Raw genomic sequence first — 72,089 nt, forward strand, 5'->3', positions numbered from 1 at the left:
TCAAAGGGAAGGACAAACAGTATTCAGGAGTAAAAAATATCCCCATTAGAGAAACACTGCTGCATTAACTGTCTGTTCTCTGTTGATCTCTGTTTCTCAGGATCACAGAATCTACTACCTTTGGTAACAATCCCTGTTGTTCTCCTGGCTGTCATTTCTCTCTCTGTCTTCCTGTGGATCAGGTGAGCAGATCTGTTCAACTTAATCGTTGTTTGTTAAATCGTTGAAAATGTGTTTGTTAGAACTTTATCACTTTGTAACCAGAAAAAAGAGGGCTTCCAGGGACTCTGCTGAGCCTGAAGAGAGACCGGAACACACAGAAGAGGTGAGAATATGTTTATAACAGATACTGTTTATCTAGTCCCAAAAAATCTGTTCTATTGAAAATGTCTTGAAACGTCCTTAATCTTTTCTGTCATACAGCATGATGTTGATGAAGCAGGGATAATTCTTCCATCAAACCACATTTGAGTTTTATGTCCTGGCTGCAATCCTTTGAAAAACTATAAACCAAATAACATTCAAATGTACAGCTGATCCCAATGTCAGACAACAATATGTCCAAATGAGCAGTCACAGGTCAGGGTGCTCTGCTGTTTCACGAGTTGTCCTCCAGGTGTCAGTACTGGGTCCACTCTTGTTCATAATAATAATAATAATGCATTTTATTTATGGAGCGCTTTTCTAGAAAGTCAAAGTCACTTTACAAAGTAAAACAATCACAAAAACGTAATTGAAACAACACAATTAAAATATATAAAACACATCATTAATTACAGATTAAAAGCAATTCTGAAGAGGTGAGTTTTGATTGGTCATTTGAACATGGTGAGATCGGGGCAGTCACGGATGTGTTTGGGGAGTGAGTTCCAGAGAGAGGGGGCAGCGTCATCATCTACCTCTAACCATGTTGTCCACTTTCCCTGCTATGCCGATGATGAACTCACTAAAACCAACCTTTCCGCAAACCTTTACTCCCCCGAGCCTAATCATTGATTGCTTCTCTGTACCTTTCTCCAGTTAAGTCAAAAGCCTTGGTGTCACCTTAGAACCACCCTCTCTTCTGCACCTACCTTAAGAAACATCACCCAGACTTCATTCTTCCACCTACACAACATTTCCAGACTCCCTCCATCCCTCTCTAGATTAAGTCTTAGTCCATGCATTTGTCACATCCTGTATTGACTATTGCAAGGGTTCCCTCTCCGGTCTGTCCACCAATCTCTTCCACAAGCTCCAAATCATTCAGAACTGGGATTAACCGCACAGAATGCTCTGACCACATCATCCCCTTTCTCAAGCAGCTACACTGGCTCCCTCTTCAATACCAACATTGACTAATAAAACCTTCTGCTCACCTACAAAGCCCTCCACAGCCTCCCCACCAACCATCTCACTGACCTCTTTCACATGAGTATACCCCCTCCTGCTCCTTCCACTCATCCTCAGTTGATTATCTAACCATCCCCACTTATCACCAACCATTCTGTACGCTGTGATGAAATGCTGCTGACCCTGTCCCCCTTGTGTTTGTTCTTAAATATATCTCTTTTTATGTTTGCCCTGTTTGTGTTTGGTTCTGGATTTGCTGTTTTTCTTCTTTGATAATTTGTTTTATGCATTGAAAGGTGTCCTTGGGTGTCCTACAAGGCACCTCCAAATAAAACGTTTTTTTTTTTTATTGTCTAGTATGCCACCGTCCACTTTTCCAACAACCGAGCGAATCCTCTTTACTCCAACATGAGAGAAGCTCAACAACTCAGACAGACGGAGCAACAGGAAGTCACGGAGTACGCTGCCGTCAAGTTCAGCAGTGCTGCCCCGAGGTGAGCAGCTCCTCACACAGGAACATTATTCATACATCGTTTAATTCCTTTTGCATTATTATTACCACTAAGAAATACATCATTGATCTCTCAGGACCAGAGGTCAGGACTCTGGAGAGGATCCAGCTGCATTGTACAGCACGGTCAACAAATCCAGATAAACACAGCAGGCGTTGCATTTGAAGGATACTTCTGTTTTTTACAATCACATTTCTATTTACACAGGGTAATGTGGATTTTTTAAATACATGTCTCTGGGCGAACCTCTCCAAGAATGAGGCAATGAGTTTTCAGCCTAGTTTTTGTTAATCTGAATGGCTCAAATGTAAAGGATTTGTTAAGTATTTCACAACTTAATGTAATAAATTGTAAATATTTCTTTTGTAACAAGATTTTTGCCACAAAGAAATTACAAAATGTAGAGATGCTGCAACAAGAGATCTGATTCCTGACTGCTGGCTTGTTGGAAAATGTAGATTTTACTAAAGAGTTATAATTTACTGATAACAAACCATTTCCATTGTTTTGTACATTTATCAACTTTCTTTATATAATATTTTTCTTTACAATGTTCTTCTTCTTGTCTACACTGAAATATCAACCACTACTTGTTTGTGTTATTTTTGATCCATTCCAAAATAAATGTTTTTGAAAGCACGTTGGGATATTGGAGAGGAACATGCGTTTGCTGATGTAGTTGCAGTTTCATTCTGCTGCCACTAGGTTTCAGTAAAGAGCCGTATTTCACTGATGGAAAACCATTAACAAGAGCCTGTACAGTACATTTATCTTTGGTGTGTGTACGGCCTTAATATTCTGCCATCTTTTTATGTAAATATAAAAGTTCCATTATCACCAATTGAAATAGTTAATTTATTTGTTACTCTTTAAGTTCATAACCATCACAACTTGTTGCATTTGTCTCTTTTGCTTTGTTGTTACACCTGTTATTCTGACCCTAGTCTTTTGCTCTGTACTTCATGTTTTACCTCTCTCTCGTTCTGTTCTGTTCTGGTTTGAGTTAATCAATAAAGGTTGACATTGCCATAACTCTTGTCCACACTAATGCTAATGATAGCATGAGTGTCACTAATCTGTCATTTCAAAATAGAATAGTTGCACGTGTTCGCTTGAACTAAAAACACTGGAAACAATATTAAACAAATAAGCTGCAGTGATGAAAGAGCAGAGTTTGTGAGGATACATCAGAAGGTATAAAGAACACAGTGAAGGGAGACTGTCACACTGAGTGAGAGAAGTGTGTGAGTGAAGTGTGTGAGAGAGTGAAGTGAAGTGTGTGAGTGAGTGAAGTGTGTGAGTGAAGTGTGTGAGTGAGTGAAGTGTGTGAGTGAGTGAAGTGTGTGAGAGTGAAGTGTGTGAGTGAGAGAAGTGTGTGAGAGTAGTGTGTGAGCTAGTGAAGTGTGTGCGCTAGTGAAGTGTGTGAGTGAGTGAAGTGTGTGTGAGTGAAGTGTGTGAGCTAGTGAAGTGTGTGCACTAGTGAAGTGTGTGAGTGAGTGAAGTGTGTGAGAGCAGTGTGTGAGCTAGTGAAGTGTGTGAGTGAGTGAAGTGTGTGTGAGTGAAGTGTGTGAGCTAGTGAGTGTGTGACCACAGCACAGCCACAGTCCTGCTCTTCACAGACAGAAACACTGATAGCTAACCTTCAGCTCGTGCTGCTTGTTGTAGTTTGGTTTGAGTTTGGCTTGAATGAATATTATAAAATGTAAAACCCAAGCTATACCTCAATGAACAAATGTTGAGATGTGACTTTCTGTACACATTATGAAACTGTCCAGGCAGTTTCATAATAATATCAAGTGATGTTAATTTGCATTAGTAGTTTGTGTAATTTGCATTGTTGAGATTTATTCACAGAACATGGTTTTAGATCTTGAAGTTTGGCTGCTTTTATAATAAAGGAAGACATTAGGATGTGTGTTCTCTTGTCAGTGAGGAGAGGTGCTCTGTTTACCACAAACTGGTCTCTCTCTGCAGAACAACAAACCATGTAAAGCAATAATGTGAAGAGGAAGTAAGTGGTGTTTTAAACCCCCTGCTTTCTGTCTCCTTTCTACCTTCAAGCGCACAGGGGGGCGTTAAGGTTTGTGATAACTCCATTTTCTTTTAATGTATAGAAGGTTTTACTTGTGTACATCAATCTTCTTCTTTATTTTATTGTCACTGAAGCCACACGGAGACGAGAGGAGCAGCTATGAGTTTAACAGCGAGTGGATTTGTTGTCGTCCCTCTCTCTATGCCAGGTAATGTACATCCACATATTTTGTTATCCACATTATATTTAGCTTTTCTAAACACTTTGACACTTTACAAAACATTCCATACAAGCATAGAGCAAAAATACACAGGCATATATTAGTGACCAAACAAGATGCAATTAAATTAATTTGGAGAAAATACAAAGAGACAACAGAAAGAAACGGAAATTAACCCAACAATCTACTTAATATTGAACTAAATAAACAAAACCAGCTTAAATCAACAGGGTCAATGCAGTAACTAATCATAAACAGAAATTAATCGAACAGTCCACACAATGTTTAAAATGTGGTCATGTAGTGTAATGCACAGTGACAAAGAGGCAATACAGACGATGCAGGCCAAGAGCAACACCCGCCAGGCAGCAGTGTATCGGTGAAGCACAGACGTTGAGGCAAAACAGCCGTCTTTCTGTATTAGGCTTCCAGCGCAGGTGATGTTAAGATAATAATACTAAATTCATATTATTCAGGAAGGATGAGACATGCAAAAAGCGTACCTACCGATCAGGCAAAGTTAAGACACACAGCAGGAGAGCTTCGTTCAGCAGAGGCAGCAGACATGGGCTGCAGGATCCCTGCAACGGTCTACAACCAGCAATAAACATTTAGTATGTATGCTACTTGTCATGCTAAGCATACAACAAACGGCAGCCACCACAAACCGGTGCCAGCGGAGAAAGCACGTAAACGGAACCCGGAAGTGGCCTTCGTGCCAAAGAGCAAGAGTGAGCAAGAGCGACACTGACCCTCTTTAGAAAGGTTGCCCCGTGTTGATAGGGCTGAACAGTTTATCCTGCTACATTGAGATAACGACGAACAAGTACATTTAAATGTGCCAAAACAATCAGTGTTGAATATTTAACTGTACATTGTTTCCGGGTCCTGGTTCAGTTTCTGATGTTTCACTGTCCTCTACTGGGGGATCTTAAGTGAGGCACATTCAGGCTTCATCACTCAGAGAGCTCCCTCCACTGTCTGCTTTAAAGGGTCAGTTCACCCAAACTACTGAAGTACTGATGTCCTCTCTTACCTCCTGAACATGCAAATAACTCATAATAAAGTTTGCTGTATGTTGTGAGGTTGTTTTTCAAATGTAAAAGTGTTTTAATAAATGTAAACATTGGACATATGTTTACAGTTAACTCAACTGATCTATCTAAACATCCAAAGTCATTGAAAATGTGTTTTTCGTATCATTAAACACTGTGTGTCCAAATCCTACCAGTCCACTTGATAATGTGTGTGATGTGTGTGTTCCTGTTGGGTTCACACTAACAGTCATGGGAGTTTCTCACGTCTCAGAGTTCTGCATTTCTCTGAAACAGAAGCAACCTGACCGCAGAGAGAACAGAGAAGAAACAAACCAAGAGAAAAGAAATGGCATTTTCCATTCTCTCTAATAATTAATTTGGTTCTCTTCATCCTGTTCAGTTAAACTGCCTCGTGGGTTCACAGGTTAATGCATTCCTGTTCCTTCACTACACCTGCAGACTGTGTGACGTCCTCAGTGCTCAGAGAGATGAACTGTTTCACCCTTATCATTTTAAATCCTTTCTAAAGCTTCTTTCAGGAGTCAGTAAAGGTAGCTAAACGGGTCTTTAACCAGAGTTTATTTAGTTTAAGAAAAGTGTATTGTTTGTTAAACAACCAAACTTTACTGTGTAGTGGGTGTTACTGGGGTTTGGCTCATCATGCATATTAATAATCTAAAGAGGAAGTAAATCTAGTCTCTTAACAGCCTGATTTCCGTCTTCTGCTCATTGCTTCAGAGGAAAGGCATCTTTGAACACATGGTTCCTCCTTCACTGTGAGTAGAAACAGTTTATTGATGTAATGATTCTGTATACCTCCTGTGAACATTATTTAATCTGACATGTTTTATAGTCTCACAGAGATGAGAGGAGCAGCTATGAGTCTAACTGCAGCAGCGAGTGGATTAGTTGTCTTCCTGCTCTCTGTGTCAGGTACTGTACATCTACACTTACATTCATCACATGAACAGAGGGGATTCTGGGAAATGTGGGACTCGTAAAACCAGGTCACATGTGGGAATAAGTGGATCGGGGTTGGATGAAATGCAAACTTTCCAGAAATATTCAAAATATGTTTTTTGTTTAGCTTTGATGAAACACTTAGATGTTACCAAGTTTTAGTAGTTTTTTACATGTAAAGGATATTTGTAAAAATATCTTTCCTGTCTTGGTCAACGTCATTTGCACACAAAAGTAAGTGTGTGCTTATTACTCTCACACGCTTCAAACTGAGCATCTTGTTCATTCATAACTGTTCCCTCCTCTCCATGTTATAACACTTTGCTATGTTGTGTTTTTAAGATGACCCTGTTTAAAAAACTGTTTGTCATTTTCATAAAAATGTTAGTGTTTTAGAGGGATATTTTCTCCCTAGTCATTTCATACTGGCTCAACTTCTCTTATGTCGCCATACCTCTGCACCAAACCCTTCTAGTTCCTTCTCTCCTCTCTGACCTCTCTGAGTTAAAAACAGTCTTCTTCTTTTTCTTATCTGTATATCAGACAGAAGCTGCTCTCACCTCTGCATTTATTGTTATTGTTCATGTCAAGGGGAGAACACTGAGGCATGAACTCAATTGCACGACTCAAAACTCAGACTCAGATAGCGTTTCAAAATAAAGACTTTACTGGAATTTGCACAGTAATAAAACAAGGAAAACAAAACCACTCTTTCGAGGAAAACTATAATGCGATCTATAGCATAGGTCCGTGAAAGGTCCGTGAAAAGGTCCGTGAGGTAAGCCGATACGTGGTCTTCGTGAGACAACGAACTGACAATTAACAGGAGGGAGCTAACACAATATATACACAGGTAAAGGGGACACAGTTGGAAACAATCAGGACGGGGAAAATAATCAAGGACGCAGGAGACAGAAAAGGGGCGGGGAGCGTGGAGGCCTGAAATGAGAGGAAGAAATAATTAAGGGTATAGACATAAAGCACAAGACAAAGGGACATGACAACTCTAACATAAAGAATAAACTTTCACAATAAGTTTCTTGGACATGACAGTACCCCCCCTTCTAGGGACGGCTCCTGACGGCCCAGGCTCCTCTGAGTTGAGGCGGTCAAAATCCTCAATGAGGCTTTTGTCCACGATGAAGCGGGAAGGAATCCATTGCCGCTCCTCAGGACCATAACCCTTCCAGTCAACCAGTAACTGTCGCCCTCTACCCCTTTTCCGACTAGCCAATAGTGACTTGACCGTGTAAACCGGACCTCCATCGATCATCCGGGGGGGCGGGGGGGGTTTGACGGTGGGAACCATAGCGCTCTCCTTCAATGGTTTTAATTTCCCTACATGGAAGGTGGGATGTACCTTCATGGCCCTGGGAAGCCGTAGTCTCACTGAGACTGGGTTTATGACCTTGGTGATGGGAAAAGGACCCACAAACCGGGGAGCCAGTTTTCGGGAGAGTACGTGGAGGGGAAGGTCTCGTGTAGAGAGCCAGACTTTTTGGCCTGGCTGGTATACAGGGGCTGGTCGGCGTTTTCGGTCTGCTGCTCTCTTAACCAGTTGTGAATTCCTGCAGAGTATCTTCCTAGCCGCAGCCCACACGCGCCGACAACGCCTGACCAGAGCGTGGGCAGACGGGACCGTGACCTCCCTCTCCGTGGCTGGGAACAGTGGCGGCTGGTAGCCATAAACACAGTGAAACGGGGACAGGCCCGTGGCAGAAGTAGGGAGGATGTTGTGTGCATACTCAACCCAGGTGAGGTGCTCGCTCCAGGAGGATGGATTCTGGGACACCAGGCAGCGCAGGCAGGTCTCCAGTTCTTGATTTAGGCGCTCTGTCTGGCCGTTAGACTCCGGATGATATCCAGACGAGAGACTGACCGTGGCACCGATGAGGCTGCAGAACTCCTTCCAGAAGCGTGACACAAACTGGGGGCCCCGGTCGGAGACAATATCCTTAGGGAAACCATGAAGCCGAAACACATTCTGCATCATGACCTCCGCCGTTTCCTTAGCTGAGGGCATCTTTGGCAGAGCAATGAAATGTGTCATTTTGGAAAATCTGTCCACTACCGTGAGAACTGTGGTTTTACCTCTAGAGAGGGGCAGGCCAGTGACGAAGTCCATGGAGATCTCTGACCAGGGCCTGTTGGGAATAGGGAGTGGTTGTAATAACCCTATTCGCGACCTGGAAGAGGTCTTGTTTCGAGCGCAGATAGGGCACGCCTCCACATACTCCTTCACCTCCTTCTCCATGGATGTCCACCAGAAACGTTGTTTAACAATGAACATAGTTCTCTTGACTCCGGGGTGGCAGGTGAGCAGCGAAGTGTGAGCCCAGTGGATCACCTGTGGTCGCTCGGCCTCCTGAACAAAAATCCGGTTAGGCGGGCAACCCCTTGGTGCAGGAGCTCCAGCATTGGCACGTATTACCTCCTTTTCTACTGGCCAAGTCAGCGCTCCTACCACCCGGTTCAATGGGATGATGGGTTCCGGCTCCTTGGCTGCAGGCACAGGGTCAAACAGACGGGACAGAGCGTCAGGCTTGACATTCTGAGACCCCGGCCTGTAGGAAAGAACAAAGTCAAAACGGTTGAAAAACAAGGTCCACCTAGCCTGGCGGGAGTTCAGTCTTTTGGCCTTTCTGATGTACTCCAGGTTCTTGTGATCGGTCCAGACCACAAAAGGATGCTCGGCTCCCTCCAACCAATGCCTCCACTCTTCCAACGCTAACTTCACGGCCAGCAACTCACGGTTTCCCACGTCATAATTTCTCTCTGCCGGGGAGAGCTTCCTGGACAGGAAGGCGCAGGGGTGAAGTTTGTTGTCCTTCTGTTGTTGCTGGGAGAGGACCGCTCCCACCCCCTCGTTGGAGGCATCCACTTCCACCACAAACTGGCGAGTGGGATCCGGCATGGTAAGTATGGGGGCAGTGGTGAACATCTTTTTCAGCCGAGAAAAAGCCTCCTCAGCCTGAGGAGACCACACAAAAGGCACCTGAGGGGACGTGAGGACATGAAGAGGGGCTGCAATAGCGCTGAAGCTCCGCACAAAACGTCTGTAAAAATTAGCAAAGCCTAAAAACTGCTGCACTTTTTTGCGAGAGTCAGGGGTAGGCCAACAGGCTACTGCGCTAACCTTCTCTGGGTCCATCATAACCTGACCTGGGGAAATGATGAAGCCCAAAAAAGTGACTGTTTCCACATGAAATTCACACTTTTCAGCTTTGACAAACAACTTATTTTGGAGCAGTTTCTGTAGAACCAGGCGGACATGTTGTTTGTGGGTGTGAAGGTCAGGGGAGTAGATCAGAATGTCGTCCAGATAAACAAAAACGAAACGGTTCAGAAACTCCCTCAACACGTCGTTGATCATAGCCTGGAAGACTGCAGGAGCGTTTGACAATCCAAACGGCATGACCAGGTATTCATAATGTCCTGAAGGGGTGTTAAAACCCGTCTTCCATTCATCGCCCTCCCTGATCCTGACCAAATGATAGGCGTTCCGCAGGTCTAATTTGGTGAAAACCTTGGCTTCCTGAAGCTGCTCGAAAGCGGACGAGATGAGAGGGAGGGGGTACCGGTTTTTAACCGTAATGTCATTGAGAGGCGAGTAGTCGATACAGGGCCTAAGAGACCCATCCTTTTTGCCCACGAAAAAAAACCCTGCCCCTGCTGGGGATGAGGAATGACGAATAAGCCCTGTCTTGAGGGAGGCATCAATATAGTCCTTCATGGCCTCTTTCTCAGGTCCTGAAATTGCATAAAGTCGACCCTTAGGAATGGGAGACCCGGCAATCAAGTCAATAGCACAGTCATAGGAGCGGTGAGGAGGAAGAGCCAGAGCTTTGGACTTACTAAAAACTTCACTAAGGTCGTGGTAGCAGGAAGGAACTGAAAGTACATCCGGAAGATATATTTTTGGGACTGTATCCTGCCTAACACTCCCAGTGTTACATCCCCTGTCAATCTCTGCTACCTGCTTAAAACAGAGATCAATGCAATTCTTTCCCCACCCCTCCACCCTCCCAGATTGCCAATCTATGTGAGGGTTATGAAGTTTCAACCAGGGAAACCCCAAAATGAGTGGATGTTGGGCTGAGTTAAATAAGTGAAAAGACATTGTCTCATGGTGGTTATCATTACATCTTACTTCTAAAGGCTCCGTTTGGTGAGTCACTTTAAACAACAGCCGCCCATCGAGAGCACTCGCTTCAAGAGGCTGGGGTAGAGGTTTAGTTTTTATGTCCCATTTTTTAACTAAACCCCAATCCATAAGACTTTCGTCCGCCCCTGAGTCAATGAGAACACCATGAGTAACTACATTGTCTCCGATTTTTACCTGGATCCGGGTCAGGGTGCGAGGAGGAAAGTCAGAGGAAGAGATCCGGCTCACCAACGTACTCCTCTTCATTGGTGAGCCTCCTCTTTTACCGGACAAGCCGCTTGTGGGTGTCCGCGCTGCCCGCAGTAGAAACACAGACCTTCCTTGAATCGACGCTGACGTTCTGCCAGCGACAGCTTGGCGCGGCCCAACTGCATTGGCTCCTCCACGGAGCCAGGGGGCGCTGTTGTCCGGAACGCAGGTGGTGAGGGGTGACGGGGCCTCCAAGAAGAAGTAATATCCAGCGGCGAGCGTCTCCTCTGGAGAGGTGGATCAACCGCATCCTTGGATTTATTCCTTCTCCTCTCCGTCAAACGATTGTCTATACGTAAAGCCATGGATATGACAGAGTCCAAATCAGCGGGCAGATCGAGAGGCGCCAGCTGGTCTTGTAAAGAATCCGAGAGACCGCTGACGAAAGCGTCAAACAATGCAGCGGAGTTCCAGCCGCTGTCGGCTGCCTTAGTCCGGAACTCGATGGCGTAGTCAGCCACACTCCGCTGATGTTGTCGCAGCTTGATCAGAGCCCGAGCTGCTTCCCTGCCCGGCGTGGTTTGATCGAAGGTCTTCCTCATAGTGTCTATGAAGTTTTCCAGAGACCCGCAGATAGGCGAGCCTCGGGACCATTCTGCCGTGGCCCATGCTGCTGCTCGGCCGGAGAGATGAGAGATCATAAAAGCCACTTTGGAAATGTCCGTGGGAAAAGCAGCCGGTTGGTGGTGATAGTGTAACTCACACTGCACGATGAACGGCCGGCAGCCTTCTGAGTCCCCGGAGTACCTTTCGGGTGGAGCCAGACGCATGGAAGCCCTGTGCGGCTCAGTAACCCGGTTGGGATCGAATCCGGTCACCGCTGGAACCGGAGGAGTCGTAGGAGGAGAAACAGCCTGCAGGTGAGTGAGCACACGCTGAACCTCTGCTGCCAGTAGATTAACTTGGGTCGTCAACGATGTTTGTAGTTCCCCCTGGCTGCTGGTTAGATCCTGCACTCCCTGCTGCATGGTGGCCATACGCTCCTCTTGTTGCCCAAGACGTTGGCCCTGAGAACGGATAGCGTTCTTAATCTGATCTGAGTCGGCTGAGTTCATTTTGATGGTCAGTTCGTACTGTCAAGGGGAGAACACTGAGGCATGAACTCAATTGCACGACTCAAAACTCAGACTCAGATAGCGTTTCAAAATAAAGACTTTACTGGAATTTGCACAGTAATAAAACAAGGAAAACAAAACCACTCTTTCGAGGAAAACTATAATGCGATCTATAGAATAGGTCCGTGAAAGGTCCGTGAAAAGGTCCGTGAGGTAAGCCGATACGTGGTCTTCGTGAGACAACGAACTGACAATTAACAGGAGGGAGCTAACACAATATATACACAGGTAAAGGGGACACAGTTGGAAACAATCAGGACGGGGAAAATAATCAAGGACGCAGGAGACAGAAAAGGGGCGGGGAGCGTGGAGGCCTGAAATGAGAGGAAGAAATAATTAAGGGTATAGACATAAAGCACAAGACAAAGGGACATGACAACTCTAACATAAAGAATAAACTTTCACAATAAGTTTCTTGGACATGACAGTTCACACTTACCTCTGCAGCAACCTGACCACAGAGAGAACAGAGAGGAAACTGTTCAGAGAATCTCACACTATTCTAATTAATGTGATCACTAATCATTCACTGTTCATTTATATGAAGGCATTTTCCAATCTTGTGTCAAACTGAACATACCCTTTTTGTGTAGACTTCTGTTCTACCTGGTTTGATTAAGAAACAAAGTCAAAGAGTATCATTGGTTTCAAAGTGCCTAAGAAGGAATTCACATGTGTTTTTCTGCTCTATCCCAGTAAAGTTTGTAAAATGTTTATTTTTACATTCTTTGTTGAAAGTACTGATCAGGCAATTTCTCAACAATTTATAGATTAACTTTGATTCTAGTTTCTGATGTGCTCTGTGTTTCAGGGGTTCAGGGTCAGGATGGCTGGGGAGTGACTTACTCTTCTACTAAGATCTGTGCAGTGAAAGGATCAACAGTGGAGATAAACTGCAGCTACACATACCCATCTCCATGGAAAGGCAGAGTTAACACAGTACAGAAAACATTCTGGTTTAAACAGAAAGATGGTGAACCTGTAGATCTGACCACAGACTCAGAGTATGCAGGTCGTGTAGAGGATCTCTGTGAAAACAACATCTGCACTCTGAGAATCAGAAACCTGAGAGAGAGAGACTCAGCTGAGTACAAGTTCAGGATCATAACAAACCAAGCAGGAGGAAAATATGGTGGTTCACCTGGAGTCACTTTGTCCGTCACAAGTAACACTTTTCAATTATATGTTCATTATTTATTAATGTCTTTGATATAATAATAATATGCATGTGTTTTGACAGTTTTTGTCTTAAATAACATTCCTGTTCCTTCATAAATCCAGATCTCCAGGTCACATCAGGTACATACTGGCTGTCTTGTCAGAACAGTTGTTATCGATCTTCTTATCCTTCCTACATCTGGTACAAGAACGGACAAAGAATTCAAGGAGAAACATCTGATTATACAAACCACCCGAACAATGCAGACAGTTATTCCTGTGCTTTGAAGGGACATGAGGACTTTCCCTCTCCTGCAGTGTGTGAGTTTACTCCAAATACTTCTATCAACACATAAACATCAAGTGGCGTTTTATATTGAACTCTATTGGTCATTTTTTACTCCTGTTCAAATTATTGCTGAAGAATAGAAATAAAAATATGTTTTTATTTGTTCAGGTGTCAGAGGTCAAACCTGCAACAGAGTGGCTTACACTGAGAGAAGCATCTGTGCCCCCGAAGGATCCTCAGTGAACATTTCCTGCACGTACAGCAGCTTTGAAGACGATGTTAAATCTAAGTTCTGGTTCAGACCTGAGCGTAGTCATCAGGGACAGAATCCCTCTCAACCTGAGGACCTTAGTGAAGACTCCCAGTATGCAGGTCGTGTTCAGATCCTTGAGACAGAGAGAGGACGCTCCACTCTGAGGGTCTCTGACCTGAGAGACTCAGATTCAGCTCAGTATCTCTTCACATTCAAAACACCAAGCTTTGAATGGAGGAGTGATTTACCTGGAACCACTCTGACTGTCACAGGTACTGATCAACACACACTGATGTACATTTTATTTAGATTTGTATTTATTTAACCAGATAAAAGCATTAAGATACAATGTCATTTACAATGCTGACCTGGCCAAGAAGGCAGCAACGTCACACGTTCTTACACATAACACAGACATATAAAATACAGAGAACATAACTAAGTAAACAAAAGAAGAAAAGCAGTCCCTACATTGAGCACATTAGGACATTAAGAAAGGTGAACTAATTATTACTGCAAGAGCAGCTGGTGGTAAGGACCTCAGACAACTTCGATTTAAAACTTGCTATAGGGACAAGTGCCCTCAGTTTGAGGCGTGATTGAAGGTCATTCCAAGAACAAGGAGCAAAATTAAAAAAAAACTCCTTTTCCCAGCCTCAGTCCGCACAGCAGGAACCTGGACCCGTATCCAGGCCCTGGATCTGAGGTTGTAAGAGTCACAAACTGGAGCAAATCTGGCTCATATGTGCAGTGGAAGCTTACCTAAGATGGCTTTATACAAACCAATGCTGAATCCTACGCATATAAGTGAGGAATATCCAGTTAGGCTATACAGTGTGCAAGGATGAGTCCTATAGGGTGCATTTGATATATATAACGCAGTGCAGCATGGTAGAGTGGGTCAAGTTTGGCCAAACCAGTGGGAAAGGCAAATAGATTGCATCACCGTAGTCCAGCTGGGACAGGAATAATCCAGAGACCAACCTTTTACGGGGAGAAGTTGAAAAACAACGTTTCAATTTCTTTGTTAGAACTTCAATACAATTAATCAAATACACAGAACACCTAAAAATACTGGAAAGGTTTATGTTTGTGTAATGACTATTGGATGAAGAGTTAATGTGGCTCTTTATTTCCAAATAGCAATACACAGTGGTGTGAATGTGTATGCACATCTATACAAAAAAGACCTTTTGCTTTACTATTGTTTCTTGTTCTATTGTCCAGCTCTCCAGGTGCAGGTGATCAGAGCAAAGCTCTACAACTATTCTACTGAGGCTGAGCTGAAGTGTCACAGCAGCTGCAGTCCAGCTGGTTCTCTGAACTACGTCTGGTTCAAGAACGGAAAGAAAATCAAAGCAACGGTGATATCTTCTTATAAAGCCTTGTTTCATCACAGAGACAACATCTCTTGTGCTTTGGAAGGACATGAAGACTTCCCCTCTCCTGCAGTGTGTGAGTTTACTCATAAATACACACTGACATTACAATACACTGACAAATGCAGACATACTGGAGTCACAGAGGTCTTCTGAAGTTCATTACATACATTTCATTTCATACAAGCGACTAACAATAAGTGCAGACAACCATAACGATACAAACAGCAAGTAGAACATTAGATTGCAATAAGCAAAACATGTTAGGTGTTACAAGTGTTTACAAATTATGTCCAAGTCACTGTTCAGTGTCTTTTAAACTGCCCAGTGCTCTCAACCAATATAAATATGAAGATTCAAAAAGTACTAAATGTTTGCTGTCCACGGCTGACGTTAAATCGACCGGACTTCTTTCTGCGGATTGATATGACTGCACATAGTCCCTTGATCCTCCTTAACAACAGTTATGTTATCCTTAGCAGCGTTCTGTTAGCGAGTATTAACATCCTCTGAAATGTCCAAATTCACCAATCAGAATCGAGTTTTCAACTAAGCTTTGTAATAAAAGGAGAAGAATGTGTGGGGTCATTGATGTAAAAAGATAAATAAAGATTTGTTATTGGCTGCCAGTTTCCAGGAATCCAACACAAGGATCTATATCACAATATATCAATAATTAAAAACATATTGAAGGCAATCATGTGTGATAACATGTTTTAATATTTGAAATACTTTTTATTTCCATATCCTTTTTCCAGACTCTCCAAAGCTCCCCTCTGTGTCCGTGAGTCCCTCTGCTGAGATAGAGGAGGGCAGTTCAGTGACTCTGACCTGTAGCAGTGATGCTAACCCAGCAGCTAACTACACCTGGTACAAGGAGGATGAAGACTCTCCAAAAGCTTCAGGACAGATCTTCAACATCACTGACTTCAGAGCTGAACACAGTGGGAGTTATTCCTGTGGAGCCCAGAACAAGTTAGGACGTAGTAACTCCACCTTTCATCTGAGTGTTGGAACAGGTAAGTTTTATGCATTCATCTAAAACCACACACTTATCAGCTTGTGTGTTTTCAGTCACATTGTCTGGTAGGAGGCTGAAAAAGGAGTACATGTTCAAATGTACCTTTCCGGTTCGGGATAGAGATTGTTTCCTTTCTTTCACATAAGGAAATAATTGTCCTGAGGGTCCAGATTCAGTATGGGGTGCAGTCTTTCCCTGTGCACTCAGAGTGAGAGTTGTGTCTGTTTTGTGAAGCTTATGCCGTGTGCCCTCAGGCTGAGAGATATTCCATCGGTATTGAGAAGGAAATAATGAATGGAGTATAATCACCCGTTCATCACAAAACTAACAATATCATGCATGTATTTACATTTGTTTCAGCTTCTTGAACATTGGACAATCTTTTTTTATTAACATTACTTTTAAAACTAATTATAATATACGTTTTTTGGGAATAGGATGTTTGAAAATATAGTTTTACACTGCTCCTAGAACTAGGATGGGTTAAGAGCAGAGAACAGATGTCACTGTGTGCTGTGTGCTCTGCAAGTGTGACCATTCAAGAGGGTTTCATCCCTGCAATTCTATTATATTATTATCTATTATATTACACCCCCCCTGTAATACTCCAAAGTGCCCCTAGGGGTCCTTGTATCCATATTAGGGAAACACAGCTGTATTAACTGTCTGTTCTCTGTTGATCTCTGTTTCTCAGGATCATGGAAGCTCTCTTTTGTATCAATCCCTGTTGTTCTCCTGGCTGTCATTTCTCTCTCTGTCTTCCTGTGGATCAGGTGAGCAGATCTGATCATCTTAATCATTGTTTGTTAAATCATTAAAAGTCTGTTTGTCTGGTGTCAAACATTTGATCTTCTTTTTCTTCATAAACTCTCCTAACCAGAAGAAAGAGGGCTTCTAGAGACTCGTCTGAGCCTGAAGAGAGAGCGGACAACAGGGAAGAGGTGAGAATAGATACTTATGTAATTAATTTAGTACAAAATAAAACATATTACACTCAATTTATAATGAGGAGTATTTCATGGTCTTTAAGTGTTTATAGAAAATGGATCTGACAGAAGAACCTCTTGCTGCTCTTTTTACATCCTTCTATAAAAAGTTAATTTATATCACAATCTCTTTGATTCTCCTCTTAGACGCGAGTACATTTCAAGTTCATCCAGAAGTTTTCCTATCTTTTATCCTTTAATCTTTTCTGTCATAAAGCATCAAGTTGATGAAGCAGAGATATGTTCCCATCATTACCACAGCTGCTGTTGCTTTGGCCTTTTCTGTCCTGGGTCCATTCCTCTGGAAATGAAAACCTATTCATGTAAACATGCGTGGCGTTTGTTTTCCTCCCTGCAGTGTATACCTGATCAGCCGGAGCAGCAGGAGGACCTTCAGTATGCCAGCGTTCACTTCTCCAACAACCGGGCAGAACCTCTTTACTCCAACATGAGAGAAGCTCAGCCCCTCAGACACACGGAGCAACAGGAAGTCCAGGAGTACGCTGCCGTCAAGTTCAGCAGTGCTGCCCCGAGGTGAGCAGATCCTCACACAGGAACCTTGTTCACATATCATTGAATTCCCTTTGCATTTTTATAACCACTAAAAAACTCATCATTGATCTCTCAGGACCAGAGGTCAGGACTCTGGAGAGGATCCAGCTGCATTGTACAGCACGGTCAACAAATCCAGATAAACACAGCAGGCGTTGCATTTATGATCTAAAATGTCTGTGATTCTTTTACAGTAAAATGTTTAATAACCAGGTTAACTTAGATTTTTTTTTAAATCGATACAGGATGTGCTTAACCAAGATTAAACATTCAACAGTCTTTATCTTATTTTATGTTTTACTTTGAGTGGGTTAGCAGCATTGAACATTGAATATACAGTGTTTTCTATTTACATTTTTTTTTTAAAACACATATTATAGTATCAGTATATTTCAAATTACGCATAACTATTTTTTCCCAATAAATAGTACACAAATGCAACTCACTGCAGTACTCCAAAGTACCCCTAGGGTACATCATTTATCTCTCAGGAGCAGAGGGAAGGACCCTGGAGAGGATCCAGCTGCATTTTACAGCATGATCAACACATATAGATAAACACAGCAGGCGTTGCTTTTCTTATATTTTCCTAATTATTTTACATTAAAATCTGTAATTTCCAGGTTAATTAAGATTTGTTTTAAATATAGGATGTGCTTCACCAAGAATGTGTCATAGAAACAATTATATATCTTAGAGAAACCTACATGTATACGTTCAACATTGCTGAGCAAATGTATTATACTCTGATTGGGTCAGCTGGATTACATATGGAATATAAAGTGTTTTTTATTACATTATTTAAAAAAGAAAAAGGCTCACTGCAGTAATCCCAAGTAGCCCTAGTGGAAAGTATTTCTAGACTTAATGCATTATATTGTAAATAACACTTGCGTAACATGATATTTGCTTAAAAAACTAAAAGGTAGGTTTAGCCGCAACAGTTGGCTTCCCACTGCCATCTCTTTGTGTCGAAAAACTGTAAATATTACGGATTATATTTTACTTGTCACAAATAATTGCCATTTACATTCTTTACATTTTTGGATAATTTTTTATATTACTATTAACATTCTTTAATTAAGTACAACTATACATGTTTGCTATTGAAAAACAAATTGATATTGCATAGGAACATCTGGCAGTTTATCTAGTTGCAGTTTCATCCTGCTGCCACTAGGTTTCAGTAGAGAGCTGTATTTCACTGATAAAAAAACATTTCCAAGAGCCTGTCAAGTGCATTTCCCTTTGTGTGGGTACGGTCATTTCCCCTACGTTCTTTGTCTTTCTTTTTACCATTTCCATTATTCACATTTCAGAGAGTTACATTTAGTTGTTCTGTAGGTATATAACCATCACAGCTCATTACAACTGTTTATCATGCTTCCTTTTTTATAACTGTTATAATGACCCTTTTCTTGTGTGCTGTATAACATGTGTTTACATTTTCCTTCTGCAGGTCTGTGTTGATTTGCGTTAATAAAAAAGATGTCCATACTAGTGCCATTACCTGTGATGTCAAAAATAAAAACAATCGCATGTGTCTGCTTAAAATAAAAAAGCTGGAAACAGTCAAAAGAAAATAAGCTGCAGTGATGAAAGTGTCACACTGAGTGAGTAAAGAGTGTGACCACAGCACAGCCACAGTCCTGCTCTTCATTGCACAGTGTGGTGTTACAGCTACATGCATTAGCTGATCTAGTTGCAGTTCCCCACTGCTGCCACTAGGTTAAAGTAAAGAGCCATATTTCACTGATAGAAAACTATTTCCAAGAGCCTGTGAGTATACTTATACGTTGTGTGTAGACCATAGAATGTATTTATAAAGGTTTAGAAACTCCTTCTTCCCACATATAGGTTTTACACCTGTTATTACGACTCTTCTGGATTTCATGTGTTTATATTTTTCTTATTCTGTTCTGTATTCTGAGGACTGCAGATGGATATTAGCTATAATCTGGCATAATTCATATCTTCTCTTTTCTGAGGTTAATGTCTTTGTGTGCATGCTCTTTGAAATAAATACATACTATCTATCTATATATATATATATATATGTAATACGGAAGAGGATTAGGGCCACATTATATATATATATATAACATATATATATATATTATTTTGCTATAATAAAAAAGGTTAAGATTGCCATAACCTGTGATTTCAAAATAGAAGAATGTTATGTCTTTGCTTGACATAACAACACTGAAAACAGTAAATAAATGAAAAGCTGCAGTGATGAAAGTCCAGTGTCAGGATACATTAGAAGGGGAACACATAAAGGCTGACTGTCCCACTGAGTCTTCACTGACGGAAACACTGATAGCTAAGTTTCACTTTGTGCTGCAGATTGTACTTTGGTCGGGTTTTACATCCACATTTTTTAAACAGTGACTTTATAAAATTATCTTTCTCGAGAAATAATTTTCACTTGTTAGTCTGGGCCGGTGGTCTGGTGTTGATGATACAAGTTCACCACAAAACTGCTGTCTTTCTATGAAACAACAAACTTCTTAAACTAATACTGTGAAAAGGAAGGAAGTGGTGTTTTTACCCACCTGATCTGCATCACTGTTCTACTTTCGAGCCCAGAGAGGGACATTAAAGGTAGGGTAAAAGGCTGACAGGCAGGCAGGTCGGCAATCCAATCATTTTAGCCGGCCCTGCTAAAATGATTGGATTGCCGACCTGCCTGCAGCCTTCCATCTGTGCACAAACTTATCTCGTGCCCTCATTGGTCATGTGCGCGTTTGTGTGTGTTGGAGGAGGGGCTCTGTAAGGTAGTCTGAAGGAAGGGGCAGATTTTTTCGGCTGCTTACTTTCAAATTCTAGCGCACTCAAGCTGGTTTCTCCATTCTTACCTACCCTACCTTTAATGTCAGCTTAGTAAATTATTATCTACAATGGACTACGCTTAACTAACAGACTAATTTCCACCACTCATGGATCACACCCACCTTTTCTTTTGAAAAACTGGGTGACATACTGTCGCCCTTTAGTCCCTCTCTCTTGTCTTTCTCTCCTTTCTTTTTTTTTTTCAAAGCCTGACTTTGTTAGTCGTGGAGACATGGTACACACCAGGGGCCTCATTTATAACGCCTTGCGTAGGATTCACGTGGGAAGTCTGCTTACATAGTACAAAGCAAAAAAATAGGTACAGACATTTTTTCCGATTCACAAAACGTTGCGTACCCTTCCTACGCCGGTTTCCCTTTATAAATCACAATCGATTCGAAATGCGGCGTAGCTTTTGCGGGCTTCACGTAACGCCCATATTTGCCTATAAATAGTCAAAGAAACGCCCATTCATTCATTTTGACTGACTGCATGAAGAAGATCGCAGGAAATGACGACAGAACAGCTAAAAAAAACATCTCACACCGTGTCAAATGTAGGTTATTATGGGGAGGTCGAGATAAATCATATTGTATGGTGGATGCAGTTTGAACCAGAGTTGCAGCGTGGAGGTCGGATCATCACCAAAATAAATAGGGGTCCGAAAAAGGTTAATGCCAAAAAAATACACATAAGCCGAGTACTTTTCCCACAATAGTTAATCAGAACTACGATATATTTGCGTTCACACGAAAAAGCCCCAGGAACTAAATGAGTTCATCAGAACCATTTTTACGCCCCGTAAAACTCCCAAAAGGTTTTTTGAAGCCGCCATTTTATTATCCTCGCATTAGCATTATTAGCATTAGCATTAGCCCAGCGCACAAACGCAGAGAGACTAATTTATGGCAACACAAAAGAAAACATGGGAGCGGTGGAGATGAGGATGTGTCGGCGTTCTGGCGATTTACTCGGAAGGCTTCAGTAGAAGCTGCTGGGAGTCCCAGCAGCTTCTACTGAAGCCTTCCCCAACTCCGGAGACTTCCGGCCGGGGACTCCGGGTGGCAGTATATGCCGTGAAGTGGTTTACGGCCCGCCAGCAAACCCAAAGCAGAAGAAGAAGAAGTGACGTCAGCGGCTTCATTTGCCTAATCCACACCCAGGAACTCATTGCGGTGTGAACGCGATCTGCTTTAGTTCATCAGAACTAAAAGAGTTCTGATGAACTGACTTCTCATGAACTATTGTGGGAAAAGTACTTGGTGTGAACCCGCCTATAGCCTAGCCTTCCTCAGGCAGTGTGTTTGTACCGGGGACAGGAGACCCCCCCATGATGAGAAACTGTAAGAAATGATCGGGGAATCCCTCCGGAGTGCAGTCATGACGACTGGATCTGAATTATTGTTTTGTATTTGGTGGTTTCTGTTCCAGCTGTCGATCAGCAACTTTATATCCATAATCCACCAGTTAAAGGAAATACAACTAATGTGTTGTGTTATATTATTATAATAATAATAATAATAATGATGGATTACATTTTTTATTTAGAGTGCTTCTACAGGTGCTCAAAGCGCTTTACAATTACATATTACACATATTAGACATGTATATGTCAATACTGTGGACATTACCCACAGGAGCAAATGCGGGCAGAGTGTTTTAAAGGACGCAACGGCCTGACGCAACGGCCTGACGCAACGGCCTGACGCAGTGGCGGCCGAGGCGGGTTTCGTACTGGAGTTCACCAACGCCCCTTGATCTGTTGATCAACGCTCAACCAAAGCCGCCGTTTTACATTTTAGCTGTACAATTTACGATATATTGTGTTCTTAGTTTCCATACATCCTGTGTTTTACGAGTGACTTATCAAGTAGGCGGCGAACGGCATAAAACATGATTAAACATGAAAGTTCCCATCAGCAGAAACACGTGGGTTTGCTATCCTGGCTCCAAAATGTTGGAATGAGCTCCCCATTGAAATCAGGACAGCAGACAGCTTACACATCTTCTTCAGACTGAAAACTCATCTCTTTCGACTCCACTTCGAGCGATAGAATTGCTAACAAAGCACTTATATACTAACAAAGGGCTGGCTTATCTAAAGCCAGTTGAGTAGCACTTGAAATGTTTTAGCTCTATGAAATCTGATGAACTTATGATTCTGTTTTCTTCAAGTTTGTATCTTCTTGGTCGAACGCACTTATTGTAAGTCGCTTTGGATAAAAGCGTCAGCTAAATGTAATGTAATGATAGTATATAAAACCATGCTCGTATCTATACTATAGAAATGCAACACGGCGTCAGTTTAGACGTAATTCTGACATCATGCTTACCGTATCATTTATGAGAAAACATTTCATAACATTAACACAACATATTCAAGGTGGTTTTAAATAACATATTGTGGTGATTGACATTATTCACCCACGGATCTATGGGTTGGGGTATTGTTCCGCACGGACATTTTGGTTAACCGGACTTCCTGTTTCTGCCGGTCTTCGCTTCCCGGGCTTCTCTCAGGCGGAGGCTCAGTTTGCCCTCTGGGGAGTGACTGATGACGCTGCACGCTATTTTCAAGTCGTTTCGGCGCTGGGGAGCTCCACTGCGACCCGGATGGTGGGCTTAATTACATCTCCCCCTGCCCAGGATAAATATGCAGCGTTCAAGGCTTTCCTGCTAAAGACTTTCGAGCTGTCACGGTCGGAACGGGCCCGACGCCTGCTCGCTATTCATAGCCTGGGGGACAACAAGCCTTCCGACCACATGGAAATTATGCTCAGCCTGCTGGATACGGAAGAACCTAATTTCTCGTTCATATAACGTTTCATATTGCTGTTTCTTCAGCACATGCCGCTGCATATTCAGACAGCGCTCGCTAACACGGCTATTACTGAGCCCCACGCTTTTCTTCCTGCCCACCCAGCATTTTACCCCTGAGGTGCTGGCCCCGACACGCAGCGGCACCTTCCCTGGAGCAGGCATGCCACCTAGCAGAGGCTCCGGGGCTGACGTCAGCAACTCTAGCCCTGGCCTGTGTTATTACCATGCACGCTACAGGGACGAAAGCGAATATGTGCCGTCCCCCCTGCACCTACAAGGTAACGGGAAATGCCAAGGCCTGCGCTCGGAAGTGGCCGCGAGCGTGGGCACATCCAACCGGCTCCTGTTCATCAGGGACACCCTCTCTGGTCGCAGACTGCTTTTTGACACAGGAACCCAGCGGAGCGTCCTGCCGGCTACCGTGGAGGACGCCGCCGGTGGGGGCCATGGCCCACCTTTAACACCCGCTAACGACACCCCTATTCGCACCTATGGCACGGATACAGTGGACCTGTGCTTCGAGGGTCAGCGGTTTAAGTGGGATTTCGTCACGGCTGACATCTCCTTCGCCCTCCTCGACGCAGACTTCCTGTGCGCTCACGGACTGCTGGTGGACGTCAATAACAGCCGCCTGGTGGACGCACTGACGTTTGCCTCGTTCACATGTACCCGCGGCGAGGCGTCATTCAGCGTGTTCTCCAGCTCACTCTCACAGGGCGACAAGTTTCAGCACCTTCTCAGTGAGTTTCCCGACCTTTTCCGCTGCCACTACCAAACACGGGGTAGAGCACCACATTGACACTGAAGGCCCCCCAGTCTACGCTAGGGCCCGGCAGCTCAACCCTGACATGCTGGCAGTCGCCAAGTCAGAGTTTGTCAACTTGGAGCGTCTGGGCATTATCCGCCGCTCAGACAGCCCTTGGGCTTCGCCGCTTCACATGGTCCCGGTGGCTGGCGACCGTGTGGCGACCGTGTGGTGACTACCGCCGCCTTAACGACACCACTATGCCAGACCGCTACCCGGTTCCTCACACCCAGGACTTCTCTGCACACCTGGTGGGCAAGCTGGTCTTCTCCAAGGTGGATCTGGTGTGGGGCTACCACCAGGTTCCGGTGCACCCCTCGGACGTCCCCAAAACTGCGGTGATTACGCCGTTCGGGCTTTTCGAGTTCCTGCGTATGCCATTTGGACTTACGAACGCAGCTCAGTCCTTTCAGCGGCTGATGGATTCAGTGCTCAGAGACATGCCATTCATCTTAGTCTATTTAGACGACATCCTTGTCGCCAGCTCCTCCTCCGAAGAGCACCAGGCACATCTCCGGATCCTTTTCGTGAGGCTCAACCAACACGGCCTGATTATCAACCCGGCATCAGATTTCATTTTTAGTTGCTGCTGTAGCGGAAGCTTAGTACAATTATTTTTGATGAAATACTCCAAATCTCCACCCTCCATAATTGCACTTGCTTCAGTTACTTGCTACTTTTTAAGGGCGGTGATGACTGTTACAGTACGAACTGAAGTTCATGCGATTTGATTGGATTGTGAGGCATGACGTGAGCCTGATCTGATTGGTCAATCCCTCAATTTGTTTTCACCAAGGGAAGCTAATTTCGGCTGGCCTCCTCTCGCATCAGAGAGTGCAATCTACTGTTTCAACATAACATCTAGAGGGGCGCTGTTTCACTCTTTGTAAAATACTCAATGAGAATGAGGGAGAGATGGGCCGCCAGAATAATTACCGAAACTGAACAAAGTGTTTTTATTTATTTATTAAAATTATAACTACAATCCAAAAAAACAGGGGAAGCCTGGCTTCCCTTGGCCTCAAAGAGAAAACGCCACTGAGTTCAAGGGATAATTCTCACTCACCTCTTGCTCTTGCCCTGCACTTGAATGTGCCAGTTGAGCTGGTTCTTCCAGCAGCTCAACTCTGTCCCTCATCATGAACACAGGAGGCTGGCTGTATATCTGAACTTGCGCCCTCATCATTCTCTTCATAATCTTGCACTTGTTCTAAGCTGCTGCTGATCGTGCTTGTAACAGCGCTGCTGCCAAAAAGGTCTGTCAATTTGCGACATTTATATGCTTCACCTTCGAGTGACTTCACCTTTTTTTCTCTTGCCTTCTCGGCCCCACCTTTTTCTTTTAGTTTTCTTTGATTTTTATCCATATTTTTTCATTCTCCTGTCTGTCGCGGCGTCTAATCCCTTCTCTTCGTGTGGCCGGTATTTTTTCTTCTTCGTGTGTGATTATTTGACAGATAAGAACCACACAACTGCATTAGTGGCCACTGTCGCCCTCTGTCGGCCGTCAGCGCAACTTCGTTCGTGGATCACAAGCCACTTACCTTCTGCATGTCCAAGGTGGCCGAGCCGTGGTCCGCCCGACAGCAACGCCAGCTTTCGTACATCTCCGATTACACCACGGACATACGGCACATCGCTGGCAAGTCTAACGTGGTCGCGGACTGCCTCTCCAGAGCGGTCATCGCAGCTGTGCAGCTGGGCCTCGATTACCTCGGCATGGGTGCTGACCAGGCCTCTGACCACGGGGTCCAGACCCTCAAGGCCTCGGTCACGGGATTACGCCTGGAGGAGGTTACGGTCGGTGACTTGGGCGCGAAGCTGTGGTGTGACGTCTCCACCGGCCAGCCTCGACTGCTAGTCCCTGCGGACTGGCGCCGACTCGTTTTTGTGGCGGTTAAAAATCTTTCCAACCCCGGTAGGAAGCCGTCCGTGAAGTTGGTGTCGCAGAAGTTTGTGCGGCAGGGGCTTAAGAAAGACGTGAGATCCTGGGTCGAATCATGCGTGGCCTGTCAACGGGCCAAAGTCCACCGCCAAACTAGGGCCCCTTTTGAACTTTTTGCGGTTCCTGAGAGGAGGTTTGACCATGTCAATGTGGACCTCGTAGGTCCGCTTCCCCCCCTCTCACGGTTTTATGATGGTGGACAGGATGAACCACTGGCCCGAGGTCGTTACCCTCACCTCGACGTCAGCTTCCAAAGTCGCCCGTGCTTTCATCGGCACGTGGGGGGCGTGCTTCGGGACCCCGTCTGACCTCTCCTCTGACCGCGGTTCTCAGTTCACCTCGGATCTGTGGAACGCTGTTGCTGTGGGTTTGGGGGTCAAGCTGCACTGCACCACCGCATATCACCCCCAGGATTGTGTGAGCGGTTTCACCGATCCGTGAAGGCGTCACTGCGTGCCGGCTTGACAGGCAGCAACTGGGTGGATAAGCTCCAGTGGGTTATGCTCGGCCTCAGGTGTGCCCCCAAAGAAGACCTGCAGTCCTCGTCGGCAGAGCTCATCTATGGCCAGACACTATGGGTCCCCGGGGAATTAATTCCCACCGCCACTGTGCCCTGGTCTGCGGCCGGGCAGCGCTCCTCCCTGCTGGAGACCGCCGGGACATTCATGCCCGGATTACGGTCGGCTGATTTAGTTTTTATTCGCCACAACGCCCACCACGGTCCCCTACGGCCCCCTTACGACGCTCCGTTCAGGGTCATACATCACGGGGACAAGAGCCTGGTGGTGGACGTCGTTGGTGGCAGGCCTGAGACTGTGTCCGTTGATCGGATTAAGCCTGCTCACGTGGACGTTTCCAGGCCGTTGGAGTTGGCTCTGCCCCCACGTTGGGGCCGCCCTCCCATAGCCCACCCCCCGCCCACTGTAGGGATGCCCTCGCCCTCGTTGGCACCCCTGCCCTCGCCTGCGGCCCCGCCCTCCTCGGCCCCTTTGGTCGGTACGCGCCGGGGTCGGGTGGTATTTCCTCCAGGGCGCGAGGATTTTGACTTTGGGTGAATTCTGGGGGGCTTGTGTGGTGATTGACATTATTCATCCACGGATCTATGGGTTGGGGTATTGTTCTGAACGGACATTTTAGTGAACCGGACTTCCTGTTTCCGCCGGTCTTCACTTCCCGGGCTTAAAGCTGTTCACATGTGTGTTCTGATGCTAAATAAAAGTCTAGCTTGTACCTTCGATACACCGCCTCCGACTCCCGTTTCTCGGCACTACAATATCCGTATTTATTTATTTCTCTAAGTTATGTTTTAATGAAAATCATTTAAAGATTGGCTTTAATCAATGTTTGAAAAGGAATTCTTCATATATGATAATTGAGAGGTAACATTTTATGTATGTTATTATTTCCACATATTTCTCTCCATTTTTCCTTCTGCCAACGGTGTCGCAGTTTCTCGTCTCTCCCGTTTTTGTGCTTACTGCGTACGCATGGGTTAGAGTTTGCGTGGAGGACCGCACGTTTTCCCGTCAAGTTAGTATGTTATAAATTGCAAGCATTGCGTAGAAACTGGCGTACGCCATTTTCTGAGCGTATATCCCTTTATAAATGAGGCAAGACACTTCACCCCAAATTGCTCCTGTGGGGATTGTCCACAGTATTGAGTATTTAAGTTGCTTTGGATAAAAGCGTCTAACAAGTGACATGTCATGTAATGTAATAAACAGCTGTTTTCTAATAACTAATAGTACTGTATTTTTTACCCTGATGTTTCTGAATGTTAATATATGCATTATGTTTTCTGATCTATGTTAATATTCAAATTAATATTAATTAATTAAGTACAAATATACATGTTTGCTATTGAAAAGCACATTGGGATATTACAGAGGAACACAAGTTAGCTGATGTAGTTGCAGTTCCACACTGCTGCCACTAGGGTTTAGTAAAGAGACGTATTTCATTCATGGAAAACTATTTCCAAGAGCTTGTCAACTGTCTATAATTGTCTTTTGTGTGTGTACCGACTTTGTTTTGTATATCATTTGACGTCCTCAGTGCTCATAAAGATGAACTGTTATTCTCTTCTTCATTTGAATGCTATTCTCTGGATTCAGTGGTATAGGAAGAACCTCTCTTTAAGTTTGTATTTCGTTAAACAACAATACTTTCCGGTGTAGTGGGTTTTACTGGGGTTTTGCTCATCATGCATATTAATAGTCCAAACAGGAAGTAAATGTGGTTGTTAACCAGCCTGATATCCGTCTTCTGCTCATTGCTACCGAGGAAAGGCATCTTTGAACACATGGTTCCTCCTTCACTGTGAGTAGAAACAGTTTATTGATGTAATGATTCTGTATACCTCCTGTGAACATTATTTAATCTGACATGTTTTATAGTCTCACAGAGATGAGAGGAGCAGCTATGAGTCTAACTGCAGCAGCCAGTGGATTAGTTGTCTTCCTGCTCTCTGTGTCAGGTACTGTACATCTACACTTACATTCAACACATGAACAGAGGGGATTCTGGGAAATGTGGGACTCGTAAAATCAGGTCACATGTGGGAATAAGTGGATCAAAGTTGGATGAAATGCAAACTTTCCAGAAATATTCAAAATATGTTTTTTGTTTAGATTTGATGAAAACACTTAGATGTTTCCAAGTTTTAGTAGTTTTTTACATGTAATGGATATTTGTAAAAATATCTTTCCTGTATTGGTCAACGTCATTTGCTCACAAAAGTAAGTGTGTGCTTATTACTCTCACACGCTTCAAACTGAGCATATTGTTCATTCATAACTGTTCCCTCCTCCTCATGTTATAACACTTTGCTATGTTGTGTTTTTAAGATGACCCTGTTTAAAAAAATGTTTTTCATTTTCATAAAAATGTTAGTGTTTTAGAGGGATATTTTCTCACTAGTCATTTCATACTGGCACAACTTCTCTTATGTCACTCTTCACCAAACCCTTCTAGTTCCTTCTCTACTCTCTGACCTCTCTGAGTTAAAATCGGTCTTCTTCTTTTTCTTATCTGTATATCAGACAGAAGCTGCTCACACCTCCGTGTTCTGCATTTATTGTTATTGTTCACACCTACCTCAGCAGCAACCTGACCACAGAGCGAACAGAGAGGAAACTGTTCAGAGAATCTCACACTATTCTAATTAATGTGATCACTAATCATTCACTGTTCATTTATATGAATGCATTTTCCAATCTTGTGTCAAACTGAACATACCCTTTTTGTGTAGACTTCTGTTCTACCTGGTTTGATTAAGAAACAAAGTCAAAGAGTATCATTGGTTTCAAAGTGCCTAAGAAGGAATTCACATGTGTTTTTCTGCTCTATCCCAGTAAAGTTTGTAAAATGTTTATTTTTACATTCTTTGTTGAAAGTACTGATCAGGCAATTTCTCAACTATTTATAGATTAACTTTGATTCTAGTTTCTGATGTGCTCTGTGTTTCAGGGGTTCAGGGTCAGGGTGGCTGGGGAGTGACTTACTCTTCTACTAAGATCTGTGCAGTGACAGGATCAACAGTGGAGATAAACTGCAGCTACACATACCCATCTCCATGGAAAGGCAGAGCTAACAAAGTACAGAAAACATTCTGGTTCACTAAAAAGAAAGATCTTAAAGCTGTAGATCTGACCACAGACTCAGAGTATGCAGGTCGTGTAGAGAATCTCTGTGAAAACAACATCTGCACTCTGAGAATCAGAAACCTGAGAGAGAGAGACTCAGCTGAGTACAGGTTCAGGATCACAACAAACCAAGCAGGAGGAAGATATAGTGGTTCACCTGGAGTCACTTTGTCAGTCACAGGTAACATTTTCATTCTTTTGAATTATTTATAATCATTCAAAATGTTCAAAATCTAGAAAACAATAACATAAATGTGTATGAATGCATGTTTGTTGATAATTTGTATCTTTCTTCTCAAATCCAGATCTCACGGTGCAGGTTGAACCCACACATACTAACCGGGCAGCGCTGAAGTGTCAGAGCAGTTGTCGAGTACCCTCTGGTCATTATGTCTGGTACAAGAACGGAGAGAAATCTACGACTTCAAAATATTCTACTCGTTTATTCACATTTGGTTCTACGGACAGATATTCCTGTGCTCTGAAAGGACATGAAGACTTCCCCTCTCCTGCAGTGTGTGAGTTTATACACACACACACACACACACACACACACACACACACACACACACACACACACACACACACACACACACACACACACACACACACACACACACACACACACACACACACACACGCTCTGACATTACAATACAATTCAATTTCAGAGATAACCTCACTGGAGTGTTCTTAATCTTCTTATGGAGACAGCAGCAGTACACAAACTAAAACGTAGCTGTAACCTGTTCGTAATAAAAGCAACATACAGGAAACAATAAAGGGGAAATCCTATACGCACCAAGAACATCTAAAAAAGAAATGTAAGAATAAATTAGGCAAATAAATTCTTAGCAATTAAAAAAACTAAATCAAGAACAACTGGAAGTGATTTTTGTTATTAAATCTTAAGAAAATAAGATAAGAAATAAGAAATCTTTCTCGAGACCTCAATCGGAATATAGCGTAAGAGTAAAAAAATATATCAGCAGAACTAACCAGAAAATTACAAATGTTATAATTGGTTAAATTAAATCAAGAACAAGTGGAAGACAGTTCACAAAATCACAGTTGCAGATTAAAGTTGAAGAAATGTGGATTTTACGAGCTCAGATAAAACAGCTGGAAGGTACTCATGATGAGGGGCCTCTTTAAAATAAAATGTAGGAGTATTATAATCATCTCAAAAACTAGGGGCTGTAGAGGGGCAGCTACGGCATTCAATGATAACATTTCAACATGAAATAAGGGTGAAAGTTAAAAGTCACCTTCACATTAACAAGGACATTAATATGTATAAAAACCCCAATCATTGCATAGTGTTTTTTTTAATGATGGTATATTTAGACCAAGAGGTTTTTATACAAAACATAACTAAAGAGTGATCTTACAGCCTAAAAGCCTAAAACATAAAACAATTATAATAATAACTCCTGGTGTTAAGAAGAATGTAAGGACTGACTCGTCAGAACACAATCAGTATACAAAAAGAACATTTGTAAAGTTGTTCAAAACAAAAAAAGTATGTTATTGGCTTTCAATTTCAAACAGCAATGGTGTGATGTGTGATGGCTCCAGGAACTTCATTTAATATTAAAATACAAAATTAAAATAGTAAATCAGGTGCCATTACATATTTAAATAATTAATGTTAATTCATCCTGCAGATGCTCCAAAGCTCCCCTCTGTGTCAGTGAGTCCCTCTGCTGAGATAGAGGAGGGCAGTTCAGTGACTCTGACCTGTAGCAGTGATGCTAACCCAGCAGCTAACTACACCTGGTACAAGGAGGATGGAAATCAGAAACGTCCTCCTCTCACTACAGAACCAAAGCTTCTCTTCAGCTCCATCAATGTTTCCGACTCCGGAAAGTATTTCTGTACAGCTGAGAATGAGCTGGGGAAGACATCAGAAGTCGTCCCTATTGATGTGAAATGTGAGTGAAATAGTTTATATAAAGATTCAATCTGTCTAATCTTTCCAGGAGAAGGTTTCCCTGATCTTTACTACTTTCTTCCGCTGTTCACATTACAGCATGTTGTAATTCTCTGAACAGCTTCAAGTGATTTTAGGAGTTATGGGACCCCAACATTAACATCCATTTGTCAGCGCACCTTCAAAGTCTAACATGCTGATGTACACAGCTATTTACATATTAAAATACAAATACCAAATCTTCTTCTGTAGTAACCCATCCTTAACCTAGATTCATCTATGTAACACTTCTCCTCCAGATGCTCCAAAGCTCCCCTCTGTGTCAGTGAGTCCCTCTGCTGAGATAGAGGAGGGCAGTTCAGTGACTCTGACCTGTAGCAGTGATGCTAACCCAGCAGCTAACTACACCTGGTACAAGGAGAACCAAACACTGCCTCTGGGAGTAAAAGGAAGTTATAATTTCACCTCCACCAGGTCTGAGGACAGAGGGAACTATTACTGCAAGTCTGAGAATCAATATGGAGTCAACAACTCTTCATCTAAATATATTAATGTTCAGTGTGAGTATAACACATTAGCAACTATGATGTTGTGGTGACCCAGTATTAAGGGATGAATGTCATGTAGCTCCAGTCTACCTGTTTAACACATATGGTCAAGAACATTTATTGACAATAATTACAGAAATATTGTAAATATACCGGTAACTGTCTATTCTTTTCTTGACAGACAATGATAGCTCTTTAAACGCTTATTCCCAAGAGTCATGCCCTAATACAACATGCAAATATCTTATGTTAAACTCACGGGTCTCTCTGAATCTCCAGATGCTCCAAAGCTCCCCTCTGTGTCAGTGAGTCCCTCTGCTGAGATAGAGGAGGGCAGTTCAGTGACTCTGACCTGTAGCAGTGATGCTAACCCAGCAGCTAACTACACCTGGTACAAGGAGGATGAAGACTCTCCAAAAGCTTCAGGACAGATCTTCACCATCACTGACTTCAGAGCTGAACACAGTGGGAGTTATTCCTGTGGAGCCCAGAACAAGTTAGGACGTAGCAACTCCACCTTTCATCTGAATGCTGTGGCAGGTAAGTTTTATAGCAGAAAAGTATAAGCTTGTTTGTTTCAGTCACATCATCTGCATGGTACTCAGATTTTTGATGTTATTCTTGAATCGGGGAAAGGGTTCATAATGTTTTCTTCAGATACAAAAATAAAAGTAAAGCCTTTATATCTTTGTAAAGTATTTACCATTTATTGGGACATTAGATTACATTTCTACCGTTTGGGGATGAAATTGTCCTTTTCATTAGACCTTGACCATCAGTGTGTGTACAACTGATGACACTTTAGTAATGCAGCTCTACTTGTTTTGGGGACCATTGTTCAACAACATGTTTTCATTCATCATTTTTCAAACTTTTTTGCATCTCATTTGAAATATTATTTCCAGCCAAGCATCCCTGACTAGTGCGAACCATGTTTGTGTCTGTTTTTGACTTATTTCTCTGTATTTTCAGCTACGTTTTTAACCACAATTACATTTTCATTCATTCATATTCGAAAATGCATAAACTGGACCCCGATCAAACGTTATTATGAACAGTGGTGGCTGACCCATATGGGGCGATAGGGCGCCGCACTCCCTAAACCACACACAAAAATATGATTATTAATAATAATAATAATACTAAAAGCAATAACTGATTAATCATATAAATATTCAATATGTGTGTTTAAATTATGGAATGCACCCAGATATATGTGTAAAATATGATTTTAAATTATTTGCGTAAAATATATGCTTTTCCTAGTACACTGCATGACTGAAGTTCAGTTCTGGGGCGATGGACAAATCGTCCCACGGCGGCGGGTCTCTGTAGCAGGTTAGCCAGTAGCTGATTCAAGATATGAATGTGTGTCATAAAATGTAGCCAATCAGCGTCCTCAAAACTAATAATAGAGGGGCGATTATTTTACCGCCCCAAGTAAGCAACTGCTAACAGCTGTACGACGGTCACAGGATTGCGGTGAGGAAACACAATGAGGAGGTGGATAAAAACAGGCATATTTTATTTTATGTTTTGTGGGGCTTTGGAGTTGGCTTTGCGTGGGCATTACGAGACTTTTCAGTCAACCCTGGCATTTTCAGGAGATTGGTGGATTTTGTTTCCTCCCTGGACTCTGTGCTGGAGGAGCACCTGAAGACCGCCACCGTTATTCCTTATACTGTATATATTTGTAAAAATCCCATGTGCCCCCCGCAGTACTCCACAGTACCCCTAGGAGTACTTGTAGACCCATTAAAGAAACACCGCTGCATGTCTGTTCTCTGTTGATCTCTGTTTCTCAGCATCATGGAAGCGACCAGCTGCTCTAACAATCCCTGTTGTTCTCCTGGCTGTCATTTCTCTCTCTGTCTTCCTGTGGATCAGGTGAGCAGATCTGTTCAACTTAATCATTGTTTGTTAAATCATTAAAAGTCTGTGTGTCTGGTGTCAAACATGTGATCTTCTGTTTCTTTATAAACTCTCCTAACCAGAAGAAAGAGGGCTTCTAGAGACTCGTCTGAGCCTGAAGAGAGAGAGGACATCAGGGAAGAGGTGAGAATAGATGCTTACGTAATTAATCTAGTACAAAATAAAACATATTACACTCAATGTATAATGATGGTGGTCTTTAAGTGCTTATACTGTAGAAAACTGATCTGACATAGAAGGACCTCTTGTTGCTCTTTTTACATCCTTCTATAACAAGTTAATTTCTCTCTCAATCTCTTTGATTCTCCTCTTAGACGTGAGTACATTTCAAGTTCATCCAGAAGTTTTCCTATCTTTTATCCTTTAACCCGTTAAGCCCTGAGCCTGTTTTTCAGGCTCGAAAATGACATTCCCAGAACAAATGACCATATCTTCCCTTCTAAAAGGGTTAAATTAATAATCTTTTTTCTCAAAGTAATTATAAACCTGTGAGTTGGATGTAGAAAAGTCAGAATCAATATAGATGTTTTTTATTTGAAAGAGAATTCAGATTGAACATAGTAAAAAAACTGTAAATTGTGTTTGTAATAGTGTCCGTCCAAAAATTATGTTTTGCTTATAGTGAAAACTACCCTTGGATGATGGTAAGTTAGACTAAAAGCTTTAGGAATCCAAAGTACAACATATAATAAGTAGCCTGTATCAAAGTTGATGCAAAACAAGTGACATTTTACCTTTTTAGAGAGGTTTAGCCAAAAAAACTCCACCTCTGAGGTGATTTGGGTGGAAATGGGGGTTTTACCGTTTCTCTGGAACCCATTGGTCGATTTTGGTGATTGACATCTCTTTCTGACCGTAAGAGCCAATACAATCGAAGGGGAATCTCCCCACACACATACATGGTAAAACAAAAAGATGTGGGCCTCGCGCACAGTTTGAACCAGAGTCAACCTATCTCTCGCTCTGACATCTGAAAATGGAAAAGCAGGTTTATTGCTTATGGATTATCAGAAATCATTTCAAAGGGACACAGACACATTGGATTAACCTATGGATTAACTTCAGCAGCGTTTTTATCTTTTTAAAGCCATTGAAGACCACTTTTGACCAGACTACGACACAGATGAGCCATGTTAGCATTTTTAGCCACCTAGCGCCACATGTTTTGATGTCTGTTTTTGTTTATAAAGTCACAATTTCGTATAATTGAGTGATAATGGGGGTACCCTTCGATGCTGTGTCGCCTCACGATGTGAAACGATGGGTTGGTTGTGCAGCAAAGATAAATAAGGTTTTGTGAGTGAGGTTCGGTGCAGTCATCTGTTAGCATTTTTCGCTCGTTGCTAATTCAGAGGCTCAGCGTTAGCATTGTGGGTTTTATTTTGAAGAAAAAATAAATAATGATCAGTTAGATGAGTTTCTTCCCGTTACATGGCTATAAAACATTCATAGTTTATTAAATTAACATTCCCTCAGACACGGTTTCCTGCAAGATGTTGTGGCAGTGCCCGGTACCGGGGTCTCTCGGGCTTAACAGGTTCATCTTTTCTCTCATAAAGCATCAAGTTGATGAAGCAGAGATATGTTCCCATCATTACCACAGCTGCTGTTGCTTTGGCCTTTTCTGTCCTGGGTCCATTCCTCTGGAAATGAAATATTAATGTGAAAATGTGTATCTGAAAGTGTTTTCCTCCCTGCAGTGTGTACCTGATCAGCTGGAGCAGCAGGAGGACCTTCAGTATGCCAGCGTTCACTTCTCCAACAACCGGGAAGACCCTCTTTACTCCAACATGAGAGCAGCTCAGCCCCTCAGACACACGGAGCAACAGGAAGTCCCGGAGTACGCTGCCGTCAAGTTCAGCAGTGCTGCCCCGAGGTGAGCAGATCCTCACACAGGAACATTGTTCACATATCATTTAATTCCTTTTGCATTATTATTACCACTGAGAAATACATCATTGATCTCTCAGGACCAGAGGTCAGGACTCTGAAGAGGATCCAGCTGCATTGTACAGCACGGTTAACAAATCCAGATAAACACAGCAGGCGTTGCATTTGAAGGATGATACTTCAGTTTTTTTACAATCACATTCTATCTACACAGGGTGATGTGGATTTTATAAAAACATGTCTCAGGGTGGATCTCTCCAAGAAAGAGGCGATGAGTTTTCAGCCTAGTTTTTATTAATCTGAATGGCTCAAATGTAAAGATTGTGTTAAGTATTTCACAGCTTAATGCACTGAATTGTAAATATTTCTTGTGTAACATGATTTTTGCCAAAATAAATTACAAAATGTAAAGATGCTGCAACAAGAGATCTGATCCCTAACTGCTGGCTTGTTGGGAAATGTAGATATTACTAAATAGTTATAATTTACTGATGACAAACTATTTCCATTGTTTTGTATGTATATTTATCAACTTTATTCAAATACTATTGGTTTACAATGTTCTTCTTGTGTAGACTGCAATATCAACAACTACAACTACTTGTTTGTGTTATTTTTGATCCATTCCAAAATAAATGTTTTTTAAAGCACGTTGGGATATTGGAGAGGAACATGCGTTTGCTGATGTAGTTGCAGTTTCATTGTGCTGCCACTAGGTGTCAGTAAAGAGCCTTATTTCACTGATGGAAAACCATTACCAAGAGCCTGTACAGTACATTTATCTTTGGTGTGTGTACGGCCTTAATGTTCACACATTCTTATTCTGCCATCTTTTTATGTAAATATAAAATTTCATTTCTTTGTTACTCTTTAAGTTCATAACCATCACAACTTGTTGCATTTGTCTCTTTTGCTTTGTTGTTACACCTGTTATTCTGACCCTAGTCTTTTTTTCTGTACTTCATGTGTTTACCTTTCTCTCCTTCTGTTCTGTTCTGGTTTGAGTTCATCAATAAAGGTTGAAATTGCCATAACTCTTGTCCACACTAATGCTAATGACAGCATGAGTGTCACTAATCTGTCATTTCAAAATAGAATAATTGCACGTGTTCACTTGAAATAAAAACACTGGAAATAATATTAAACAACACAAGCAGATGCGCGGGAAGGTATTTTGAGTGGGGGTGCTGAGGTGCTGGACTCCAGTGAACACTATTACGGGCAATATAGAGCACGCACAAAAGCACGAGCACCAGGGGCGCTACAGTGGAATGTTCTACTGCAACACTCCCCACACGCAAACACACAGTACACCCGCGACTGTTATAATGAAGGCTCGATAATCAGCTCACGGCATATAGGCAGGGGTAAAGTGCTATTTTTTACGAGTGGGGAGCGGACCTCACCTCCTCTAGGGGGGTCCGGGGACAAGCTCCCCCGGGAAGATTGTTTTTAAATATTGAAGTTAAAAGCATCAATCTGGTGCACTTTGAGAGCAACATTAAGAGATCGATGGATACATCTCTCAACACCCAGATGAAATACAACTGTAATCAGATGTTCTTTTTCTTCATGGATATTTTACAAATCACTCCCCTTTCCAACTGTATTCTTGTTTTACTGCCATATAGTATTTCATAACTGTTTTTCCTTTATTTTCTTATTTTTTTAATAACTATAATGATCATGTGAGGGTGTGCCGCGGAAATAATCTTTTGAATAATTTGTGACCAAACTGTTTGAGACCCACTGAGATAACTTAGACTAAAGTTAACTATCTAAACACTCAGAGAGTCCTTTAGCTCACCTGAGCCTCTCAGTCTGAGAGGAGAGGACTCTCCTCCAGCTTGTTGTGGAACAAACAGCTCCTTATGTCCGTTAGTGCAGCTAGCTAACCAGATGCTAACAACACGGTCCCTGCTGCTGGCACCGGTCTCGCTCTCGCTCTCGCTCTGCGCTATTTCTGCACACACACACTGTGTGAGTGAAAGAAGTAAGTGTGTGAGTAAAGTGTGTGTGTGAGTGAAGTGTGTGACCACGGCACAGCCACAGTCCTGCTTCTTCAGACAGAAACACTGATAGCTAACCTTCAGCTCGTGCTGCTTGTTGTAGTTTGGTTTGAGTTTGACTTGAATGAATATCATAAAATGTAAAACCCAAGCTAAACCTCAATGAACAAATGTTGAGATGTGACTTTCTGTACACATTATGAAACTGTCCAGGCAGCTTCATAATAATATCAAGTGATGTTCATTTGCATTAGTAGTTTGTGTAATTTGCATTGTTGAGATTTATTCACAGAACATGGTTTTAGATCTTGAAGTTTGGCTGCTTTTATAATAAAGGAAGACATTAGGATGTGTGTTCTCTTGTCAGTGAGGAGAGGTGCTCTGTTTACCACAAACTGGTCTCCTGAACTCCCTTTCTTTTAATGATGAAGGGTTTTCTTGTGGACATCAATCAACTTCTTTGTTATTTTGTCACTGAAGCCACACGGAGACGAGAGGAGCAGCTGTGAGTTTAACAGAGAGTGGATTTGTTGTCTTCCTTCTCTCTATGCCAGGTAATGCACATCCACATCTTTTTGTATCCACATTATATTTAGCTTTTCTAAAAGCTTTGACACTTTACATAAATATTCCATACAAGTATACAGCAAACATACACAGGCATATATTAGAGACAACAGAAAGAAGTCAGATTGGCAGGTGGTTAGTCAGCGGACGACCAGACCCAGGAACAAAGACTGAACTGGCTTTTTCAAGTGTGAAAGGTATGATCCTCTTCTGCATCTTCTACATATGGACAGTGTTCTGTAACTTGACTTCACGTGTTGTCAGGCACAGCCAACAATAAGGTCTACAGATCATAATACAGAGCACTTCTATGGAAACTCACTACACCATCCATTCCTACCTCCCTTTATCCTCTCGTGCATCCATTTGTCTTATTCCAGGTATTCTTGCTCTTATTCTGATTTGGCAGAAACACACCTGAGTAGAAATGGTTAAACTCATAACATGTTAATGTGGCGGCACGTGGTAGTGTTTGTTTGAAATCCTATTTAAGATCTACATTTAACCAAAAGCCAGACAACGCCACCTTGGGAACTGCACCCAAGGAAATAATTATTCAAAGTACCAATAAGGCTCTCAGGTTCCTAATACTGAGGGGCAGGAGAGGTGTTTTTTTAATATCATTAAAAAACACAGTAAGATCATCATACACACTGGAAATACAGGGGGACATCTTAATTAAGGGATGCTGAGGCTGACCAGTGGATGGACGTGACGAGGGGTGAGAGGGATCCCAACAAAGTAAATTACCCGTGATCACTAAACATTCACACACACGAAAGAACACCAACATCAAGGGGAGCCAACACACATTTGGCTCTCAGCAACTAAAGAGAGGCCAACAAAACACATTACTGGGGCAAACAGTCAAAACAAATTAATACACAAACCAACACATAAGATCAGTATAAAGACAATAAGAAATCAATAATACTAAGAGATATAACTAATATCGACTGAAATAAACAAAACAAGTTTAGAATAGGTTAGAAAACAACTAAACAAAAGAAAATTAACCCAACAATCTACTTAATATTGAAATAAATATAAAAAACAAGGTTAACTCAACAGGGTCAATTAAACAACTAATCATAAACAGAAATTAATCGAACAGTCCACTATAACAATGTTTAAAATGTGGTCATGTAGTGTAATGCACAGTGACACAAAGAGGCAATACAGACGATGCAGGCCAAGAGCAACACCCGCCAGGCAGCAGTGTAGCGGTGAAGCACAGACGTTGAGGCAAAACAGCCGTCTTTCTGTATTAGGCTTCCAGCGCAGGTGATGTTACGATAATAATACTACATTCATATTATTCAGGAAGGATGAGACAAGAAGAAAGCGTACCTACCTGATCAGGCTAAGTTAAGACACATAGCAGGAGAGCTTCGTTCAACAGTGGCAGCAGACATGGGCTGCAGGATCCCTGCAAGGGTCTACAACCAGCAATAAACACTTAGTATGTATGCTACTTGTCATGCTAAGCATACAACAAACGGCGGCCACCGCCGCAAACTCACCGGTGCCAGCGGAGAAAGCACGTAAACGGAACCCGGAAGTTGCATTCGTGCCAAAGAGCAAGAGGGAGCAAGAGCGACACTGACCCTCTTTAGAAAGGTTGCCCCGTGTTGATAGGGCTGAACAGTTTATCCTGCTACATTGAGATAACGACGAACAAGTACATTTAAATGTGCCAAAACAATCAGTGTTAAATATTAAACGTTACATTGTCTCCGGGTCCTGGTTCAGTATCTGATGTTTCACTACTGGGGGATCTTAAGTGAGACACATTCAGGCTTCATCACTCAGAGAGCTCCCTCCACTGTCTGCTTTAAAGGGTCAGTTCACCCAAACTACTAAAGTACTGATGTCCTCTCTTACCTCCTGAACATGCAAATAACTCATAATAAAGTTTGCTGTATGCTGTGAGGTTGTTTTTCAAATGTTAAAGTGTTTTAATTAATGTAAACATTGGACATATGTTTACAGTTAATTCAACTGATCTATCTAAACATCCAAAGTCATTGAAAATGTGTTTTTCGTATCATTAAACACTGTGTGTCCAAATCCTACATGTCCAATTGATTATGTGTGTGATGTGTGTATTCATGTTGGGTTCACACTAACACGCATGTGAGTTTCTCACGTCTCAGAGTTCTGCATTTCTCTGAAATAGAAGCAACCTGACCGCAGAGAGAACAGAGAAGAAACAAACCAAGAGAAATGATATGGCATTTTCCATTCTCTCTCATAATTAATTTGGTTTTCTTCATCCTGTTCAGTCAAACCCCAGTAACACCCACTACACAGTAAAGTTTGGATGTTTAACAAACAATACACTTTTCTTAAACTAAATAAACTCTGGTTAAAGACCCGTTTAGCTACCTTTACTGACTCCTGAAAAAAGCATTAGAAAGGATTTAAAATGATAAGGGTGAAACAGTTCATCTCTCTGAGCACTGAGGACGCGACACAGTCTGCAGGTGTAGTGAAGGAACAGGAATGCATTAACCTGTGAACCACAGCTCAGAGAGATCAACTGTTTCACCCTTATCATTTTAAATCCTTTCTAATGCTTCTTTCAGGAGTCAGTAAAGGTAGCTAAACGGGTCTTTAACCAGAGTTTATTTAGTTTAAGAAAAGTGTATTGTTTGTTAAACATCCAAACTTTACTGTGTAGTGGGTGTTACTGGGGTTTGGCTCATCATGCATATTAATAATCTAAAGAGGAAGTCAATCTAGTCTATTAACAGCCTGATATCCGCCTTCTGCTCATTGCTTCAGAGGAAAGGCATCTTTGAACACATGGTTCCTCCTTCACTGTGAGTAGAAACAGTTTATTGATGTAATGATTCTGTATACCTCCTGTGAACATTATTTAATCTGACATGTTTTATAGTCTCACAGAGATGAGAGGAGCAGCTATGAGTCTAACTGCAGCAGCGAGTGGATTAGTTCTCTTCCTGCTCTCTGTGTCAGGTACTGTACATCTACACTTACATTCATCACATGAACAGAGGGGATTCTGGGTAAATGTGGGACTTGTTAAATCAGGTAATTTGTAGAAATAAGTGGATCAGGGTTGGATGAAATGCAAACTTTCCAGAAATATTCCAAAATATATGTTTTGTGTAGCTTTGATGAAACACTTAGATGTTACCAAGTTTTTACTTGTAATGGATATTCGTAAAAAGATCTTTCCTGTGTTGGTCAACGTCATTTGCTCTTATCTTTTGCATAAAGTAACTGTGTGCCCAGAACATTTGTAAACTGAGGATAGTGTTCCCTCCTCACCCTGTGAAAACCTTTGCTTAGTTTTATTTCTTGGATGACCCCGGTTAAAAGAATTATTGTAGTTTTATTAAGTTTTAATGTTTTCGAGGGATATTTTTCTTACAAGTTTCATACTGTCTCAACTTCTCTCATGTCGCCATACCTCTGCACCAAACCCTTCTAGTTCCTTCTCTCCTCTCTGACCTCAGAGTTATATTCTCTCTGAGTTGAAAGCAGCCTTCTTCTTTTTCTTATCTGTATATCAGACAGAAGCTGCTCTCACCTCTGTGTTCTGCATTTATTGATATTGTTCACACTTACCTCAGCAGCAACCTGACCAGAGAGCGAACAGAGAGGAAACTGTACAAGAGAGTCACACACTATTCTAATTAATGTGATCACTAATCACTCACTGTTCATTTATATCAGGGGTGTCAAACGTACGGCCCGCGGGCCGGATCAGGCCCGTGAACAAGTTTAATCCGGCCCGCGAGATGATTTTGGAAAGTATAAAAAATAAAAAGAGCTGCAATTTTTCAATGAAAGAAACTGCTGTTCTAAATGTGTCCACTGGGTGTCGCAATAGCAATTATGTGAAGCGAGCAAACTATGTATAACGGGCCTGAGGAAGTAATCCTGTGTTTACAGTCTATCGTGCTTGGCTTCCTCACTCCCCAAAATGTCGCTATCAAAAAAGAGAAAAGTGGACACAGAGTGCAGAGTTTTCCAAGAAAAATGGTCATCCTCCTATTTATTCACGGAAGTGAATGGGAAACCCGTGTGTTTGGTTTGTTCGCAGCACGTTTCAGTGCTGAAAGAATATAACCTTCGTCGCCACTATGAGACTCAACATGCCGACAAATATGATAACTTGAAAGGAAAACAGAGAAGCGAAAAGGTGAAGGAATTGCTGGCGGGTCTGAAAAAACAGCAGTCTGTGTTTACTCATAGCCGAGAAATCGGCGATGCTGCAGTGAAAGCCAGCTACCTTATTGCTAATGAAATTGCAGTGGCTTCAAAACCATTTAGCGAGGGTGAATTTGTGAAGACATGCATGCTGACAGCTGCAGAGATTGTGTGCCCTGAAAAGCGTCAAGCTTTTGAAAATATCAGCCTGACAAGAAACACAGTTGCACACAGGATTTCTGATCTTTCGGAGGATTTGGACAGCCAATTGAAGCGCAAAGTTAAGTCGTTTATTGCGTTTTCAGTTGCAATTGATGAAAGCACGGACATTACAGATGTTGCGCAACTGGCCATATTCATCCGCGGAGTTGATGATACTTTGACCGTAACCGAGGAGTTTGTGGAGTTGGTGCCGATGACGGATACCACGACAGCGGCTGATATTTTCAACACACTCGAGGGTGCCCTGGACAGAGTCGGAGTGGACTGGTCACGCGCTGTCAGCGTGGCTACAGACGGTGCGCCTTCAATGATCGGGAAAAAAGCAGGTGTTGTGACGAAATTCAGGGAAAAAGTGCAGACTGCAAATGGAGGACGTGATTTTTGGACTTTTCACTGTATTTTGCACCAGGAGGCATTGTGTTGCAAGTCATTAAAGATGGATAACGTCATGAAGGTGGTCGTCCAAACTGTTAATTTCATCCGATCAAGAGGCTTGAATCACCGTCAGTTTGACAACCTTCTCAGAGATAAAGACCACAACTACGGCCTGCCTTACCACACCGAGGTAAGATGGTTAAGCCGAGGCATTGTGCTGAGGCGTTTCTTTGATTTACGAGAGGAAATTGAACAATTCATGAAACAAAAAGGCAGACCAGTGTTAGAATTTAAGTCCAAAGAATGGATGCAGGATCTTGCGTTCATGGTGGATGTTACAGAGCACTTGAATAACTTGAACACAATGCTGCAGGGGCGCAACAAAGTTGTAACGCAGTATTATGACAGCGTATGTGCGTTCAAGTTGAAGCTGTCATTGTGGGAGACGCAGCTCGCGGGAGGTGATGCAGCGCACTTTCCTTGTCTGAAAAATGTGTGCGATACCCAACATGTCGCAGACATGAAGCGGTTCAAAGATAAACTAATAGGACTATTGCGGGAGTTTGAGCAACGCTTTCAGATTTTTGGTGAACTGGAGAAAGACTTCAAAGTTTTCTGCTCGCCATTCACCGCGAATGCCTCTGATCTGCCCGTCAACATTCAACTTGAAATAATAGACTTGCAGTGTGACTCAGATTTGAAGGGGAAATTTGCTGCAGCTGGCTTAGACACATTTTATCAGTATCTTTTGCCAGGTTACCCCAACTTGACAGCCCTTGCTGCAAAAGTGTTGTGCATGTTTGGAACCACGTATATTTGTGAGCAAGTTTTCTCTGTAATGAGCATCAATAAAACAAAGCTGCGCTCAAGGCTCACGCACAAGCACTTAAATGACATCCTGAAATTGGCTGCCACTCAGGCTTTGACCCCTGATATTGATGCACTTGTGAAAGCTAAAAGATGCCAGGTTTCAGGAGCAAAAACAACAGTGGGTAACCCAACTTAAAATGCTGCATAAGACACTGCACCCTGATATAGTTATCTAAAAAATGATTGTCTTCTGTGCAGATTGAAAGAAAGTGAACAGTGTGTGATTTACTGTAATAATGACAGTAACTTCAGTTCATAAGTTAGGTTTGTTGAAATTGTTCATGCATTGCACAGCTTTTATTTATCAATAAGTAATGTAGCCTACAAGGCAGGAAGTAAGTAACTCAACCCTCTTGAAAAGTTTCTACCTCAATTTGTCTCAATCATTTGGTGAGTTAGTACAGGATTAATATGTTAAAATGACAAATTAGTTATTTGAGAAGAGTTTTTGTATTTTGTTCATTCCCAGTATATGACTTAATGTTGTTGTATGGCTTTTTGTTGATACGCCAAGTCTAAATGTGCTTGTACTGTTATTGCACTAAAGTTCACTAAACTTAAACAAAGAAAACAATCTGAAGTTGTCGTCATTTTTTTGTTATTATGCTATGATTTTACCGCTCCGGCCCACTTGGGAATAGATTTTCCTCCATGTGGCCCCTGAGCTAAAATGAGTTTGACACCCCTGCCATAGAGGGTTAATCAAACCAGGTAGAACAGAAGTCTACGTAAAAAGGCTATGCTCAGTTTTACAGTCAGGGCAAAGGAAGAATGGAAAATGCCTTCATATAATTGAACAGTGAATGATTAGTGATCACATTAATTAGAATAGTGTGAGATTCTCTGAACAGTTTCCTCTCTGTTCGCTCTGTGGTCAGGTTGCTGCTGAGGTAAGTGTGAACAATAACAATAAATGCAGAACACGGAGGTGAGAGCAGCTTCTGTCTGATATACAGATAAGAAAAAGAAGAAGACTGCTTTAAACTCAGAGCGTGGGAATATAACTCTGAGGTCAGAGAGGAGAGAAGGAACTAGAAGGGTTTGCTGCAGAGCTATGGCGACATGAGAGAAGTTGAGACAGTATGAAATGACTTGTGAGAAAAATATCACTTGAAAACACTAAAGATTAATAAAAAACGATTAACCATGGTCATCTTAGAAATAAAACTAAGCAAAGGTTTTCACAGGGTGAGGAGGGAACACAATTCTCAGTTTACAAATGTTCTGGGCACACAGTTACTTTATACAAATGATAAGAGCAAATGACGTTGACCAACACAGGAAATGTATTTTTATAAATATCCATTACAAGTAAAAACTTGGTAACATCTAAGTGTTTCATCAAAGCTACACAAAACATACATTTGGGATATTTCTGGAAAGTTTGCATTTCATCCAACCCTGATCCACTTATTTCTACAAATTACCTGATTTTACAAGTCCCACATTTACCCAGAATCCCCTCTGTTCATGTGATGAATGTAAGTGTAGATGTACAGTACCTGACACAGAGAGAAGGAAGACAACTAATCCACTCGCTGCTGCAGTTCGACTCATAGCTGCTCCTCTCATCTCTGTGAGACTATAAAACATGTCAGATTAAATAATGTTCACAGGAGGTATACAGAATCACTACATCAATAAACTGTTTCTACTCACAGTGAAGGAGGAACCATGTGTTCAAAGATGCCTTTCCTCTGTAGCAATGAGCAGAAGACGGATATCAGGCTGTTAAGAGACTAGATTTACTTCCTCTTTAGATTATTAATATGCATGATGACCCAAACACCATTACCACCCACTGCACAGTAAAGTTTGGTTGTTTAACAAACAATACACTTTTCTTAAAGGTGACCTATCATACAAAATGCACTTTTGTACGTCTTGTATACATGAATATGTGTCCCCGGTGTTCCAGGGAACTCACCAAGAGTCAGAAAACACAACCCTCTCTATTTTCCTCCATACCCAAATCTCTTAAAAAGGGGCTGCAACGGATCTGATACAGACTGATCTAGATTTGAACACTTCTATGACGTCACAGAAGTGGCGCTACGGCTATTGGGCCAACTCCACCAATCAGGAGGAGACAGCAACGGACATTGCCGTTCGAAAGCGCTGGAGACGCTGTAGTACATATTTCAGGCCACCAGATGGTGCTGTTTTCACAGAATCAGCCCATGATGCAAAGACAGTGTTAAATTGAGCGAAATGAGGAATGGCTAAAATGCATGATCTGTTTGGTATTTTGTAAAATAAAAAGTATAAATATGCCTTATATAAGTATGGTCCTACACTATATTATTCAAATATAGCATGATAAGTCCACTTTAAATTAAGAACAGAATAAAAGTTCATCTCTCTGAGCACTGAGGAAGTCACACAGTCTGCAGGTGTAGTGAAGGAACAGGAAGGCATTAACCTGTGAACCCATGAGGAGGTTTTACTGAACAGGATGAAGAGAACTGTATTAATTATAAGAGAGAATGGAAAATGACATATCTTTGTTCTTGGTATTTCTTATCTCTGTGGTCAGGTTGCATTTGCTTGCATAGAAATGCAGAACTTGGAGACGTGGGAAACGTACATGCCTCTCATGAACCACTCTCACATGGACTGGAAGGACAGACAATGTTTGATATGATGTTGATTAATACACAATAGTTTAAATTACTTTGGCTTGTTTAGGTGGATCAGTTAGAAAAGCAGTTTGCAGAGGTGTCTTAAGTTTGACAGAAACTTTCAAATTAAAATAAAACTGAACTCACAGCAAGCAGCTAAATGCATCACTTACTATCTGCATGTTTAGATACCACTGGAGGTAAGAGAGGAAACACATGTGTTTGTAGTTTAGGTTTCCTGACCCTTTAAAGCAGACAGTGGAGGGAGCTCTCTGAGTGATGAAGCCTGAATGTGTCACACTTAAGATCCCCCACTAGAGGACAGTGAAACATCAGAAACTGAATCAGGACCCTGAGACCACATCTTTCTAACATCAGACACTGATAGATATTTTAAAATGGTATGAGTAAAGCTATCTAAATGTTAGCAGTTTACCTGACATTAACCCCAAATAACATGAGTCATCATAGACAGCATATTAGACAACAAGTTCACACTGGTGACCAACACCATTGACATATTGCATCAGCATCAAACTCTTTTGAAGAATCAGAATCAGAAAATTAGGTTTACACGTACGAGGAATTTGACTTGGTGTCATGGTGCATACAAAAAAATTACATGAACACATATTATAAATAATTAAAAACATAGTCAAATATTGCAGTATTTAAATAGAAATAGAATGGAATAAAAAGGAATAAAATATCGAATAAAATTCGAAAGTAATACAAAAAAATAAAATAATGACATACTGTATATGGGAGATCTACAAAAGCAGCACTTATTTGATTTTTTTTATTGCTAGCTTATAATTAAACATTATATAACGCAAATTAATGAAGAGTCAAACAGAAAATCTGAAATCTAGAGATTTTTAAACTTGATCTTTTCCAAACACTCGTCCGATGGTCCTTCACTTGTTGAAGAGCTGGCTGTTGATTCATTCTGATTTGAATCTTACACAGTAACATCAAACAAGGTCTTCTTCTAGTGAGCTTATGTCTCATTTTGTGAAAATCTAAACTGTACATGGAGTGAAATGTGATGTGTTTAGGCTCTCTCTGTTTTAAATAGACTTAATTGGCTCTGTCAGCCAGGACAGTTATTAGCCAAGACACTGATGAGGATTTTTAAAAGTTATTTATTATGTGCAATTTAAAAAAACAATTTGACGAGACTTTTGTAATATCAACAACTCTGCATATAACAAATAAGCATGTACACATAGTTGAAGCAGTAATATAGAGCACCTGACCATCGGCTGGTCTTAACGATAAATCATGTTTGACACCTCGACATGATTCACTTCAAGCTGCCAGCAGCTCATTCTCTAAACCTACAAGCTGCTGCTGCTGAAAACTGACTATAGAAGCTTTAAGAGTTGAAGGTGAATATATCCACTTTGCACACATCCTGCACAGCCTCGCTCTCCACAGGGACATTTCAACGTCCTTCCTCTTTGTTTCCATCAGGTGAGCATCTGAAGAACATCACAGAGACTTTGTGTAAAGTTACAGCTGGAACTGTGACTCTAAATGTGGAGTGGGCCTGTTTGATCTGATGCAGGAGGCTCTAACCTGAGTGGACTTCACACCATGTCTCCCTGCTCCTCTGTGTCTTCTGTCTGTGCTGCAGTGTGTGAGTCGTTCTGATACTCAGGATCAGAGTCCAACTGATGAAGAGAGAGAAGACACAATTAGACCCTCATTCATGAAACCTGCTATACTTTAAGATTTTATAAAACATTTTTCATATTTTAAAGTGATACTAATTATTTCTTGGCTAAATTCTTTACTGGTTTCAACTCAGGAAGTTGTCTTTAATCACAAGTTCTCTTCTCATTGCATTCATGAGCCACAGTATAGCTTTGAGGAAGGGGAGATGTTGTCAATAGGTCCGCTCTCTCTCACCTCTATCTCTTCAGGTTCAGGTGCTTCAGTGGTGGAGCGCAGAGCTTTCTTCTTCCTGGATTAAGGACAACAACAAACACAGATTTTATTTCATAACAGTAAACTAAAACACGTAAGAAGGATGTTTAAACTGATGAATTTATATTGTTGTACCTCAAACACAGACTCAGGAGAAACACAGGAATCAGCATCAAGACCCCCAGAGTCGTCCTGATGATATTCACCATCATTGTTGAACTCCCTAGAAACATGAACACATATGTGATACTTCTAACTATAGATTGATGAATCACATAGTCAGTGTGATCCACCTCTGACACCATGGAGGTTCCTCCCTGAACACTGACATGTTGAATAAGCTTGGGTTGCTTCAGATTACAAAGTGAATCAGGTCTGGTGAATGTAGAGAACTTACCTGTTCCAACACTCAGATGAAAGGTGGAGTTACTACGTCCTAACTTGTTCTGGGCTCCACAGGAATAACTCCCACTGTGTTCAGCTCTGAAGTCAGTGATGGTGAAGATCTGTCCTGAAGCTTTTGGAGAGTCTTCATCCTCCTTGTACCAGGTGTAGTTAGCTGCTGGGTTAGCATCACTGCTACAGGTCAGAGTCACTGAACTGCCCTCCTCTATCTCAGAGGGACTCACTGACACAGAGGGGAGCTTTGGAGAGTCTGGAAAAAGGATATGGAAATAGAAAAGTAGATTATTGGGTGAACTGAGAGAGATGTAATGAACTTCAGAAGACCTCTGTGACTCCAGTATGTCTGCATTTGTCAGTGTATTGTAATGTCAGTGTGTATTTATGAGTAAACTCACACACTGCAGGAGAGGGGAAGTCTTCATGTCCTTCCAAAGAACAAGAGATGTTGTCTCTGTGATGAAACAAGGCTTTATAAGAAGATTTCACGGCCGCCTTGAGTTTCTCTCCGTTCTTGAACCAGACGTAGTTCAGAGAACCAGCTGGACTGCAGCTGCTGTGACACTTCAGCTCAGCCTCAGTAGAATAGTTGTAGAGCTTTGCTCTGATCACCTGCACCTGGAGAGCTGGACGTTAGAACAAGAAACAATAGTAAGGCAAAAGGTATTTTTGTATAGATGTGCATACACATTCACACCACTGTGTATTGCTATTTGGAAATAAAGAGCCACATTAACTCTTCATCCAATAGTCATTACACAAACATCTACTTTTCCAGTATTTGTAGGTGTTCTGTGTATTTCCATCAGTGTGTGTTGATCAGTACCTGTGACAGTCAGAGTGGTTCCAGGTAAATCACTCCTCCATTCAAAGCTTGGTGTTTTGAATTTGAAGAGATACTGAGCTGAATCTGAGTCTCTCAGGTCAGAGATCCTCAGAGTGGAGCGTCCTCTCTCTGTCTCAAGGATCTGAACGCGACCTGCATACTGGGAGTCTTCACTAAGGTCCTCAGGTTGAGAGGGATTCTGTCCCTGATGACTACGCTCAGGACTGAACCAGAACTTAGATTCAACTTCGTCTTCAAAGCTGCTGTACGTGCAGGAAATGTCCACTGGTGATCCTTTTAAGGTGCAGATGCTTCTCTCAGTGTAAGCCACTCTGTTGCAGGTTTGACCTCTGACACCTGAACAAATAAAAACATATTTCTTTCTATTTTTCAGCAATAATTTGAACAGGAGTAGAAAATGACTTGTTGAGTTCAATATAAAACACCACTAGATGTTTATGTGTTGATAGAAGTGTTTGGAGTAAACTCACACACTGGAGGAGAGGGAAAGTCCTCATGTCCCTTCAAAGCACAGGAATAACTGTCTGCCTTGTTCGGGTTGTTTGTATAATGAGATGTTTCTCCCTGGATTCTTTGTCCGTTCTTGTACCAGATGTAGGAAGGATAATAAGATTGATGACCACTGTTCTGACAAGACAGCCAGTATGTATCTGATGTGACCTCGAGATCTGGATTTATGAAGGAACAGGAATTGTATTTAAGACAAAAACTGTCAAAACACATGCATATTATTATTATTATATTAAAGACATTAATAAAGAATTAACATATCATTGAAAAGTGTTACTTGAGACGGACAAAGTGACGCCAGTCGAACCAACATATTTTCCTCCTGCTTGGTTTGTTTCGATCCTGAACCTGTACTCAGCTGAGTCTCTCTCTGTCAGGTCTCTGATTCTCAGAGTGCAGATGTTGTTTTCACAGAGATTCTCTACACGACCTGCATACTCTGAGTCTGTGGTCAGATCTACAGGTTCACCATCTTTCCATTTAGTAAACCAGAATGTTTTCTCTACTCTGTTAACTCTGCCTCTCCATGTAGATGGGTAGGTGAAGCTGCATCTTATCTCCACTGTTGATCCTGTCACTGCATAGATCTCAGTAGAAGAGTAAGTCACTCCCCAGTCATCCTGACCCTGAACCACTGAAACACAGAGCACACCAGAAACTAGAATCAAAGTTAATCTATAAATTGTTGAAAAACTGCCTGATCAGTACTTTCAACAAAGAATGTAAACATAAATATTTTAAAGACTACTGGGATAGAGCAGAAAAACACATGTGAATTCCTTCTTAGGCACTTTGAAACCAATGATACTCTTTGACTTTGTTTCTTAATCAAACCAGGTAGAACAGAAGTCTACACAAAAAGGCTATGCTCAGTTTTACAGTCAGGGCAAAGGAAGAATGGAAAATGCCTTCATATAAATCAGGGGTGTCAAACTCATTTTAGCTCAGGGGCCACATGGAGGAAAATCTATTCCCAAGTGGGCCGGAGCGGTAAAATCATAGCATAATAACAAAAAAATGACGACAACTTCAGATTGTTTTCTTTGTTTAAGTTTAGTGAACTTTAGTGCAATAACAGTACAAGCACATTTAGACTTGGCGTATCAACAAAAAGCCATACAACAACATTAAGTCATATACTGGGAATGAACAAAATACAAAAACTCTTCTCAAATAACTAATTTGTCATTTTAACATATTAATCCTGTACTAACTCACCAAATGATTGAGACAAATTGAGGTAGAAACTTTTCAAGAGGGTTGAGTTACTTACTTCCTGCCTTGTAGGCTACATTACTTATTGATAAATAAAAGCTGTGCAATGCATGAACAATTTCAACAAACCTAACTTATGAACTGAAGTTACTGTCATTATTACAGTAAATCACACACTGTTCACTTTCTTTCAATCTGCACAGAAGACAATCATTTTTTAGATAACTATATCAGGGTGCAGTGTCTTATGCAGCATTTTAAGTTGGGTTACCCACTGTTGTTTTTGCTCCTGAAACCTGGCATCTTTTAGCTTTCACAAGTGCATCAATATCAGGGGTCAAAGCCTGAGTGGCAGCCAATTTCAGGATGTCATTTAAGTGCTTGTGCGTGAGCCTTGAGCGCAGCTTTGTTTTATTGATGCTCATTACAGAGAAAACTTGCTCACAAATATACGTGGTTCCAAACATGCACAACACTTTTGCAGCAAGGGCTGTCAAGTTGGGGTAACCTGGCAAAAGATACTGATAAAATGTGTCTAAGCCAGCTGCAGCAAATTTCCCCTTCAAATCTGAGTCACACTGCAAGTCTATTATTTCAAGTTGAATGTTGACGGGCAGATCAGAGGCATTCGCGGTGAATGGCGAGCAGAAAACTTTGAAGTCTTTCTCCAGTTCACCAAAAATCTGAAAGCGTTGCTCAAACTCCCGCAATAGTCCTATTAGTTTATCTTTGAACCGCTTCATGTCTGCGACATGTTGGGTATCGCACACATTTTTCAGACAAGGAAAGTGCGCTGCATCACCTCCCGCGAGCTGCGTCTCCCACAATGACAGCTTCAACTTGAACGCACATACGCTGTCATAATACTGCGTTACAACTTTGTTGCGCCCCTGCAGCATTGTGTTCAAGTTATTCAAGTGCTCTGTAACATCCACCATGAACGCAAGATCCTGCATCCATTCTTTGGACTTAAATTCTAACACTGGTCTGCCTTTTTGTTTCATGAATTGTTCAATTTCCTCTCGTAAATCAAAGAAACGCCTCAGCACAATGCCTCGGCTTAACCATCTTACCTCGGTGTGGTAAGGCAGGCCGTAGTTGTGGTCTTTATCTCTGAGAAGGTTGTCAAACTGACGGTGATTCAAGCCTCTTGATCGGATGAAATTAACAGTTTGGACGACCACCTTCATGACGTTATCCATCTTTAATGACTTGCAACACAATGCCTCCTGGTGCAAAATACAGTGAAAAGTCCAAAAATCACGTCCTCCATTTGCAGTCTGCACTTTTTCCCTGAATTTCGTCACAACACCTGCTTTTTTCCCGATCATTGAAGGCGCACCGTCTGTAGCCACGCTGACAGCGCGTGACCAGTCCACTCCGACTCTGTCCAGGGCACCCTCGAGTGTGTTGAAAATATCAGCCGCTGTCGTGGTATCCGTCATCGGCACCAACTCCACAAACTCCTCGGTTACGGTCAAAGTATCATCAACTCCGCGGATGAATATGGCCAGTTGCGCAACATCTGTAATGTCCGTGCTTTCATCAATTGCAACTGAAAACGCAATAAACGACTTAACTTTGCGCTTCAATTGGCTGTCCAAATCCTCCGAAAGATCAGAAATCCTGTGTGCAACTGTGTTTCTTGTCAGGCTGATATTTTCAAAAGCTTGACGCTTTTCAGGGCACACAATCTCTGCAGCTGTCAGCATGCATGTCTTCACAAATTCACCCTCGCTAAATGGTTTTGAAGCCACTGCAATTTCATTAGCAATAAGGTAGCTGGCTTTCACTGCAGCATCGCCGATTTCTCGGCTATGAGTAAACACAGACTGCTGTTTTTTCAGACCCGCCAGCAATTCCTTCACCTTTTCGCTTCTCTGTTTTCCTTTCAAGTTATCATATTTGTCGGCATGTTGAGTCTCATAGTGGCGACGAAGGTTATATTCTTTCAGCACTGAAACGTGCTGCGAACAAACCAAACACACGGGTTTCCCATTCACTTCCGTGAATAAATAGGAGGATGACCATTTTTCTTGGAAAACTCTGCACTCTGTGTCCACTTTTCTCTTTTTTGATAGCGACATTTTGGGGAGTGAGGAAGCCAAGCACGATAGACTGTAAACACAGGATTACTTCCTCAGGCCCGTTATACATAGTTTGCTCGCTTCACATAATTGCTATTGCGACACCCAGTGGACACATTTAGAACAGCAGTTTCTTTCATTGAAAAATTGCAGCTCTTTTTATTTTTTATACTTTCCAAAATCATCTCGCGGGCCGGATTAAACTTGTTCACGGGCCTGATCCGGCCCGCGGGCCGTACGTTTGACACCCCTGCTTTAATGTATCGTATCGTGGCAACGTATCGAGATGCGCATCGCATCGGCCTCAGTGATGGAGATGCACATCCCTATCCCATATACAGTATGTCGTTATTTTATTTTTTTGTATTACTTTAGAATTTTATTCAATATTTTATTCCTTTTTATTCCATTCTATTTCTATTTAAATACTGCAATATTTTACTATGTTTTTAATTATTTATAATATGTGTTCATGTTATTTTTTTGTATGCACCATGATACCAAGTCAAATTCCGCGTACGTGTAAACCTACCTGGCAATAAACCTGATTCTGATTCTTCAAAAGAGTTTGATGCTGATGCAATATGTCAATGGTGTTGGTCACCAGTGTGAACTTGTTGTCTAATATGCTGTCTATGATGACTCATGTTATTTGGGGTTAATGTCAGGTAAACTGCTAACATTTAGATAGCTTTACTCATACCATTTTAAAATATCTATCAGTGTTTGATGTTAGAAAGATGTGGTCTCAGGGTCCTGATTCAGTTTCTGATGTTTCACTGTCCTCTAGTGGGGGATCTTAAGTGTGACACATTCAGGCTTCATCACTCAGAGAGCTCCCTCCACTGTCTGCTTTAAAGGGTCAGGAAACCTAAACTACAAACACATGTGTTTCCTCTCTTACCTCCAGTGGTATCTAAACATGCAGATAGTAAGTGATTCATTTAGCTGCTTGCTGTGAGTTCAGTTTTATTTTAATTTGAAAGTTTCTGTCAAACTTAAGACACCTCTGCAAACTGCTTTTCTAACTGATCCACCTAAACAAGCCAAAGTCATTTAAACTATTGTGTATTAATTAACATCATATCAAACATTGTCTGTCCTTCCAGTCCATGTGAGAGTGGTTCATGAGAGGCATGTACGTTTCCCACGTCTCCAAGTTCTGCATTTCTATGCAAGCAAATGCAACCTGACCACAGAGATAAGAAATACCAAGAACAAAGATATGTCATTTTCCATTCTCTCTTATAATTAATACAGTTCTCTTCATCCTGTTCAGTCAAACTGCCTCATGGGTTCACAGGTTAATGCCTTCCTGTTCCTTCACTACACCTGCAGACTGTGTGACGTCCTCAGTGCTCAGAGAGATGAACTTTTATTCTGTTCTTAATTTAAAGTGGACTTATCATGCTATATTTGAATAATATAGTGTAGGACCATACCTATATAAGGCATATTTATACTTTTTATTTTTAAAAATACCAAACAGATCATGCATTTTAGCCATTCCTTATTTCGCTCAATTTAACACTGTCTTTGCATCATGGGCTGATTCTGTGAAAACAGCACCATCTGGTGGCCTGAAATATGTACTACAGCGTCTCCAGCGCTTTCGAACGGCAATGTCCGTTGCTGTCTCCTCCTGATTGGTGGAGTTGGCCCAATAGCTGTAGCGCCACTTCTGTGACGTCATAGAAGTGTTCAAATCTAGATCAGTCTGTATCCGATCCGTTGCATCCCCTTTTTAAGAGATTTGGGTATGGAGGAAAATAGAGAGGGTTGTGTTTTCTGACTCTTGGTGAGTTCCCTGGAACACCGGGGACACATATTCATGTATACAAGACGTACAAAAGTGCATTTTGCATGATAGGTCACCTTTAAATGCTGTTTTCTGGTGTCAGTGTTATATCGGCAGTGAAACAAATCTCTTTTAACGTGTATACTTTTTTAAAACAACAAAACTTTGTTGTGTAGTGGGTGTTACTGGGGTTTGGCTCATCATGCATATTAATAATCTAAAGAGGAAGTAAATCTAGTCTCTTAACAGCCTGATATCCGTCTTCTGCTCATTGCTACAGAGGAAAGGCATCTTTGAACACATGGTTCCTCCTTCACTGTGAGTAGAAACAGTTTATTGATGTAATGATTCTGTATACCTCCTGTGAACATTATTTAATCTGACATGTTTTATAGTCTCACAGAGATGAGAGGAGCAGCTATGAGTCTAACTGCAGCAGCGAGTGGATTAGTTGTCTTCCTGCTCTCTGTGTCAGGTACTGTACATCTACACTTACATTCATCACATGAACAGGGGGGATTCTGGGAAATGTGGGACTTGTAAAACCAGGTCACATGTGGGAATAAGTGGATCAGGGTTGGATGAAATGCAAACTTTCCAGAAATATTCAAAATATGTTTTTTGTTTAGCTTTGATGAAACAATTAGATGTTACCAAGTTTTAGTAGTTTTTTACATGTAGAGGATATTTGTAAAAATATCTTTCCTGTGTTGGTCAACGTCATTTGCAAACTGAGAAAATTGTTCCCTCCTCACGCTGTGAAAACCTTTGCTTTGTTTTATTTCTAAGATTATAATTTTTTTTCGTCTTTTATTAATCTTTAGTGTTTGAGGGATATTTTTCTCACAAGTCATTTCTGTCTCAACTTCTCTCATGTCGCCATACCTCTGCACCAAACCCTTCTAGTTCCTTCTCTCCTCTCTGACCTCAGAGTTATATTCCCACACTGAGTTAAAAGCAGTCTTCTTCTTTTTCTTATCTGTATATCAGACAGAAGCTGCTCTCACCTCAGTGTTCTGCATTTATTGTTATTGTTCACACTTACCTCAGCAGCAACCTGACCACAGAGCGAACAGAGAGGGGACTGTACAAGAAAAGCAAAGACCTGTATAATTAATAGTATTCTAATCTTGTAATGTTCTGGCATGTTGACACCTTGTGTTTAATTCAGAAAGAACAAAGTCATACATTAGTATTGGCAGCAGTTATAAACTGCCTTAAAGGAATTAACAGGTGATGTAAATGTGCTCCTCTTCTCTTGTGTGTAATATATATATATATATATATATATATATATATATATATATATATATATATATATATATATATATATATTACACATTTTAGAAACTCAACTATGATAAATACATGATATTATTCTTATTTTCAGTTCAGCTCTAGTTAGTTAGATTCATGTTCAGGAACATTTTTATAATAATGTCTGTCGATAATTTGATCTTGAAGCTTGTTCTGGTTACATTAACCCCATTAACACATGTGTTTGATTTACTGAGTCTCATTAACTAATTGTTAACTTAAGTTATTCACTTTGATTCTAGTTTCTGATGTGCTCTGTGTTTCAGTGGTTCAGGGTCAGGGTGGCTGGGGAGTGACTTGCTCTTCTACTGAGATCTGTGCAGTGAAAGGATCAACAGTGGAGATAAGATGCAGCTTCACATACCCATCTCCATGGAGAGGCAGAGTTAACACAGTTATGAAAACATTCTGGTTTAAACAGAAAGATGGTGAACCTGTAGATCTGACCACAGACTCAGAGTATGCAGGTCGTGTAGAGAATCTCTGTGAAAACAGCACCTGCACTCTGAGAATCAGAAACCTGAGAGAGAGAGACTCAGCTGAGTACATGTTCAAGTTCATAAAAAAACCATCCAGATGGAAAATATAGTGGTTCACCTGGAGTCACTTTGTCTCTCACAGGTAATATTTTCATTCATGTGTATAATTTCCAAATGTTCAAAATCTAGAAAACGATAACATAAATGTTTATGAATGCATGTGTGTTGACAGTTTATATCTGATACCTGTTCTTTCTTCTCAAATCCAGATCTCACGGTGCAGGTTGAACCCACACATACTAACCAGGCAGAGCTGAAGTGTCAGAGCAGTTGTCGAGTACCCTCTGGTCATTATGTCTGCTACAAGAACGGAGAGAAATCTACGACTTCAAAATATTCTACTCATTTATTCACATTTGGTTCTACAGACAGATATCCCTGTGCTCTGAAAGGACATGAAGACTTCCCCTCTCCTGCAGTGTGTGAGTTTACACACACACACACACACACACACACACACACACACACACACACACACACACACACACACACACACACACACACACACACACACACACACACACACACACACACACACACACACACACACACACACACACACACACACACACACACACACACAACAATACAATTCAAGAGATTTTCAGAGGAGTTCTCCTAAACTAAAACTTAGCTGTAACCTGTACATAATTGTAATAAAAGCAACATCCAATAAAAGGAAATTCCTATACGCACCAAGAACATCTAAAAAATCAATGTAAGAATAAATTAGGCAAATAAATTCTTAGCAATTAAAAAAACTAAATCAAAAACAACTGGAAGGGATTTTGGTTGATATTAAATATTTAACAAAAATATAAAATACCAACAGTAAATAAGCCATCTTAAGAAAATTAATAAGATGACTTGGAAATACTTTTTTCTCGAGACCTCAATTGGAATAAAGCAACGTTTATGAAACAAGTCAAAAGAAAATATCAGAAATAAGGAATCCATAACCACAAAGAAACAACAAAACATCACAATCAATAAATTACACATTTTATAATAATCAAGAACAAGTGGAAGTGAAATAGTAAAAACAGGTCAACTTCATAATTGTAATTGCCTTAAGGAAACAAATGAGGTCATCAGCGTATAAAGAGAATAATTTAAATGTCAAAGACTTGTTATTGGCTCTCTGTTTCAAACATGAGTTAAAATGATTTGACAGCTCCAGCTCTACATTACAATAATAAAGGAAACAAGTAAGATCTAAAATAAATCATGTGCTTTCAAATATTCTTATATTTAAATATGAATATTCATTTCTCCTCCAGATGCTCCAAAGCTCCCCTCTGTGTCAGTGAGACCCTCTGAGATAGAGGAGGGCAGTTGAGTGACTCTGACCTGTAGCAGTGATGCTAACCCAGCAGCTAACTACACCTGGTACAAGGAGGATGAAGACTCTCCAAAAGTTTCAGGACAGATCTTCACCATCACTGACTTCAGAGCTGAACACAGTGGGAGTTATTCCTGTGGAGCCCAGAACAAGTTAGGACGTAGTAACTCCACCTTTCATCTGACTGTTGGAACAGGTAAGTTTAACTTATCAGTACGTTTGTTTTCAGTCACATCCTCTGCATAGTAATTAGAACAAGAAGTGTGTTTTTCAATGTTCTTCTTGGGTCAGAGATTGGCTTTATATTATATTATTTATACTTAAATAATCTATGAAGGTAACACTATGGTCTGTAAAGTGACGATTTACTGGGACATTAGATGGAACTTCTACTGTTTGCAGATGATGGTTTCCTTTTCATTAGACCTTGACCATCAGTGTGCATAAAACTGACTATACTTTAGTAATGCTGGTCTACTTCTTTTGGGGACCATTGTTCAAGAACATGATTTTATTCATTATTTCTCAAACTTTTTTTCATCTAATTTAAAATATCTTTTGAAGCAAAGCTCCTCTGACTGCAGTGCAAACCATGTCTGGGTCTCACTCCTAATTTCAGCTACGTTTGAACCAAAATTACATTTGAATTTTTATTGAAAATGCAGGAAACTGGACCCAGAACAAACATTATCATGAATGTATTTGTAATTGACCGTTTATAGCAGTTACAAATGTAATTGAAAATAGAAGAATCAAATATAAATCTGGTGTTTAATTACATTATTTTAAATTGAACCGGAACAGTTTAATCACTTTAGAAATAATAAAAACTATAGGCATTATACAGTATATATTTGGAAAAATGTGCCCTCCGCAGTACCCCACAGTGCCCCTAGGGGTCCTTTTATCCATATTTGAGAAACACCTTTGCATTAACTGTCTGTTCTCTGTTGATCTGTTTCTCAGCATCATGGAAGCTACCAGCTGCTCTATCAATCCCTGTTGTTCTCCTGGCTGTCATTTCTCTCTCTGTCTTCCTGTGGATCAGGTGAGCAGATCTGATCATCTTAATCATTGTTTGTTAAATTATTAAAAGTCTGTTTGTCTGATCCAATCCAATCTAACTTTATTTATATGTCAAATTGAAAAAACAACAGAGTTGACCAAAGTGCTGTTCATCAACAAATATATAAAAAGCAGCATAAATACATCTAGACAAAACCGATAGGACAAAAAACAAATATTAAAACACAAGACAATAAAACCATACTTATAGCCACAGACTGACAAACACACATACACGACGTAAAAACAATAAAATACACATGAAACAATTGAAAACAACATTCAATGTTCAACCAATTGATCTTCTTTTTCTTTATAAACTCTCCTAACCAGAGGTCAGGACTCTGGAGAGGATTCAGCTGCATTGTACAGCACGGTCAACAAATCCAGATAAACACAGCAGGCGTTGCCTTTGAAGGATTATACTTCTGTTTCTTACAATCACATTCTATTCACACAGGGTGATGTGGATTTTTTTAAATACATGTCTCAGAGTTGACCTCTCCAAGAATGAGGCGATGAGTTTTCAGTCTAGTTTTTATTAATCTGAATGGCTCAAATGTAAATAATTGGCTAAGTATTTCACAACTTAATGCACTGAATTGTAATTATTTCTTGTTTACATTTCTACCATCGAAAAAAATTACAAAAAGTAGAGATGTTGCAACAAGAGATCTGATTCCTAACTGCTGGCTTTTATTGTTGGAAAATGTAGATATTACTAAAGAGTTATTACTGATAACAAACCATTTCCATTGTTTTGTACATTTATCTACTTTCTTTATATAATATTTTTCTTTACAATGTTCTTCTTCTTGTCTAGACGCAAATATCAACAACTACTTGTTTGTGTTGTTTTTGATCCATTCCAAAATCAATGTTTTTTTAAAGCACGTTGGGATATTGGAGAGGAACATGCGTTTGCTGATGTAGTTGCAGTTTCATTGTGCTGCCACTAGGTGTCAGTAAAGAGCCGTATTTCACTGATGGAAAACCATTACCAAGAGCCTGTACAGTACATTTATCTTTGGTGTGTGTACCGCCTTAATGTTCACACATTCTTATTCTGCCATCTTTTTATGTAAATATAAAAGTTCCATTATCACCAATTAAAATAGTTAATTTCTTTGTTACTCTTTAAGTTCGTAACCCTCACAACTTGTTGCATTTGTCTATTTTGCTTTGTTGTTACACCTGTTATTCTGAACCTAGTCTTTTGTTCTGTACTTCATGTGTTTACCTTTCTCTCCTTCTGTTCTGTTCTGGTTTGAGTTAATCAATAAAGGTTGAATTTGCCATAACTCTTGTCCACACTAATGCTAATGATAGCATGAGTGTCACTAATCTGTCGTTTCAAAATAGAATAATTGCACGTGTTCGCTTGAAATAAAAACACTGGAAACAATATTAAACAAAACAAGCTACAGTGATGAAAGAGCAGAGTTTGTGAGGATACATCAGAAGGTATAAAGAACACAGTGAAGGGAGACTGTCACACTGAGAGAGAGAAGTGTATGAGTGAGAGAAGTGTGTGAAGTGTGTGAGTGTGTGAGAGAAGTGTGTGAAGTGTGTGAGTGAGAGAAGTGTGTGAGTGAGAGAAGTGTGTGAGTGTTTGAAGTGTGTGAGTGTGTGAGAGAAGTGTGTGAAGTGTGTGAGTGAGAGAAGTTTGTGAGTGAGAGAAGTGTGTGAGGTGTGTGAGTGAGAGAAGTGTGTGAGTGAGAGAAGTGTGTGAGTGTGTGAAGTGTGTGAGTGAAGTGAGTGAAGTGTGTGAGTGAGAGAAGTGTGTGAGTTATTGAAGTGAGTGAAGTGTGTGAGTGAGAGAAGTGTGTGACCACAGCACAGCCACAGTCCTGCTCTTCACAGACAGAAACACTGATAGCTAACCTTAAGCTCGTGCTGCTTGTTGTAGTTTGGTTTGAGTTTGGCTTGAATGAATATTATAAAAATGTGAAACCCAAGCTAAACCTCAATGAACAAATGTTGAGATGTGACTTTCTGTACACATTATGAAACTGTCCAGGCAGTTTCATAATAATATCAAGTGATGTTAATTTGCATTAGTAGTTTGTGTAATTTGCATTGTTGATTTTTATTCACCGAACATGGTTTTAGATCTTGAAGTTTGGCTGCTTTTATAATAAAGGAAGACATTAGGATGTGTGTTCTCTTGTCAGTGAGGAGAGGTGCTCTGTTTACCACAAACTGGTCTCTCTCTGTGAAACAGCAAACCATGTAAAGCAATAATGTGAAGATGAAGGAAGTGGTGTTTTAAACCCCCTGCTTTCTGTCTCCTTTCTACCTTCAAGCCCACAGGGGGGCGTTAAGGTTTATTATAACTCTCTTTCTTTTAATGTATAGAAGGTTTTACTTGTGTAAATCAATCTTCTTCTTTATTTTATTGTCACTGAAGCCACACGGAGACGAGAGGAGCAGCTATGAGTTTAACAGCGAGTGGATTTGTTGTCGTCATTCTCTCTATGCCAGGTAATGTACATCCACATATTTTGTTATCCACATTATATTTAGCTTTTCTAAACACTTTCACACTTTACAAAACATTCCATACAAGCATAGAGCAAAAATACATAGGCATATATTAGTGACCAAACAAGATGTAATTAAATTAATTTGGAGAAAGTACAAAGAGACAACAGAAAGAAACGGAAATTAACCCAACAATCTACTTATTATTGAACTAAATAAACAAAACAAGCTTAAATCAACAGGGTCAATGCAGTAACTAATCATAAACAGAAATTAATCGAACAGTTCACACAATGTTTAAAATGTGGTCATGTAGTGTAATGCACACTGACACAAAGAGGCAATACAGACGATGCAGGCCAAGAGCAACACCCGCCAGGCAGCAGTGTATCGGTGAAGCACAGACGTTGAGGCAAAACAGCTGTCTTTCTGTATTAGGCTCCCAGCGCAGGTGATGTTAAGATAATAATACTACATTCATATTATTCAGGAAGGATGAGACAAGCAAAAAGCGTACCTACCGATCAGGCAAAGTTAAGACACACAGCAGGAGAGCTTCGTTCAGCAGAGGCAGCAGACATGGGCTGCAGGATCCCTGCAAGGGTCTACAACCAGCAATAAACATTTAGTATGTATGCTACTTGTCATGCTAAGCATACAACAAACGGCAGCCACCACAAATCGGTGCCAGCGGAGAAAGCACGTAAACGGAACCCGGAAGTGGCCTTCGTGCCAAAGAGCAAGAGGGAGCAAGAGCGACACTGACCCCTCCTTAGAAAGGTTGCCCCGTGTTGATAGGGCTGTACAGTTTATCCTGCTACATTGAGATAACGACGAACAAGTACATTTAAATGTGCCAAAACAATCAGTGTTGAATATTAAACTTTACATTGTTTCCGGATCCTGGTTCAGTTTCAGATGTTTCACTGTCCTCTACTGGGGGATCTTAAGTGAGGCACATTCAGGCTTCATCACTCAGAGAGCTCCCTCCACTGTCTGCTTTAAAGGGTCAGTTCACCCAAACTACTGAAGTACTGATGTCCTCTCTTACCTCCTGAACATGCAAATAACTCATAATAAAGTTTGCTGTATGTTGTGTAGTTGTTTTTCAAATGTAAAAGTGTTTTAAGAAATGTAAACATTGGACATATGTTTACAGTTAACTCAACTGATCTATCTAAACATCCAAAGTCATTGAAAATGTGTTTTTCGTATCATTAAACACTGTGTGTCCAAAACCTACCAGTCCACTTGATTATGTGTGTGATGTGTGTGTTCATGTTGGGTTCACACTAACAGGCATGTGAGTTTCTCACGTCTCAGAGTTCTGCATTTCTCTGAAACAGAAGCAACCTGACCGCAGAGAGAACAGAGAAGAAACAAACCAAGAGAAAAGAAATGGCATTTTCCATTCTCTCTAATAATTAATTTGGTTCTCTTCATCCTGTTCAGTCAAACTGCCTCGTGGGTTCACAGGTTAATGCATTCCTGTTCCTTCACTACACCTGCAGACTGTGTGACGTCCTCAGTGCTCAGAGAGATGAACTGTTTCACCCTGATCATTTTAAATCCTTTCTAATGCTTTTTTCAGGAGTCAGTAAAGGTAGCTAAACGGGTCTTTAACCAGAGTTTATTGAGTTTAAGAAAAGTGTATTGTTTGTTAAACAACCAAACTTTACTGTGCAGTGGGTGTTACTGGGGTTTGGCTCATCATGCATATTAATCGTTTAAAGAGGAAGTAAATCTAGTCTCTGAACAGCCTGATTTCCGTCTTCTGCACATTGCTACAGAGGAAAGGCATCTTTCAACACATGGTTCCTCCTTCACTGTGAGTAGAAACAGTTTATTGATGTAATGATTCTGTATACCTCCTGTGAACATTATTTAATCTGACATGTTTTATAGTCTCACAGAGATGAGAGGAGCAGCTATGAGTCTAACTGCAGCAGCGAGTGGATTAGTTGTCTTCCTGCTCTCTGTGTCAGGTACTGTACATCTACACTTACATTCATCACATGAACAGAGGGGATTCTGGGTAAATGTGGGACTTGTTAAATCAGGTCACATGTGGGAATAAGTGGATCGGGGTTGGATGAAATGCAAACTTTCCAGAAATATCCCAAATGTATGTTTTGTGTAGCTTTGTTGAAACACTTAGATGTTAACAAGTTTTTACTTGTAATGAATATTCGTAAAAAGATCTTTCCTGTGTTGGTCAACGTCATTTGCTAGTTCTGCGGTGAGTGTTCTGTTTGTGTCATTGTACATTTATCTCATAGCCTTGAAATAAAGAAAGTTCAGTTTATATCTGCATTTGGGTCCTGCCTGTTTCACAAACCGTGACAGTACGAACCGACCAAGAAATGGGCCCAGCAGATCCGTTCGAGTCGGAATTATTAAATGTTTCTTTTTTTTGGCTAACTGCTCGGATCGATGGAAGAGAGCAGCCGGAGTTCAGCAGCGGGAGGCTGTGTAGTCGGAGGCGCGCCAGATGGCTAGAGAGAAACCAGGTATGGTGAAGTTCTTACCTGGCTGGATTTCAAAGATCCTCTCTGTGTGTGATTCCCGGCCTGCTAGCCCCAGGCATGCTAGCTCCCGGCCTCCCAATTCCCAATCTGGCACCATACGCCTCGGTGGGTTCCGTCTGCAGTCAGCCCGTGCTTCTGCCCCAGTTCCTGCTCCTGTCCAGGAGTCATATTCTGGAACTCGTCTGGCTTATGGGGGTCCACGGAGTATTCAGGCGGCTGCTAAGAGGAGGAGTCGCAAGGCCAAGCTAGCAGCTCAAGCCCCAAGAGCCATGTTCCCGACTCCGGCCCCTCGTCACCTGCTGACTCATCGGCCGACGCCAGCTCCTCGAGTCCTGTCGGCGTACCGGCCGGCTCCAGCACCTCGTCTCGGGTTGGCTGTCCGTCCGACGCCAGCTCCCCGTGTCCTGATGGCTGTCCGCCCGACGCCAACTCCATGTCTTGTCACGTTGGAGGTCCCGCAGACTACTCTTCTGCCGGGGGTCCTGCCAACCCCATGTCCTGTGCCGTTGGAGGTCCCGCAGACTGCTCTTCTGCCGGGGGTCCTGCCAACTCCATGTCTGGTCCCGTTGGAGGTCCCGCAGACTACTCTTCTGCCGGGGGTCCTGCCAACCCCATGTCCTGTGCCGTTGGGGGTCCCGCAGACTGCTCTTCTGCCGGGGGTCCTGCCAACTCCATGTCTTGTCACGTTGGAGGTCCCGCAGACTACTCTTCTGCCGAGGGTCCTGCCAACTCCATGTCTGGTCCCGTTGGAGTTCCCGCAGACTACTCTTCTGCCGGGGGTCCTGCCAACCCCATGTCCTGTGCCGTTGGAGGTCCCGCAGACTACTCTTCTGCCGGGGGTCCTATCAACTCCATGTCTGGTCCCGTTGGAGGTCCCGCAGAATACTCTTCTGCCGGGGGTCCTGCCAACTCCATGTCGTGTCCCGTTGGAGGTCCCGCAGACTACTCTTCTGCCGGGGGTCCTGCCAACTCCATGTCTTGCCACGTTGGAGGTCCCGCCGACTCCATGTCCTGTCGCGTTGGGGATTCCGCCGACTGCTCTCCTGCCAGGGGTCCTGCCGTTCCTGTGTCCTCTTCCATGGGGGATCTTGCAGACACCGGCTCCTGACCGGCCTCCGGAGCTGTCTGGTCTTCACCCCTCCATGGACTCTGCCTTGCCCCCGGGCCGTCCGCCCGAGATTCCCTCCATGGACTCTGCCTTGCCCCCGGGCCGTCTGCCCGAATTCCCCTTTTTGAACTCTGTCTTGCCCCCGGGCCGTTCGCCCTCCACCCGTCCTCCAGACCCCCTCCACCCACCCTGCTGGATTTTTGTTTTTTTGGGACATCTGGAATCCGTCCCTTGAGGGGGGGTTATGTCACGATTCTCATGTTATGTCACGTCACGTTTATAGTTTTGTAGGTTTGGGTGTTTTTGCTGTTTTCCATGTCATGTTTTCCTTTGGGTTATTGTCTGGTCCTTTCCCCTGTGTTTTTCCTCTTGTCATTAGTTTCCCTGGTGTGTCTAATTGTCTGATTATGTTCACCTGGGCCCCTGTGTTTTCTCCTCCCTCCTCACCTGTGTCTTGTTGTGTGATTGAGTCTGGTGTGTATTTAGGTTCTGGGTTGTCTGTCTGTCTTGGTCGGTTCGTCTTGTTCCCTGACTAGTTCTGCGGTGAGTGTTCGGTTTTTGTCATTGTACATTTATCTCATAGCCTTGAAATAAAGGAAGTTCAGTTTATATCTGCATTTGGGTCCTGCTTGTTTCACAAACCGTGACATTATTGTTCACACTTACCTCAGCAGCAACCTGACCACAGAGCGAACAGAGAGGGGACTGTTCAGAGAATCTCACACTATTCTAATTAATGTGATCGCTAATCATTCACTGATCATTTATATGAAGGCATTTTCCAATCTTGAGTCAAACTGAACATACCCTTTTTACGTAGACTTCTGTTCTACCTGGTTTGATTAAGAAACAAAGTCAAAGAGTATCATTGGTTTCAAAGTGCCTAAGAAGGAACTCACATGTGTTTTTCTGCTCTATCCCAGTAAAGTTTGTAAAATTTTTATTTTTACGTTCTTTGTTGAAAGTGCTGATCAGGCAATTTCTCAACATTTTATAGATTAACTTTGATTCTAGTTTCTGGTGTGCTCTGTGTTTCAGTGGTTCAGGGTCAGGATGGCTGGAGAGTGACTTACTCTTCTACTGAGATCTGTGCAGTGAAAGGATCAACAGTGGAGATAAGCTGCAGCTACACATACCCATCTACATGGAGAGGCAGTGTTAACACAGTTAATAAAACATTCTGGTTTAAACAGAAAGATGGTGAACCTGTAGATCTGACCACAGACTCAGAGTATGCAGGTCGTGTAGAGGATCTCTGTGAAAACAACATCTGCACTCTGAGAATCAGAAACCTGAGAGAGAGAGACTCAGCTGAGTACATGTTCAGGATCGAAACAAACCAAGCAGGAGGAAGATATGATGGTTCGACTGGCGTCACTTTGTCCGTCACAAGTAACCATTTTCAATTATATGTTCATTATTTATTAATGTCTTGAATATAATAATAATAATAATATGCATGTGTTTTGATAGTTTTTGTCTTAAATAACATAAATGTTCCTTCATAAATCCAGATCTCCAGGTCACATCAGGTACAAACTGGCTGTATTGTGAGAACAGTTGTCATCGATCTTATGATCCTTCCTACATCTGGTACAAGAACGGACAAAGAATCCAGGGAGAAACATCTTATTATATAAGCAACCCGAACAATACAGACAGTTATTCCTGTGCTTTGAAGGGACATGAGGACTTTCCCTCTCCTCCAGTGTGTGAGTTTACTCCAAACACTTCTATCAACACATAAACATCTAGTGGCGTTTTATATTGAACTCTATTGGTCATTTTTTACTCCTGTTCAAATTATTGCTGAAAAATAGAAAGAAAAATATGTTTTTATTTGTTCAGGTGTCAGAGGTCAAACCTGCAACAGAGTGGCTTACACTGAGAGAAGCATCTGCGCCCCCAAAGGATCCTCAGTGGACATTTCCTGCACGTACAGCAGCTTTGAAGACGATGTTAAATCTAAGTTCTGGTTCAGTCCTGAGCGTAGTCATCAGGGACAGAATCCCTCTCAACCTGAGGACCTTAGTGAAGACTCCCAGTATGCAGGTCGTGTTCAGATCCTTGAGACAGAGAGAGGACGCTCCACTCTGAGGATCTCTGACCTGAGAGACTCAGATTCAGCTCAGTATCTCTTCAAATTCAAAACACCAAGCTTTGAATGGAGGAGTGATTTACCTGGTACCACTCTGACTGTCACAGGTACTGATCAACACACACTGATGTACATTTTATTTAGATTTTTATTTATTTAACCAGATAAAAGCATTAAGATAAAATCTCATTTACAATGCTGACCTGGCCAAGAAGGCAGCAACGTCACACGTTCTTACACATAACACAGACATATAAAATACAGAGAACACAACTAAGTAAACAAAAGAAGAAAAGCAGTCCCTACATTGAGCACATTAGGACATTAAGAAAGGTGAACTACTTATTACTGCAAGAGCAGCTGGTGGTAAGGACCTCAGACAACTTCAATTTAAAACCTGCTATAGGGACAAGTGCCCTCAGTTTGAGGCGTGATTGAAGGTCATTCCAAGAACAAGGACCAAAATAAAAAAAAATTCCTTTTTCCAGCCTCAGTCCGCACAGCAGGAACCTGGACCCGTATCCAGGCATCTGATCTGAGGTTGTAAGATTCACAAACTGGAGCAAATCTGGCTCATATGTGCAGTGGAAGCTTACCTAAGATGGCTTTATACAAACCAATGCTGAATCCTACGCATATAAGTGAGGAATATCCAGTTAGGCTATACAGTGTGCAAGGATGAGTCCTATAGGGTGCATTTGATATATATATCGCAGTGCAGCATGGTAGAGTGGGTCAAGTTTGGCCAAACCAGTGGGAAAGGCAAATAGATTGCATCACCGTAATCCAGCTGGGACAGGAATAATCCAGAGACCAATCTTTTACGGGGAGAAGTTGAAAAACAACGTTTCAATTTCTTTGTTAGAACTTCAATACAATCAATCAAATACACAGAACACCTAAAAATACTGGAAAGGTTTATGTTTGTGTAATGACTATTGGATGAAGAGTTAATGTGGCTCTTTATTTCCAAATAGCAATACACAGTGGTGTGAATGTGTATGCACATCTATACAAAAAGACCTTTTGGTTTACTATTGTTTCTTGTTCTAACGTCCAGCTCTCCAGGTGCAGGTGATCAGAGCAAAGGTCTCCAACTATTCTACTGAGGCTGAGCTGAAGTGTCACAGCAGCTGCAGTCCAGCTGGTTCTCTGAACTACGTCTGGTTCAACAACGGAAAGAAAATCAAAGCAACGGTGATATCTTCTTATAAAGCCTTGTTTCATCCCAGAGACAACATCTCTTGTGCTTTGGAAGGACATGAAGACTTCCCCTCTCCTGCAGTGTGTGAGTTTACTCATAAATACACACTGACATTACAATACACTGACAAATTCAGACATACTGGAGTCACAGAGGTCTTCTGAAGTTCATTACATACATTTCATTTCATACAAGCGACTAACAATAAGTGCAGACAACCATAAAGATACAAACAAGTGTCCTACAAGAACATTAGCTTGCAATAAGCCAAACATGTTAAGTGTTACAAGTGTTTACAAAATATGTCCAAGTCACTGTTCAGTGTCTTTTAAACTGCCCAGTGCTCTCAACCAATATAAATATGAAGATTCAAAAAGTACTAAATGTTTGCTGTCCACGGCTGACGTTAAATCGACCGGACTTCTTTCTGCGGATTGATATGACTGCACATAGTCCCTTGATCCTCCTTAACAACAGTCATGTTATCCTTAGCAGCGTTCTGTTAGCGAGTATTAACAAACTCTGAATCGAGTTTTCAACTAAGCCTTGTAATAAATCATTGATGTAAAAAGATAAATAAAGATTTGTTATTGGCTGCCAGTTTACAGGAATCCAACACAAGGATCTACATCACAATATATTAATAATAACGAAAAAAGGAAAGTCAATCATGTGTGATAACATGTTTTAATATTTGAAATACTTCCATTTCCATATCCTTTTTCCAGACCCTCCAAAGCCTCCCTCTGTGTCCGTGAGTCCCTCTGCTGAGATAGAGGAGGGCAGTTCAGTGACTCTGACCTGTAGCAGTGATGCTAACCCAGCAGCTAACTACACCTGGTACAAGGAGGATGAAGACTCTCCAAAAGCTTCAGGACAGATCTTCACCATCACTGACTTCAGAGCTGAACACAGTGGGAGTTATTCCTGTGGAGCCCAGAACAAGTTAGGACGTAGTAACTCCACCTTTCATCTGAGTGTTGGAACAGGTGAGTTCTCTACATTCACCAGACCTGATTCACTTTGTAATCTGAAGCAACCCAAGCATATTCAACATGTCAGTGTTCAGGGAGGAACCTCCATGGTGTCAGAGGTGGATCACACTGACTATGTGATTCATCAATCTATAGTTAGAAGCATCACATATGTGTTCATGTTTCTAGGGAGTTCAACAATGATGGTGAATATCATCAGGACGACTCTGGGGGTCTTGATTCTGATTCTTGTGTTTCTCCTGAGTCTGTGGATGAGGTACAACAATATAAATTCATCAGTTTAAACATCCTTCTTTCGTGTTTTAGTTTACTGTTATGAAATACATTCTGTATTTGTTGTTGTCCTTAATCCAGGAAGAAGAAAGCTCTGCGCTCCACCACTGAAGCACCTGAACCTGAAGAGATAGAGGTGAGAGAGAGCGGACCTATTGACAACATGTCCCCTTCCTCAAAGCTATACTGTGGCTCATGAATGCAATGTGAAGAGAACTTGTGATTAAAGACAACTTCCTGAGTTGAAACCAGAAATGAATTTAGCCAAGAAATAATTGGCATCAACTTTAAAATATGAAAAATGTTTTATAAAATCTTAAAGTATAGCAGGTTTCATGAACGAGGGTCTAATGTTGTCTTCTCTCTCTCTTCATCAGTTGGACTCTGATCCAGAGTATCAGAACGACTCACACACTGCAGCACAGACAGAAGACACAGAGGAGCAGGGAGACATGGTGTGAAGTCCACTCAGGTTAGAGCCTCCTGCATCAGATCAAACAGGCCCACTCCACATTTAGAGTCACAGTTCCAGCTGTAACTTTACACAAAGTCTCTGTGATGTTCTTCAGATGCTCACCTGATGGAAACAAAGAAGAAGGACGTTGAAATGTCCCTGTGGAGAGCGAGGCTGTGCAGGATGTGTGCAAAGTGGATATATTCACCTTCAACTCTTAAAGCTTCTATAGTCAGTTTTCAGCAGCAGCAGCTTGTAGGTTTAGAGAATGAGCTGCTGGCAGCTTGAAGTGAATCATGTCGAGGTGTCAAACATGATTTATCGTTAAGACCAGCCGATGGTCAGGTGCTCTATATTACTGCTTCAACTATGTGTACATGCTTATTTGTTATATGCAGAGTTGTTGATATTACAAAAGTCTTGTGAAATTGTTTTTTTATTCCACATAATAAATAACTTTTGAAAAATCCTGATCAGCTTCTTGGCTTGCCAGGAACATCTCATTTTACTCCATGCCCACTTTGGATTGTAACATATTTAAATCAACATGAAAACAGAAGCACCCTTTTAGCAACTAGCAACATTTTTCAAGTGTTTCTGTGTTTAATAAAAATAAAAGCCAGCTTCTATATCAAGGAAATGGATCATCGGACAACTTGGAAACATGTGAGTTTAGAAAGGTTTCAGCTTCTTTGTGTATTTATTTGTTATAATACAACCTTTATATCATTCACTAATTTATACAAAAAACATCAAGTAAATGTTGCTTTGGTTTAAGTCTCAAGTTGCCACTGTGTGTCACTGTAAGGATCAAACGAGACACAGTGAAATAGATTTGTAATATAATCTGGGATGTTGCGAGTTGGTCCTTTCCTCCCTACTTCCCTTCATCCAATAGTTCCTTCATCCCTTCCTCCTCACTTTCAGAACTGCATCCCATCATCCCTTTATCCCTTCCTCTCTACATCCCCCCCTCATTTGAACCTTCACCTCTATATCCCTTTAATGCTCCTTCCCATAACTCATTCTTAAACCCAATATCCCTCTTTCCCTCTTTCCCATGAGCCTTCATCTAAACATCCCTTCATCACTTCCTCCCCTCATCTCTTCGGCCATTCCCCCCCCCCTACTTCCTTTCACCCCTCCCTCCCTCCCTACATAATTTCGACCATTCATCCCTTCATCCCTTTCTCCCTTTCTCCCTTCATCAGTTAAACCCTCCCTCTCTAGTTCCATTCATCCTTTCATTTTTACATCCCTTCATCCTCAGTTATTGAAGTAAAGCTTGTTAAAGAGTTTGATGCTGTTGTAATATGTCAATGTTGCTCACAGGTGTGAGCTTGTTGTCTAATATGCTGTGTGTGACCTCCAAAGTGTAATGGATAGCATGTCATGGTTAAAGACTAAAGAGCAGATTATTTATAAAATGTTAA

The 72,089-nt window shown here is 41.6% G+C and overlaps 5 protein-coding genes and 1 long non-coding RNA gene across 6 annotated transcripts in view; 5 read left to right on the forward strand and 1 right to left on the reverse strand.

Annotated features, from left to right (window-relative positions):
- LOC307045276 (cell adhesion molecule CEACAM5-like) overlaps positions 1-2,287 on the forward strand; it is a gene marked incomplete at its 5' end in the record, with an annotated part of 18,586 nt that extends 16,299 nt beyond the window's left edge. The window contains 4 exons of the mRNA XM_079690821.1: positions 101-182; positions 265-325; positions 1,690-1,826; positions 1,921-2,287. Coding sequence (XP_079546947.1) covers positions 101-182; positions 265-325; positions 1,690-1,826; positions 1,921-1,987 — 347 coding nt within the window. The 3' untranslated portion in view covers positions 1,988-2,287. The remainder of the gene's footprint in view (positions 1-100; positions 183-264; positions 326-1,689; positions 1,827-1,920) is intronic.
- Positions 2,288-4,712: 2,425 nt separating this feature from the next.
- Positions 4,713-15,981, forward strand: LOC307045284 (B-cell receptor CD22-like; the record flags this gene model as incomplete). Its single annotated transcript, XM_079690830.1, has 7 exons — positions 4,713-4,827; positions 12,434-12,787; positions 12,904-13,101; positions 13,238-13,594; positions 14,550-14,777; positions 15,460-15,720; positions 15,977-15,981. 7 exons carry the CDS (start codon positions 4,713-4,715, stop codon positions 15,979-15,981), a joined length of 1,518 nt encoding a protein of 505 aa, XP_079546956.1.
- Positions 15,982-17,090: 1,109 nt separating this feature from the next.
- Positions 17,091-18,487, forward strand: LOC307040903. The gene is made up of 2 exons (XR_013808629.1): positions 17,091-17,242; positions 17,752-18,487. It is a non-coding gene; the product is annotated as an uncharacterized lncRNA (long non-coding RNA).
- A 7,678-nt stretch (positions 18,488-26,165) lies between these two features.
- LOC307045293 (B-cell receptor CD22-like) lies at positions 26,166-34,042 on the forward strand (the record flags this gene model as incomplete). The annotated part of the gene is made up of 9 exons (XM_079690843.1): positions 26,166-26,661; positions 29,134-29,490; positions 29,615-29,827; positions 30,977-31,243; positions 31,542-31,802; positions 32,070-32,330; positions 33,596-33,677; positions 33,785-33,845; positions 34,037-34,042. The coding sequence occupies 9 exons, from the start codon at positions 26,166-26,168 to the stop codon at positions 34,040-34,042; spliced, it is 2,004 nt and encodes a 667-aa protein (XP_079546969.1).
- Positions 34,043-47,587: 13,545 nt separating this feature from the next.
- Positions 47,588-52,566, reverse strand: LOC307045298 (B-cell receptor CD22-like; the record flags this gene model as incomplete). The annotated part of the gene is made up of 11 exons (XM_079690859.1): positions 47,588-47,942; positions 48,040-48,134; positions 48,373-48,427; positions 48,526-48,613; positions 48,788-49,045; positions 49,191-49,418; positions 49,619-49,975; positions 50,110-50,307; positions 50,427-50,783; positions 52,167-52,254; positions 52,438-52,566. The coding sequence occupies 10 exons, from the start codon at positions 52,564-52,566 to the stop codon at positions 48,051-48,053; spliced, it is 1,842 nt and encodes a 613-aa protein (XP_079546985.1). The 3' UTR covers positions 47,588-47,942; positions 48,040-48,050.
- Positions 52,567-64,226: 11,660 nt separating this feature from the next.
- Positions 64,227-71,145, forward strand: LOC307040834 (B-cell receptor CD22-like). Its single transcript, XM_079683993.1, has 10 exons — positions 64,227-64,506; positions 66,671-67,024; positions 67,147-67,344; positions 67,481-67,837; positions 68,791-69,018; positions 69,663-69,923; positions 70,098-70,185; positions 70,284-70,338; positions 70,580-70,674; positions 70,772-71,145. The coding sequence occupies exons 1-9, from the start codon at positions 64,488-64,490 to the stop codon at positions 70,661-70,663; spliced, it is 1,644 nt and encodes a 547-aa protein (XP_079540119.1). The 5' UTR covers positions 64,227-64,487; the 3' UTR covers positions 70,664-70,674; positions 70,772-71,145.
- The last annotated feature ends 944 nt before the right edge of the window (positions 71,146-72,089 follow it).

Source organism: Notothenia rossii (genome assembly GCF_949606895.1).
Source record: "Notothenia rossii genome assembly, chromosome: 1".
In the NCBI taxonomy this organism is placed as follows: Eukaryota; Metazoa; Chordata; class Actinopteri; order Perciformes; family Nototheniidae; genus Notothenia; species Notothenia rossii.

Bases quoted from the DNA above. Each gene is read 5' to 3' on its own strand.
- LOC307040834 (XM_079683993.1), top strand. The intron at 67,838-68,790 runs GTACTGATCAAC...TCTAACGTCCAG, and splicing joins TACCACTCTGACTGTCACAG to CTCTCCAGGTGCAGGTGATC. The intron at 69,019-69,662 runs GTGAGTTTACTC...TCCTTTTTCCAG, and splicing joins CTTCCCCTCTCCTGCAGTGT to ACCCTCCAAAGCCTCCCTCT.